General features: G+C 37.9%; 1 protein-coding gene across 6 annotated transcripts; it reads left to right on the plus strand.

Annotated features, from left to right (window-relative positions):
• The first annotated feature begins 25,894 nt into the window (after positions 1–25,894).
• Positions 25,895–59,929, plus strand: TP63 (tumor protein p63). 6 transcript variants are annotated; one of them, XM_053461154.1, is made up of 14 exons: positions 25,895–26,063; positions 33,648–33,902; positions 46,690–46,876; positions 47,347–47,462; positions 47,700–47,809; positions 48,238–48,374; positions 48,631–48,713; positions 48,949–49,073; positions 49,491–49,664; positions 55,075–55,229; positions 55,746–55,890; positions 56,984–57,059; positions 58,123–58,216; positions 58,723–58,857. In XM_053461154.1, the coding sequence occupies exons 1-13, from the start codon at positions 26,022–26,024 to the stop codon at positions 58,198–58,200; spliced, it is 1,683 nt and encodes a 560-aa protein (XP_053317129.1). In that variant the 5' UTR covers positions 25,895–26,021; the 3' UTR covers positions 58,201–58,216; positions 58,723–58,857. The 6 variants fall into 6 exon arrangements, with proteins under 6 accessions (XP_053317129.1, XP_053317125.1, XP_053317126.1 ...); XM_053461150.1 differs by lacking the exon at positions 56,984–57,059 and having other exon boundaries at positions 58,723–59,929; XM_053461151.1 differs by lacking the exon at positions 56,984–57,059 and having other exon boundaries at positions 48,238–48,362; positions 58,723–59,929.
• Positions 59,930–67,384: the final 7,455 nt, after the last annotated feature.

Genomic DNA, 67,384 nt, shown 5'->3' on the forward strand with positions numbered 1-67,384 from the left:
GGCTAGAAGCCTCAGCAGTCTTGTGCAGGGAAATTCCAGCACATTCCTCTCTGCCAAGTCCCTGGAGTTCAGCAGGAGGCTTATAAATTGCCCTTCCCTGTCAAATAAGTAAAAATAAACCATTCTTTTGGGTGTTCTTCACAAGTTTTATATGGTTGGTGGCTAAAACGTATTTCAGATTCTATTGAAGCAATTTATATTTACAGTATCTCACAAGAGTGAGTACCCTCCTCATATTTTTGTAAATATTTATTTATTATATATTTCCATGTGACAATGCTGAAGAAATGACACTCTGCTACAATGTAAAGAAGTGAGTGTACAGCCTGTATAACAGTGTAAATTTGTTGTTCCCTTAAAAATAACCCCTAAGTGGAAATGTCTATATTGGGCCCAATTAGCCATTTCCCCTCCCCGGTGTCATGTGACTTGTTAGTGTTACAAGGTCTCAGGTGTGAATGGGGAGCAGGTGTGTTAAGTATGGTGTTATCGCTCCCACACTCTCTCATATTGGTCAATGGAAGTTCAACATGGCACCTCATGGCAAAGAACTCTCTGAGGAGCTGAAAAAAAGAATTGTCGCTCTACATAAAGATGGCCTAGGCTATAAGAAGATTGCCATTATATGGTAAAGATGCATGTCTATTTTTAATTGCCAAGACCCTGAAACTGAGCTGCAGCACGGTGGGGAAGACTATACAGCGGGTTCACAGGAAAGGTTCCGCTCAGAACAGGCCTTGCCATGGTCAAGCAAATAAGGTTGTCTTTGGGAAATAGACGTATTGGGTGCTGCCAGCATTGCTGCAGAGGTTGAAGGGGTGGGGGGTCAGCCTGTCAGTGCTCAGACCATAAACTGCACACTGAAGGAAGCCTCTTCTAAAGATGATGCATAAGAAAGCCCGCAAACAGTTTGCTGAAGACAAGCAGACTAAGGACATGGATTACTGGAGCCAGGTCCTGTGGTCCAGTGAGACCAAGATAAACTTATTTGGTACTGTGACATATTGAAGCAGAGCATGATAACCTCCCTTTGGAGACGGGGCGGCAGGACAGTATTTCAACATGATAACAACCCCAAACACACCTCCCTTGCTAAAGAAGTTGAGGGTAAAAGTGATGGACTGGCCAAGGATGTCTCCAGACCTAAACCCTATTTGTGAGATACTATATATATATATATATATGTATATATATATCGTGTATGAAAAAGTATTAACCCTAGAAGGTGGTAGAGAAGTGAAATACAGTGAGGGAATTTAAACATGCATGGCAATCCTGAATGTAAGACCAAGGACCAAAGGGACAATATACAGGCCGAATAGTTATTTTCTGTCATCAGATTTTATGTTGGTTTAATAAATGCTAGTCTCAGAAAAATGCATGCAGGAATTATGCATTGATCTTGTTTTGCTTTTTGCAATGTGTGCAATTCTGCATATTGTTTTTAGTGTAACAAATATATCATAATAAAAATAAGACAGTATAGAATATTTAGCATTGCCATCACTGTGCCTTTAATCTGTGCTGCCTTGCAGTTCTTTATGTCCATAGGCAGGATTGACTTGTGTATGATTTACTGTACGTATTACTTTGCATTTGCAGATTTACACGTAGTTGGATATGGAAAATGTCAGCCCTGCTAGTGTTAAACGTGTGCCAGTGTAAACTCTCCATTCGGTGTTAATGCATGGCAAGATCTGTACTGTAATACGCACGCTTCGTTTTGAGGCTTTTTTGGTGATGAAAGAGTGTAATGGGATTTGTTTTTGTCCAAAGCCTCTGGCTGTCCGCCTACTGCTATTAGCAGGCTCAGAGTTCAGGCAGCAGGGTCAGAGTACCTACTACATAGCCAGAGGCTTTCTCGGGCAAAACAGAGGGGTCATATAACCAACACTCTCACCCTAAGAGCATTTAAACAGCCCCAAGACAGAAATTCAGGAGCCCAATCAAGTGTCAAACACTGGCATTTAGGGTAGAAATATCCACACCCGGAATGGGAATGTCGATACTCATTTTTGGACGAAAGGACATCATTTGAATTTAGTTATGTTTTCATAGAAGGAACAGTCAGTTAATATGCATAATTTGTAGAGCAGGCAAGTGAGGATTGATCTCAAGGTTTGGCCTAATGTAAAAGTTTGAATAATTATTACACCCAGTGGCAACCCATGATGTCTGATTTCTAAAAATGAAAGCATACTTCTTTATTCAATAAATCAAAATTAAAAAAATCCTACCCAATCACATGCATTTGAATACGTACAGATAAAAATAATATTCATCGATTTATATAGTGGTGTCATATTCTGTAGCGTTGTCCAACTGGATATTTGATACATTAAAGATATTGGTTGTGTTGATGTTCTGTGCCCTTCATGACGCCTGTGTTTTGCAGTGACTCATTACTCATTTAGTCATGTGAAACAAAGAACACCATGTATTGTCAGTCCATTGAGAGACACAATCTCTCTCCTGGAATATGGAGTTATATTATGATCTCATAAAAAAGTTTTTAGAATTGCAGGATTACAAAAATGGGCAGCTATTTAAAACCATTTAATCTGCTCTGCCAAACAATAGTATATTCTCACTGCATACTTACTGGCCACTTTATTAGGTACACCTGATTAATTGCTTGTTAACACAAACAGCTAATCAGCCAATCACATGGCAGCAACTCAATGCACGTGGTCAAGACAACTTGCTGAAGTTCAAACCAAGCATTAGAAGAAAGGCAATTTAAGTGACTTTGAATGTGGCATTGTTGTTGGTCCCAGACGGGCTGGTCTGAGTATTTCAGAAAATGCTGATATACTGGGATTTCCATGCACAAACATCTCTAGGGTTTGCAGAGAATGGTCCGAAAAAGAGAAAATACCCAGTGAGCGGCAGTTGTGTGGATGAAAATGCCTTGTTGATGTCAGAGGAGAATGGGTAGACTGGTTTGAGATGGGAGAAAGGCAACAGTAACTCAAATAACCACTCGTTACAACCAAGGTATGCAGAATACCATCTCTGAACGCACAGCACGTCGAACCTTGAAACATATGGGCTACAGCAGCAGAAGACCTCCCCAGGTGCCACTCCTGCCAGCTAAGAACTGGAAACTGAGGCTACAATTTGCACAGGTTCACCAAAATTGGAAGACAATGGAAGACTGGAAGAACGTTGCCTGGTCTGAATTCCAGCTGCGACATTCAAATGGCAGGGTCAGACTTTGGCATAAACAACATGAAAGCATGGATCCATCCTGCCTTTTATCAACGGTTCAGGCTTGTGGTGGTGGTGCAATGGTGTGGGGGCGACAGCCTACCTGAGTATTGTTGCTGACCATGTCCATCCCTATATGACTACAGTGTACCCATCTTCTGATGGCTACTTCCAGCAGGATAATTCACCATGTGACAAAGCTCACATCATCTCCAACTGGCTTCTTGAACATGTCAATGAGTTCACTGTACCCCAATGGCCTCCACAGTCAACCCAAAAGAGCTCCTTTGGGATGTGGTGGAACGGGAGGTTAGCATCATGGATGTGCAGTCAACAAATCTGCAGCAACTGCATTATGGCATCATGTCCATATAGACCAAAATCTCTGAGGAATGTTTCCTGGACCTTGAAGGAAGTATGCCACAAAGAATGAATGCAGTTCTGAAGGCAAAAGGGGGTCTAACCCGGTACTAGCAAGGTGTACCTAATAAAGTGGCCAGTGTATATGGAGGTTGTTTCCATATGTTTGACCACTGTAGTGCCCGCAGTTCATGTGCCAGGAGCTACCTTCAAGAAAGATCTTTCTTTTTTTCTCAAATTTATACTACAGGGGTATGTACCAGTAGAGCTCCCATAGTTTCTATTCCCCTATATGTCCTTTATGCAGAGACATGATGATAATATCCCTGTGCTAATATCCCTGGACCTTATTTTTTCTAGCATGTGCTAACTCTACCCAAAACCCCCACCAAAGTAAAGACCTTAGCTGTTTCAATCTCCAGCAATTCTAAACCAATCTACTTTCTTTCCTTCATCTTGAATATGCCATTCCCTAACCTAGCTACCTTTCTGAACAACTCCACCTTCTTGAAGATGAAGCCCGGACTAGTCTTCATGACGCTACGTTTCACAGCGTGGCATACAACATAACCCAACACCTTCATGCTGTCTCTACTGGCACTATAGATTCATGCAATGCTCTCCCGTACCTCTTCTTCTAATGCTTTTTCAGAACTTTCAGTCACTTCAAAATATCTCCCAAGACTCACTTCTTCCTCCCACTTACCTCTAGCTCACCTTTCCTAGACTCTCTCTTGCTTTCAGACAGTACCTATGTCCAGCAATATCATTATTTAACTAGTGTCTACCCTGAGATAAACTTATGTAGTTGGTCCAATGGAAACAGTGACACTGGGTAATATACCTTAATGCCTTCTGGATTGTTTGAACAGGACCATCCTGACTTTTTGTTCCTTTAAGTCAAAATTGTTATGGTTTACTTATTTTGTCCTGCTAAGACAACTATTAAATGTATCAATACTGGCAAAGGAAGACACACATTTGGCATCTTTTATCATTTATTTTTGTGGCACCAGTAAATATTTGAAATTGGTACTTATTGGTATAGCAAGTCTCCATGTGACAATCACCTACCTAGCAATCTGCACCATTTTGCCTCATCATATTTGCATCATTATTAAGAGGGTGGTAGAGAAATGGAACATCCTCCCAGTAGTAGATACAGTAAGGGAATTGAAACATACCTGGGACAGGTATACATATTAATTAAGCTAAATTATATAATTGATAGTTGGCATCCCCAAACTTTTTTTAGCAGTTTACCCAATATTTATCAAGATTACCAGCAGCGATTGAACCCTGTTTGATTTCTTCCAGGTTTGTGGACACATCTTCTCATTTTACGTGTAAAGAAAGATATTACCGCGCAGCCATGTCTCAGTCTTCCCAGGATACAGATATCAGAAGCCCTGATGTCTTTGATCGTCTATGGGAGTTTTTAGGGTAAGTCCTTATGATAAACAGAGAACTGTTTTCAGCAACAAGTGCGGCTTTTGAATAGTCCTACATCAAAATACAGTAGTAAGTGAGATCTGACTGCTTAAAGGTGTCTCTGGCACCCCATGTTAAGATACCAATAGTAAAAGCTTGCATACATATCTGTACATTTCTGAACTAGTTATAAGTGCTAAATCATACTACATACCTCACATTAGGGTTCCGCAAAGGTGATATTTTGGACACAGTCAATTGAGCTAAAATGAAATTAGAACATTGGTAAACACTAATAAAAACATTCCTCCACTTGCTAATTGACTGATACCAACATTTTTTTGTTGTGGATTTATATTTTTAGACCAATGCATTCTGTCCAACCCATCGACTTGGATTTTACCAGTGATACCACAGAAAAAGGTGCTACGAACAAGATTGAGATTAGTATGGACTGTATCAGGATGAGTGATCCCGTGTGGGTGAGTGGAACTCCGATTTATTTATCGTTGTGGTTCCTCGACAGCCACAAGTGTGCTTTGAATACATGTGTAGTGATATGAACTCTGATCACAATGGAGCATGACATCATATTTATTTCCCTCTACCCTATGTTGACCTGTCTGAGGTTGTAGAAGAATAATATTCACAAACTGGTTTTCCTCTGAGCTCCATCCGGAATGTTCTTGTTTGTCTGTATTGTCATTGCTATGTAAATAAACTTCATATAATGTCTGGTCATATGACATATTATGCAGGGACATGGAGGAGGGTGTGATTTTTTTTTTCTTATTTGTTTTGTTGAAAAATCGTGACTAGTGCTCATCCTCTGTGGAAACCGCTCCTTGGTTCACATTCAGAAAACATTAAGTTACACAAACACACCCAGATGTGTTGATCCAGATAGTTCCTCTGCAGTGTGAACAACAAAAACGTTAACTCCTTTACCTTTGGAAATGTTAATTTACGTTTGACAAAAGGACTTAAGCGTTCTGCAATAACAGTTATGTTTTCATAGTCTTTTGTTACTCCTTTTGTTAAATAGCTTTGGTCGCCTGTACTGTCCTCACTACATTAACAATAAAGCAGATGAGAGAGTACACCAGGAAGAGTGGCTACACAAGATTTTTGTATTTATCTAGAGTATAAATGATCCAAATTAAAATCCTAATTTCCTTTACAAGGATAGGCAGACATAATTAGAGCCAGGAAAGGCGATTCGTAGGGTCCCAGCTGTATACATGTTTTTGGGAAACATACCTGAAATTAAAAATTCTTCCTTAACTACAGATTATCCAATACGATGCTCAGGACAATTGCAGAGCATGTCCTGGTGCTTTCATTGGGAATATACCCTTTGATTATGGTGATTATGGTCTTTGATCAGACAGCTGTACAGTAAAGATGCTGAATTTAACACTTTAAGTAAATGTAGCATTAGAAACATCTGGTACTGTTGAAAAGATTTTTGCTGTTTAAAATTAAATTGATCGGTCTTTGCCCCATTTTTTTTATAGCAATGTTTTTTTACAGTGTTTGAGATTCCAAACAATGTGGTGAGACCTTATATTGATATTGATATTGTACAGAGTATTCCCACAGTAAGTTCTGTTTTACCAGCCTTCATACAAAAGATATCATGAAGAATAATCAGGCACAGCAAGAGGCCTTTTCCTTGCTAATAATATTGGGATTAAGAGTTGGAGTTAATATTGACTTAGAGAAGGTGTGGTGATGTTATTAGAAGAAGAGGCGAGGTGGGAGTGAAGTGGATCAAGGTATAGTATGGCATTTGGATCAAGCAGTGTTGAATGTTGAAGCTGTTAATATTACAATTCAAGGGATAGGTTTAGGGGAAGTATGCGCAAGTGACTGACGCAACTCTCAAGCCATGGGACTGATCAGATGATGCATAGGGTTTATATAATCTTAAGGGACACGTAATGCAGTGACACATCTATTATCCGGTTGGGTGCAGATGAATTTACACATTCAGATAAAATAGAGATTTTAGTTCTACGTGCTGCTTTGAAAACAAAATATGTGACAACATATCAATCACAACTTCCAGTCTCGCCTTAGAGCATAGTTTATATAAGGCATTCCCAGCCATGAGCCATAGTGGAATGCTTACAGCTCCTCTTACATCTCCGAGACAAGTCACTTGTACCCCTCGCTAAGGATTACCAGTCAAACACTGCAAAGAGGCTACATATGCTTGAGAGTTTTGTACTTTAACATATTAATATCATCTGGACATCCAACACTTCTGCTATTGTGTCTGCATACACACATGATGGCTGAAGGCATCTGAAAATAGGAATTAAACTTATTAGGTGTGCTCCTGGCTTTACTACTTCATTCTGACACTTAACAAGGTTTTCAGATCCAATATCCAGTGAGCAACAATAAATGATAACAAGCAAAACAAATGGGAGCATTGATTTTGCCATAAAAGATTAATTTAGCAGAAAGACGCCTGGGTATAAACTGATTTCTGACATTTCTGACTATTCAAACCAGTCATCTGTATTTCCCAGAATGTTTTGGAAAACATTGCAACATTGATCCATTGTTTATAATACATTTCAGAATTTGTTCAAAAAACGAATCATTTTATTGGTCAGTAACAAACGTTAAGGAATGTTTTTAAATATTTTTGCAGTAGTGGCGCAGCAGCTCTTGAGTTTTGCGGCTGACTCCTGTGCTTGCAGAAAATGTGTTGAGCACGGTTCTAAAATTGTTGTTAGCATAATATTAAATTTTATAATGCTTTCGGCTCACATGCATTTCCCTCCCTAGAATAGATAGTTTCTGATTGACCGTTCTGGACAAGACTCTTGAGCTACATGGCTAACTGGTATCAGTGGAGCTTCCAGAATGTCAGAGGTTGCCTCTCCCTGCCCAACGCCTCTTGTCCAGCAGTGAGTTACTAGGCTGCCAGATGGATTCCTGATGTAAACAGTTATAAACCATGAGTCATTGGAAAAGTGCTGCTTTAGCGTATTCTGTATTATGAAACACTTTAATGATGTATGAGTCAGGAGTAAGGAAATGGGTATCCATTTGGCACATAGTAACAGATTAAGGAAGGCATAAGGCTGCGGTAGCTATGAAATAAGGCCCATTGATCGTGAAGGAGGACTAAAGAAATTATAAATTTGTATCATTTTACATTGTTTGCTACTGTCCAAAGATACAAAATGGCTGTGTATTTTATCATCTCCAGTACTTGGCTCTTGATGTCTATATCTAGGTATTGTACTGATAAGCTTTGTTTAATGGTACAGCAGAATGGTGCAATTTGAGAGAGAGTCTATTCAAATGACAGCATTGATCGCAATCAAAATATGATTAAGATATGTTTTGCTCTGATACTTGCCGGCCCATTTTTGATTGCCAAGAAATCTTTCATATTGGCGGCTTTTATGTCGATGCCAAGTGACCTTTGTTTGGGTGAATTCGCATCTTGATTACAGGGAAGGTTCCGATGTCATGTCCAATCTCCCTTACTGGAAAGTTTCTAAATGAGTTTTACAGCTGTGAGGACAGCCAGGACGCTCCATCTCTATTGTGTCTATTTCAGTAACTCTAAAACAGATATCCTCTTAATCCTGGGTTTATTTCTATTAACCACTTAAAGCCTGGTGGCGTCAGATGACCATGGCAGGCATATGCAAGTTATAAACATCATCCAGTTTGAGCTTCATGGAGTGTAAGCTCACAAGAGCTAGGTCCTCCAGTAGTTCTTAACGTGTGTTATGTTTTAAAGTTAAATTATAAATGGAAGGCAGACCTCTGCCCTGATTACTAAAGTAGTCTGATAGCTACATGTTTCGGAACAAATCTTCATGTTACGTGTTGGGTGTAATTTCAAATCCTAGATGAAGTTTTTATCTTATATGTATATTAACATGTTTAACAAATGAATCTATGCACATCAACTTGTGAAACCACTGAAAGATCTCAATATACACAGCTACTTATAGCTTAGAGGAGAGAGAGAGCTACATATGTATAAAGGGATTATACAAACAAGAAAGGAGAAATGTTAGAACAAGAGGTCATAGTCTAAATCTAGAAGCTTCGATCTAATGTAAGGAAGTCTTACTATATTGCGGGTGGTAGATAAGTGGAACAGACTTCCAGAAGTAGTACTAGAGGTTAATACGGTGCTAGAATGTATACATGCATGTGGTAAACATGAAGATATCCTGATCATAAGATAAGACCAGGGACTGAATATGTTGAGTTTTGTTCACTTTTTTACAGTGGGAAGAAATGGGCGACTAGATGGTCAGAATGGTTATCTGCCCAATTTCGTTTTTCTAGGTTTCTTAACATAAGAGGGTGCTGCTGTCCTTCCACTGGCATCCTGTGGTATTTCCGATGGAGTTCCTGTATATAAAAAAAAATACAAAATTAGCATCACTGGTAAAATGTGATAAAATCAAATGTATGTAAGACAAACCTGGGCAAATCCCAGAATCCTGGTAGCCATGAATTTAACATGTAAATCATATTGATTTAAATAAGAAAGTTCGACATGTTGCCATGTATTTTGCAGAGCCTGTTGGTAATCGGGGATTGCAGTTAGGGTGTGTGAATGAGAGGGAACGGGACATGCCATTACTTTTAATTATATAAAAGTCATAATCGTGAGAAAAGAACAAGGTTGTTTTGGGGCAAACTCCACCATGGTAGCCATTCATTTGGTACAGTTGTGTGTGCGTGATTTCTGAGAGTTTTGTGTTGTATCCCGCAATGTAAAGCAGCACAGCAGTCCAATTCGGCCAGATCTTACGAGAAGTGGCAATTACCATGCAGCGCAGTGTGTAATTAGGTGGCTCTGATTCATGCCCCCAGCCTCATTCTCTGGACATTGTTCCATGGACAGGTGCGCAGTGAATAGAGAGCAAGCATTCCACATTAATTAAACATTAACAATCAAGTGCAAATATTGTCAGACATGAATAGTATTACTGTTGGCAGACAGGGCTTCTGTTTTCTGTCCGTTTTCACTTCAGATCCATTAGTCAGCAATTATTTAACCTCTTCTTCAGCCGTCTGGTACTTGAAGTTCTTTCGTATAATAAAGACATCCAGCGGAGGTTCATTTAGCACTGGGCCAAGGTACAAACAGTGTTTAATCTAACCCATTATATTTTTACTTATCAGAAGCTCTTATGAACGGAAATGTCTGTGTTTGCATACTTACCTATGCGCTGTATGTAACATCGCAAATGGGAATGTTTACGTGTACACATGCGCACACATATAAATGTCTTGTAATTTGTATAAAAAGCAATTTTTTTCTTGATGCAAATATTCCAATTATTGCCATTCAAAAAACAAAATAGTGGTTCCAGATTTGTCCAGTAGGGGGCAGACACAGATGATAACATGCTGCTATGAATATCAATCTAAACCTTACTGGGTGTGGATAGAAAAGCAGTTTTATTCATTTATTTTTTGTTCATTTTTTTAGGTTGAAAAAGTCAACTTTATACTTTATATTTAATTAATATTATGATTCAGTATTACAAGTTGTAAATATTAATAATGTAATATTAATGTATAATAGGTTGTAAAGTATTTTACAAAATATAAGGGGCTGTCAATGCATTGTCCACACAGGTATATGGTGTACTATATATTATTATTATTATTATTATTATTATTATTATAAAACCTCACTTATTATATAAAATGATGCCCAATCTGTGAACGAGTGCAGTAATTGCAGCAGAGGAAAAATGTGAACCTGTTTTGTACCACCAGGCAATATGTGCAATAAAGAAATAGACACTACTCTTTGGTTCTGGTGTGAACTTGTTGGCATATTAATTAACCCCTTAATGACAAAGCCCGTACATGTACGGGCTCAAAATGCATTGCTTTCAATGGGTTTTGGGACCGCCCATTGTCCTTAAGGGGTTAAAAAGGTACTGTTTTTTTCCTTAGTATATCACACTATATTTTTTAAACTATGCAATTAACTTTTTTAATGTTTTTGTTTTTTTTCCTTAGAACATATTTGTTGTTTTATTGGCAGTGCTGTCCAAGTCAATATTATCTTTGTACAGATTGACTGTAAGAAACAAGGGACCTCATTGTGGTCGACGTGAAGAAAACCATATTTGCTTCCCCGTGGTAGTGTTTTTCTAAAGCTTATACTGCCAGAGAGCATATCCTGAGGGGAGGTGGGGTGTGCAGTTGTGTAAATTGAAAATACCTTTGCCTTGTGTTCTTTTTTGTAGCCTCGGGGAAACTGTTCCTCCAGCACCTGTCTTTAAGTTTAAAAGATGTCCCTTAAAGATGTGGTACAGGCTCCAGTGAAGGGGGGGTCAGAAACACATGAAGGAATCAGCAGTGAAAGCAAGGTTGTATTACAGCAGATAGTGATCAGACACTGTAGTGAACATCAGAGTATTGTTGGTACCATATCAGACATGTAGTCTCATCTAGTTACAACTCCATTAGAAAGTTTAAAGGGCTTGGAACAACTTGCGCTGCACTGTTACTGCTAACTAACCATGCCCATGACCTATAGGTACAATACATTGTTTTTCTTTAAGACATCTAAGGGAAGAGGTACCTGCTGTATTAGGCACAATTACTAAGTATAACATGCCCTCGAGCGTGGCACGGTTCGATGAAGATGATGAGCATCTAGTTTTTATTCGTACGGTCTAGAGAGCTTCAGGGCAGGTGAAACACAAAGTTTGAGGAGCAGTGTAGGATAGAGTGTTAATGCTGGTAAGAGAATAACTTAGAATCCTTCTAGCAGGGAAACTACACTCTTAAGATTAGCGAGAGAGATTGCTAGAGAGATTGAAGTATAATTTGGGGATGGCAGCCAGAGGTTGTCTGGGGAGTAGAAGAGCTATGTTTGGGAGTATATCAGATTTGAATGTTTGAAGAATCGTAAGTGGCTTTGTGTATCGGGGTCAGGAGTTTAAATGTTATTTTGAAAGTGAAGACGAATTGCGGGTGAGGAACAGTAGCCTCCGGGCAGCGTTTTAGCGATATTGGAATTTAAACAGATGACTGCAAGCAATAATGGAATGATGACTAACAGATTGTGAAATTGGACTGGATATTTTTTCGGTGTTTGCATATTTTTTAGAAATCTTTTGGGGACTGGTTGAATAAAAGTAAAAGAAGGAGACATGACTTTTACCATGAGTTTAGATTTTAGGGTTTAAATGAAGGGATCGAGAGATTACTTTTAGTGGGATGGATAGTTTAGCTGGCGACGGATGAAGTAGATGTTTCCAGAATCTAGATGGTTAACAGACATTCCTTCCGTCTCATTACCATTGGCCGCTTCAAGACACAAAAGTAACTTTTTAGAGCAAAAATGCTTTTCCTATTTATTTGACCGATCACATAACATTTGCTTTCTGTATTAATTTCTACTCTGAATGTACAGTATAAATATATGTTATCCTAAACATAAGACAGAGGCAAAGACCAGGTAAGTTTACCGTAGGTAGAAAAAATGTTGATCTAAAGAGGCCAAGTATTCTTATTTACAGTCATTCTTCTTATTATAACATATATATATATATATATATATATTATATATATAATATGTATATATGTATTCATATGGAGGGTTTGGTTGGGAGAGTTCCTCTGAATGAGTAATAAATTGAAGCTTTGTAACTACTAGCTTAGAATAATAAACAACAAATGTCGGCATCTTTTATTTAATCATGCGTTAAGTTAGAAGAAATAGAAGCTCTGAGATAATCTGATTGTACAAGGATATTTCACACTGCAATATAGTCCTTTGCAACATGGTAATTTGTAGGGTGGGGAAGAAAAATGTCCGCCCATTCTTGAAATACAACTTTGAATGCTGTGCAATGGCCCTGAGGGTTTCTTCCTTATTCATGTAATCAGGGAGTGCACTTCTTTGGGCACCAAAATTGAATATATTATCTCTAGTAGCAAGACACTATGAACAATATACAACTGTTCTCTGCTTTTAACTGAATTCATATCGCAAAATGCTAAATCTCTGCAAAGTTTCTGTTTTCGGGGATGCAGTGTATGGTTGCCACGAAAAGACCAAGTCAGCTAGATGTATTTGCTATTGTTATTCATATACAAACTCCATTTGGAGGAGCTAAGCACCATATCCATCCGGAATATCAGTTATTTTCTGTATCTGCCCACCCAGCAGTCATATTTTTTCTTGGAATCATCGCATAGACAACAAAAATAATTTATCATCTAAAATTAACTTGTTTGTGTCATGGACAATCATTTTATTGGGTATCTTGGATGCAATTAATTGCACAAACATTTAATTAGAAAGGTAGGTCTATGCTATTCTTTAGTGGTGTTTTTCCTTCTAACTCTCAAATCTCACTAACTATGAGGCCTTTAGGGCACAGATTCTGGCTACTGAGTTTCCTCTTGGTCCCAATAACCTCTTTAGACACACGTTGTGTTAGGAAGTTGCTTTATTATACACACAGTTGCATTTTGACTGTCCTTTCATAGTTTTGCTAAAAAGCCTAGTGCCACTTGTTAAACAGAATGAACAGATGAACATAAATTCGGAATTACAATTCCTGCAATACAAAGACTGGATTAAAAGAGCATGGGACCATGTCTAATAGTGCAGTATAACAAATGTTCTTATAAACTGTACTCAGCCAGGACCAAACTAAGGCGTCCGTACACTTGCAATTCATGCAAATCAAGGGAGAGGTGCTTTCCTAGGTTTGGGCTAAAGAGCCAAAACAGGTCTTCTCTTCCTCTGTGCTAGATGTGTAAAATGTTTGTGAAAAAGTAGCAAGCATTTAGGTCTTTATTAAAGCTGCAGACTTTATTGATTGCAAGGCAGTGGGCTGCCGCAAAGACTTCACAGCTAGATTCGGTGTAGTTGCAAAAGGAAAGAAGAGCGAAGAAGAGCGTGAAGATCACAATGGCGATTAAGAACTTAAAAAAAGATATTGGTGTTCCGGGGCGTAAAAGGGAAGGGAGGAAAAGCTAACAGTGAGAAAAGGAGTAAAACAATCTGGTGGGTTTAGGAGGAGCAGGGTAAACACGAGTAAAAAAAACTGGGTGTGAGAAGGAAGAAATAGTTGTACTATTAGGAGAACCTGCTGAGAAGGAGAAGATAAATGAGTAGGTTGCAGCATTTACCAGCTTCTTTTATCTTTCCAATATAAACTGATGCCCCCTAGCATCCCAGTATTCACATGACCAAGAAAATCTGTCAGACCAGAACCAGAAGCTGCTGGGGTCCAAAAAAGATGGACCAAGTATTGGGCTGATGATGCCTCAAACGGAATTCAGTATTATGCTGTCATATTATCCTTGCTTCTTAGACAGTAATAACTGTTATTAATTAACCATTTTAATTCATGTTAGCTGCTTGCAGATATTCAGTAGGAAATTACAAGGTACTTTCTCTGTAAACAATAAATAAATATTTAAAATAAATATAAAAGAACATAATTCTTGTGATGGATTGTATGGGTTTGGATTTATATCCGGGCTTTGGTAATGCCGGTTTTAATATTGGTTACTTGTCTATAAAGCTCTTAATTATGAGAATACCAGTGTATACAAAGCAACAAAAGACGGATCCAGGAATCTGAGAGCCAAGCAAGACACTTATCGTCTGACTATCCTACCTGCTTTCAGCTGGAGTCTAGATCTCACTCATTTTATATGTTTTAAAGCATATTTTACTACCATACATCAACTTAGCAGATACCCGATGGTGATTGACAACATAAAGCCTAAGGGGAGAATATACAAATCCTTAGGAATCACTTCTAGCCAATCACGAGCAAGACACGCTTTCCTTCCACTGAACCCAAGCTCCCCACGCTCACCTCCTTTAATCTTCACTTTACAGTCAAACATTCCTTTTTCCATTTGGTCACTGACATCAATGATCTGTGTTAACCCTATAAGTGGAAGTCCCATACTCTTACCATTTTGTTAAACACCATTAACAACTGTAGTTTAATCCCTGCGTTACTTTGCAAAATTACTATAAATACCTGCTATAATGCAGAAGTATTTTATTAATTTAAGGCTTTTGTCATTGTTTTTCCATTTCACTTTGGATTAGCCTTATTTATTTATTTATTTAAAATATTTTTATTACAATTTACATTTTTGGCACCATATTAGACATGAATAAATGAATAAATGATTCTAATAATAGAGTTTTGGAGTAACATTATTTTTTAAAATATAATAGTTGAGAGATGAGAAGAAAGTATGTGGTAGCTGTTTTACCACTTCTTCATGCAGTGTCTTCCTGTTCTCTATTTGTTCTACAACAAAGTGGTTATTAGCAGTGTTACTTGACTAAGTGACTTGTTTACAACTGCATAGTTAAAAAAAATGAAAAAGAAAATGTTCATAAAATACATGGCAGGCAGACACATTTAGCGTGTTTCTTACTAAATGGGGTGTTTTGCAGGTATTTTTGGATGTTCTTGGGTATATCAACTTGGCACTGCATTATAAAGTTATAAATTTGAACCCTGCTGAGCTGACCCTGCATAATGCATAGTTTGGCTGAAGTAGAAGCTCGTAAGGTGTGGTGTGTGTGTGTAAATGTGTATGTATGTATACATTTGTGTATTTATATGTATATAAAATACATTATAATATAGAAAAAAATGAGTACTTCAATATAAAATATCTTTTTTATTAGACTAACTTTTCATTTTAAGATCGAGCTCTCAACAGAGACAAAAGCAGTATCGACCTACTGGAATGTTAGTCCAGTAGAAAGGTATTATTTATTGCAGTTCTCGTTTTAATTCAATATACACCACTGGACTAACACGGCTATTCCAAGAGATATACACATACGCGCACCCCCCCCCTTTTATTCTCCGGTAGTCACCAGTAACTATAGATGTGCAAAACGTCTTCCTGCTGTATTTGAACATTACAATTCACATCCTGATTAACAGGTGCCTAAGAGCATTAATAAAGGGGGGAAATATTTATTGTAACAGAATTTGATGTACTATTAAATTATGTTATGTCTAAACTGCACTTGGATCCACACTGCATAGACCGGATGGAGAAGTTGAGCCTCGCTCCAGAGTTTGGACTTTAATTCACAGGAATTGTGTTGGTAGCTGCGAGAGAGGGAACTATGCTACTCGGTCAAGAAATCAGGAGAGATGAATAGGTCCCTAGTTGGCACATCAGGCTTCACAAATCAAGGAATGGCGTTTTCGTAAGGTATAAAACAGTATTTATACTTTGCTTAGGCTTTCACTTTAAAATGCTATACATCAATCTGGATTTTCGTTTCAAAGACCCGAAGATGTCCATTCCTTTACCAGAAGTATTCATGTTTAAGAGTTCTTATTTGTGATCTACGGACAACCTTTAAAGTGTTCCAAGAAGAAATGAAGCAAATCTACTCTGATTAGATGGAAAACCTAATTTGATGATGAAATGTTGTTATGAGCTCTAACTAGTGAAATTGACAAGTGTAACGATGTGTGCACTTGGACTGGAAAATAGAAATTGATCCCAAAGACAAAACAGAATAAAGTGCTGTCTTTTTGCAAAGTGCGATATTTTTTTTCTTCTCTCCACTAGAAGCCCCCTAAGGCAGCTTCCTTCTAAGCCACTCCCGGTCTAACCAGTTTTTTGGAATGTTTGCCTTAAAACAGAGTACTTTGCAGTTAATAAAATTGCTTCAGGATACAGCATTGCAAAAGTACATCAGGTGTTCACATCAGCAAGGTTTTAAAGTTGGTGTTCTACTAGGACAAATCATTCACTTCTCTCTAGTATGTCAAGCCAATGAACCATAAACGGTCTGTCATTTTCTTCATTGTGGCTATTACCTACCAGCACCTGCTTTTGTGTCTCGTGATAATTAAGTGTTCCATGCAAAAAATGAGACAACGAATGAGACAAAAGTTTACAGAATTAGAGAATTGTTTCTGGGAATTGTTTGGGCATACACCAGCACTAGGATTCATGTTTCAAATGCTTCATTTAGTTGCAAAAGGTTTTATAGTCAGCAGAGTAATAGTAAGTCATAGAGACCTATTAGACACGCTTCCAGGAGTATACAGAAATGTACAACCACTGACCAGCAAATTGGGCAGTGCAGGTGAGGACCCAGAACACAGGACATCAGTAGAAAGACATTGCGGCAACACAAAAGAAACGAAAAAAGTTTATTAATAAGCTTCATCTACAGAGAACAGGTAGCTCCACACTTAACGCAGAATGTTCGATTAATGCATTATTTATTAATTGACTGTGGATCCTTTTGTCCTCCTTGTACCTGTGCAGTAGGGCTAAGATGCTCACCTTTTCTATAATCATTGTCTAGCTCATCTAATAGGTTTCCATTCCAGGGGCATTGGCAGTAGGCTGTTGCTGTTGTGGCTCAGCATCATGGGGTACAAGTCAACTAGAAGCTTCTCCATTTTACTGTTGTCATCCTCTCATTGAAACATAGAATTTGACTGCAGATAAGAACCATTTGCCCCATCTAGTCTGCCTGGCTTCTCCTGATGTAAAGATTAATCAGTCCTTGGTTTAATCTTACATTTAGATATATACCCATAATTGGTAACCCTCCCGATGAAGCAGTGTTTTCCCGGGTCTCCAGGTCACTCTGCTGCTTCTCTGGGGTTACCCGTGCCCACTCTCCACCAAATGCCCTCCTCATTCTCATGTAATTCTATGCAAGCTGGCACTTTCAGCTTTCCTTCCCACAAGGAAAGCTGCTGACGTTAGAACTTCCCACGTAATGCAAATGCAGATATAGTTAAATTTTGTTTTCTAAAGCTCAATTATAATGTAATACACAGCGTGTTACACTCAACCTCTCAAATCAAAGTGCCACTTTCAAATTATTGCTGCCATGTGTGCCTTTTTGATCTCATCTCCCTTGTGGCAATATCCTGCTGTGGGTGTGGGCCAGACAGGCCCTTGGCATTATACATTGTTCTATCCTTTTAGCAAATTGTTTGAGTCACACTTGGAGAACAGAACACCATGATGATTATTCATTATGGAGAGACAAGTCATCTTAAACTCTCTGACCTACACTTCATGTACTAATGGCTGGATATGGAAGTCTGATGGGAGACCACTTAATAAGACACAGGAATTTATTCACTAAACAATTGATGATTTTGACCTCGCTGCATTTATTATGCATTACAGATACAAGGCAAACTCGCCAAGGTTACTGACTTCCCAGGAGTAGGCTACTCAGGACTCTCCTTATTCTGAAGGAGCTTTGCAAAAGGTGGGGTTAGCCACACTAGTCCCAGATAGTATTAAATGGTTTGGGAGGAAAATTAAGTGGGTGTGGGTAAAAGTCCCCCCTGCCCTGGAGACCCGGAAAAGTAGCTCTTCACCCAGAGACTCCAGGTCAGAGCTGAAAAGTTCCTAGGTATACTGATACAGCACTTAGTACTGCTAATGGCGTCTTTAATTATACATTACATGTATGTACCACAGGCTAATTTTTGTGGATGCACTCTATTTTGTGTTATGCAAGGGCAATGTCTTACTTGTATATTATATTTTATAATTGTATATATGATATGATACTTTGCCCTATATTTTTCATATGGTGACCAGCATGTTTAAGGTGCTGCCCTGCAGTATGTGGAATGTATAACTGAGTAATTTTTTCCTTAATGCTAGACAAGAAATGTGAAACATACATGTGTCTGAAAAAGAATGGTCAATGTGGTCACCGTACTATCTGACAGAGTTTGAAATAATCACAACGGGGCAATCTATGCTCGGTTCCCATAGGCATAGTAGATACAGGGTGTTCAGCTACAGACTTTAGGTATAGGCGGTTGGATTCTGTTGGTATATTTATTGGAGTGAGGATGCTCCATTCATTTGTGTTTTTCCTTTGATCTTTGTTACTCTGATTATGCTTTTGTATATTCTTGATAATGTACAAGGTTGTCCCTAAATCTCCTTGTGTTTTTATATTTACCTAGATGAACGTATTGTCAAAGGCAAACAACAGGCTGAGCAGCACAGGGCATTTGTACTGCTGGCAAAATAATTCTAGTGTTCATACATCTGCTGACATACGCAGTGTGATGGCCTTCCAGATGCTATGTCCTAGCAATAAAATCCGTGTCAATTGGCATTTCAATGCATTGAAGTCTGGAAGCATTATTTCTGCCATATTGAAAGAATCATAAGCAGTGCTAATTGAAAGAATGGAAATTAACCCATTTCTAGAACCTCATGCAGCCAACTGAATAATAATAAAAAAGTTTAAGTAAATATTTGTTTGGCGAGATTGCGCTGGGAGGCTTGACTCTGTATTGTGGTTTTAAGCAGGAATAACCCTTTACCTCCCCTCTCTTTCCCTAACCATCTACTCTTGAGTCCTTATGTCTGTCTTATCTGCCTTGTCTTTCTTATCTGCGTTCTCTCTCCTGTCTGTAAACATTTTTTCTGCTTGTATTTTTCTTTTTACCATTTGTCTAGTTAGAGCCCTTAAGTGATAATCCCTACACCAGCCCAGGGCCATTATGCTTCCAATGAGCCATTAAGGGCTGCAGTATACAAATAATGGGACCTTGTGTGGCTTTTAACATTTAGCACACTTGTACAGGTCTTTTTAAACTCCTGAGCTAGAATGATGAGACTAATTGGTAAATAATTCAACTGAATATCCGGAAAAAAAAACACTCTTTCAAAAAGAAAGCCTATGTATTAGACAGTTGTCTAGTGGGTACCCCTTCGTAACCTTAATATAATTTGTGTGTGTGCGAGTGCTTCACTTTGTACTTTAGAGCAGAAATATCTATCTGGGTCCCCAGTTACTTCACGTGCTTGAATATCTTTAGCAATACTGGGATTTTCATATCACGTTTCAAGGAAAGCGACTGGTATTGAAAGAGGCCTGGGGATGAAAGCTGACAGCTGGGAAGGGTGTGATGGAGCACAATGATATTGATGTTTTGGTGCCCTATGAGTGCTGTACACCCCAAGGATATAATTGCAGTGTTTTTTGGGTTTACCTTAAGTCACCAGGTCACCTTACATCAACCTTACCCTTATGTCATGCAGAGGTGCACGATCTCCTTACATGAGCATGTACCTTCAGACATTCTGAACTGTTTGATAGACTATCACAGACATTCTATTGCAGTTGCAACTTCAATGTTATAAAAATAGTCCTTTTGAAAAAGTGGAGAATGTTGTAGAGTGGAGGTGGAGTTGGGTCACCTTTGCTCAATGAGGGCTTTCAGCTGTGAATGCTCAGAGTGCCTCACAGTTTGTTGTGCTGATATTAATGTCAGTGGAAATTTGGAACTCGTCGGCCACGGAATCAGCAGAGCGTTGGCGACTTTTACGCACCACATGCCTCAGCACTCGGTGACCCCACTCTGTGACAGGGTCTTCTGTTTCATGGTTGAGTTTTGGTGTTCCTAAATGCTTCCATGTTCCAATAATACCACTTATAGTGGACCTTGGAATATCTAGAAGGGGTGAAATTTCATTATTGCAGAGGTAGCGTCCTATTACAGGACCACGCTGGAATTCACTGAGCTCTTCAAATTACCTATTTTTTTCAGAACTGTTTGTAAATGCAGACTGCCTGGCTAGGTGACTGTGGCAATGGCAATGGGTCTGATTGAAACACCTGAACACAATAATTAAGAGGTGTGTCCCAATACTTTTGTCCTTGAAGAAATAAGCTCTTGACGGTGTGACAATGAGAACTTTACCATTCCCCCTGTCACTGAGTACAAACCCTGAGAGTTCCCAGGTGTTAAAAGCATCGGTGCTTCTTTGATGCTTGAGGGTCTGATTGGTGGTAATTGTTACTTCACGAGCATCTTAAGTAGTTGTCACATGGCCAGTGAGCTACCATGAAGATTACTAGGGATTGCAATGAAAATATAAAATAAGTAGGCAATGGTGTTTGTGTTGAAATTATTACAATTTCACGTTCTTGCGCTGGTCAGATACCAATTTCCCTGAGACGAATGCTTGACGCCCGTGTCTTCCAGTAATGCATTCTGTGTTTGTTACCCTGAGATGACACGGGAGGAAAACCCATACCTCATTGTGTACACAACTGCCTTGTTGATAGAAGACTGCTGGGTGGAGCTCTTTTTGTGTTCCTTGTCTTTTGTGTAGAAAGCTTGTATGTCTGATAAGAAAAGTGACCAGCTTCAGGTTTTCACTCTTTTCTTTATCCTGACCCCCCTCCTTTGTGTTATCTGTAACATGCACATCATTAACTCTCTAATTAGGCCTGAAGGCAGTGAGCAAAGATACAAGGCAGTCACTGAAAGAGACAGCATGTGCAGCTGTTTGTAGAAGGTCAGAGGGCAGACCTATTGTGACATGCACTGGGTGCTGGCACACTCCTGTTTGGGTGGGGCAGTGGCTGACTAGTTTTAGGCATTAAGGTAAAAGCACAGCTTTATCTTAAGGCTACAATAAAAGAAAGCCTGGTTTGATGTGCCTTCAACATGATTAACCTCTTCGGCGCTGAAACTAATGTTTGAATTATATTAGAAAATCCTTTATTGTGACTTTTGAATATATATTATGCTTGATCTCCAATTTTTCATACTTTATGTAGGGATATATTTAGAAGTAGTGCTTGTGTGTTTGTGTGTGTATATATAAATATATACATCTACACACAAATGTTGTCATCGCTGATGGTATTACATGATGGATAAGGCTGTACGTCTCAGCATTGAAGAGACCATTCATTCTGACCAAATCCCCAACTCCATTTGCAGAAATGCAGCCCCAAACTAGCAATGCTCCACTGTTACCTGCAAACACTCATTCTTATACCACTCTCCCAACTGCCTTCTGCTACAACCAAATAGTTAAAGTTTTGACCTATCAGTGCACAGCACGTGTTTCCATTTTCTGCACCCCAGTTCCTGTGTTTTTTTAAATAGTTCACTCCCTTGGCCTTGTTTCCAGGTCTGAGGTATGGCTTTTTGGGCACAAATCTTCTATGAAGACCACTTCTGGACAGTAGATTGATGTACCAGGGTCCCACTGTTTTTTGCCAATGCTGAGCTGGTGGCACTGCTGGACATCTTTCGACTGCCAAGAGAAGTAAGCATGCTGCATCTGTCATCTGCTGCAACTTTCCTTAACTGACCTCTGTGTCTACGGCCTTCAATGTTGCTTCTTTTAAAAAGCTTGGACAGAACATCTGGAAACCCTTGCCTTCGGAAACCTCACCTTGTTAGTGAGTTTGGCTGTCCCTCACCCAGTTTTATTCCTCCTACACAGCCGTTTCTGTTTGAGTTAATGATCCTGTTTCAACCTACATATTAAATTAATGATGATTAGCTCCGCTTTGGTATACTTGTTTAATCATACATCAATAAAATGCTTGATTTTGTGCAAGCGTGCCTAGAAGTTGCTGTTTTGAAGTGTGGTCACTCCAAATATTGATTTGATTAAGTTTTTTTCTTCATGTCCATTAACATGTCTTTTTTTAAAGCATCCTTACTTTGCAGTATTTTTTCACACCTGTCTGAAGCTTTTGCAAAGTTCTGTATATCTAAAATGATAGTCCAATACAAAAAAGGTATTGCCTCATTTTTGCATTTACAGAGCTGGCATAGCATCAGGTCCGTTCTGATGCACACACAATCTTTCTCATAATAGTATCCGTGACACACAGATCTGTAAATGTAACAAACTACTATGTCTATCCATACAAAAGCATTTGTTGTGGAAAGCAGTTATTCTCAAAACAACAAATGTAATGTTAAATTAGCATAATCCATTGGTTTGCATTATTATTATTATTATTAATTTATATGATACATCATTCTCTGCAGTGCTGTGTGAGTGTTAAACAAGAAATAACTAGTAGTGCAATCACAAAACAATTTGGACTTGTAGAAAAACCACCAGAATAATGTTTTATACACAGGGACAGGTTGTGTGGTGGGACAGGTTGTGTGGCAGTGCAGGTGGCTGGCAGAAGAAGGGTTATGTGGTATATCTTGTGGTTATAATGTCTCCATTCCTAACATTCTGATTAGTACACTGATCCATATCTTCTCAGCGGTGTGTACCTACTACCCATGCATGTATGAGCAATACATCCTATTGGCACATAGCTATAGAACCCTGCTTCCCATTCAGACACATACGTGATGTGTCATAGCAATTCAGTACGCTAAACCCTGCCTGTTATTACAGTAACAGTCATCATTAGCAGTGGGCTAGTATAGTTTGTAAGGGTTGAAAAAATACATTTCATGCACTCATACGAATCAAGAAAGTGCTGATCAATTATGTTTCGACCCAGCGAATGTCCTGTATAATGGGACTGCGGATGGCTTTTGCATGATAAGTGTCCAAATCAAGTATGAGATGGAACGTTTTATGGGTGGAAAGAACTTTGAAGTCTAGTCACTGCCCATGTCCTGATCCTGGCTGATAAGCACATGGGTGAAAAGATTTTAAAGAGTTCATTAACACTGCACAGCTCAGACAATGAGCTTCATACCAGGGGTATTAACACTATTGAACCAGGTTAGGGGATTGTATATGATGACTGTCAGAGGTCCTCAGCAAAACAGAGTTACCTTTAATCTCTGAGTAACTGCAGAGGTGTATGCTATGAAAAATTGAGCGATGCGACACATGAGAAGAGTCACTTTCATTTGACTATACCGAGTCCTTTAACAGCTACAACTATATCTAAGAGCATGCTAGGTTGTTTTAAGTGATGCCTGTATCCATGTGATTCAAAGAAATCTATAGGAGGGGAACATTCCAAACAAAGCAAACGCAGGTACATGGATTTCAGTAGCCTGATGGAAGTATATGAAACCTATCTGTCGTTGTCACTGTTTTATTCCTCATTAGAGGCTCAATGGCTTTTTTGCAGAGAGGACAAAATTAGTTATCTGCATGTTCGGAGGGAAACACAAGCTCCAATTGGAAATCTCAATTACAATAACGTATATGAGCATATTGAAAATCAGCATGCTTGGCACTTTACAGTTTGTTCAGCTATATAAGAGATACATTAAAAAGATAAGATATCACATTATAGTAATAAAGACAAAAAAGACAATAGGATCTTAGAAAGTTCCATTCCTGCACATGCAATTGTTTTCAGTGTCCGTGTTTCAAGATGAAGAGAGGCGGTATGGATGTTACATATGGCTCATCTGGAAGATAAACTGATTTTAAAGCACATGCTGAAAAAATCTTCAACGAAGCATGATAGAAGACTGGTTTTGCTTTCTGTTTTCACAGCATGCGGTGGTGGTAGCATTCTTGTTAAGTAAAAAAAAAGTTTGTTTTAAGGGGTTAAATGGGATATTCCAGCTTAATAATGAGCATCTGAGATGTACCCCAAAACTGAGATTGTATTTTTCAACAACCACTTAAATATAATCCCATGATCCCCACATATCTCCTTTAAATCATGTGTGACATGGATGTACTGAGCAGCTTTCTACAGACAGGGATCCATTCCGGTAATGTGGATTCTGCATTCTTCTCTGAGCCTAAGATCCAGCATAATGTAAATCACAGGACCTACACACCACTGAGCCATTCTGAGGAGTAATATAGACTGGGCCAGGTAGACGCTGCCGTCAAGGGCACTGGAGCTAAAACTCTTGTATGTTTAAATCACCTGCAAGTTTCCAATATATATCCATAGGATATATATTTCTGAATTCACCCTCCAGACTTTCGACTCACTAAGATTTGTTTTCTACTAAAGGACAGCCTATCTAATTGAATTTAGCAGATCACAAAAAAATAACTATAGATTGCAAAATATATAGGTACGTTTGTATTCACTTACTGAATGGCTGTGTTTTAAATGCATATTTAGTGTGATACAATAATCAATGGCAACTTGATCTATGGAATGGGTAGAAATCAGTGCAGGTATTTGGAGTAATACTATTTCATTAGCGTACAGTCAGCGTTTGCTTTTATGAACAATTAGTGAGTCTGGAAAATAAATTAACCATAATAGAACTGAGTTAAGTAAAACTAAAATTTGGGAAATGTGGTCGTCTTGCATCTTTACCGCAGTTTGCCATTTAGATTGGATGAAATCCATACGTTGTGCTATGTATTGATATATGTTAATGACTTCCATTCATAAAAGTGAATCAATTACTTTCCTTTGCCTCTCTTTCTAGAAGCAAAGTAATATGTCCTCTAATATTATCAGAATGTATTTGTAGCAAGAAGCAATTTTGCAGAATAATACAAGAATATTCATATATTTTTAAGGATGCATAAAATATATATAAAATATGAATTTCTGATTTTAAGTTATTTTATGCAGGCTTTGTGAATGAAGTCAGAGATTGTAGAATCATTTAGATTTCAGATCACTTTTTTTTGACTCTAATGCCTCTATTCATATTTAATGCGAATACAAAAAAAAATGCCATTGGTTACAATTACAGAATTGTTATAGTTGTTCACTGGTTTGAAACCAGCTTTTATTTGAAAGTTACCTATACAGATGCCCAAAAACATCATTGTCCCATGAGATAGTGGCTCTCACAGACGAAAACAAGATAGACCACAGAAAATTTTAAATGAAAGTGACCATCTATCTGTACATGCGTTGGACACATACGTGTGTACCCTTGTCGGGTTGCACACCGGTGTATATGCAGAATCCCCCAAGTCATTTAGTGTGTCTCTAGGACCTGGTGAGGAATTTTAACTACCTAATGAAGTAGGAGAGGCTTTACTCTTTTGAGATCAGGGACCTAGGTGGAACTTTTGACAGATTGGACAGGTAAAGAGGAGACACTCCGCCCTCTCTTTGCCTAAATCCAGGTGTATATATAAAGTGAGTTTTAAATAGATGGTGTGACAGACAGAGGAGCAGAGAAAACTTCATGATAAGTGTTGCCCTTTAGCAGGAGTATTATCAGTTTGGGGTCAAAAGGGGGGGTGCACTGAGAATCCTGGAGCCAGAAAATAGGACAGCATCTCTGATTAACCTCACAGCTAAGATGTTGTATCTGGAGAACAATGCACAAGCTCAATATAGTGAGGTAAGAGACTGGAATAATGCAAGAAATCTCTGCTTAATGTGAAATACTAATAATAATATTATAATGATAATATTAATCAGGAGGTATTTTACAGATATTTTATTCATTTGTACATGAAAATAATTCCTAGTGCTCAAAATATTGTTTTGCAACTCTTCTAACTTGAATAAATAATAGATCTTTTTATAAGAATAGCCAAAAATATGCTACGAGAACATTAATTTTATAAGTGCACATGCTGATGAGACAATATTCCGAAATGTGTTTAAGCAGCTTGCATACGATACTGTATTAATATAAATGAAGCTTTGTCTCAATTTGCAGATTTTTTCCGGTACATATATGGATGCATTTATACATAGTCTCCTCCTCTGTGGGATTTTGTAGCGGGCATCTACATGTATACCAGTATTTTTTTTTATTTTTTTATATGTGTGTTCTCTAAAGTCCTAAATAGGATATGATGATGTTAGCCGTGTCCTTGAGGACCTCATATTAGGTGACATTCCAATAGAATGACAGCACAAGGACATCCAGCTGCATGTGGTTACAATGGCCACATCGCTCGATGTAAGCATTTGCAGCTTGAACCAGCTGCAGGAGGATGCAGATAAGGCATTTAAAAGCCCACAGTGCCGTTACTGTGATATACTTAAGTAGGTATTGTTACGAAAGAATAGAGCCCTGTCACCTGAGGAGTTTATTTTCTCTAGCTTTGTCACACGAGTGTTTGGTTTGGGAAGGTGTGAAGTTCGGTTACAAGCTCATCAAAAAGGTTCCTTTCTATGTGTAGTAGTTTATTGATCTGGAAACCTTCCAAAGATTCATGTACAATGTGTTTACCGCTGACTTTACTGGTTCCTTAAGCAAATGGTTATAGGAATGTTATTTGTTCACTACTTCCTAAGCACGAGTCGGCCTCTGTGAAGAAGCGTGGTTTGTTGTTAATGGCGTATTGAGCAGTAGATGCAGTATTTTTGTGTTTTGCCTATGCACACTTGGCTAATGTGTATACTTTACTTCTCTCTCTCTCCATTAACCCTTCAAAGGTCTAGTTAACTGTAAAGTTTAACGTTCTCCTATCATCTGAGATTTTTGGAATTACAAAAGTGGTATTTCTCCAAAACATAAACCCACTCCCAAAAAAGTGTTACAATGAGCTTTTGCAGAACAGACTGACTCCATTTAGAGTGGCACAGACCGGTGCTGATGTTATGTTAAGATTTCCATCTGAATCAATACAAAGGGCAATTCTGTGGCAAAGTACTGAATGTGTAGTACCAAGCAGACACTTGACATTGCTTTATATATATATATATAGTTTTGCACCTTCATTTGTTAAAGAAAAACCCTGTCCCAGAGAAAGCTCTGTATACTGTGGGCTTCCTTTCTGGAATTGGGTGATTCTGTTACATATGGTTTGTGTATGAACTTTGTAAAATAGAATACCACTTGTAACAAATAAAACTATCCCTTATAGCAATAGTTTTGCTATCCTATGCCATTAGCTATGGAAAATGTTCCTTATCTGCCATCAAATTCCATTTCTATGATGTTTTTTTATTTGCCCATCTGTTTTAACAGATGTACCCCATGTGTTATGTGTACTACGTCTTGATGAACACCTATTTTATGTTAGTTTCATCCTTCAGTTTAGAGGGTTTTTTTGCCCTACGTTAGTAAAACTGTAAACTTTAGAGAGGCTCTTTTTAGTGCTGTTCACTCCTCAGAAATGAAGCCCGATCAGGTCCTGTTGTGTAACGTTGTAGGTCGTAAGCTATCGCTGTGCAGTGTACTGTATACAGGATGAGCCATTTCATAGTATCACAATAAACAAACATCAGCAGACATTCAGAGAGGACCCATGTTTATTGTAAGCAAATATCAAGGGATTATTCCTAGTTGTGTATTATCTAATTATGGGGAAGATTCCATTTTCTTTAAATGATAAGTTATAGTATGTTTCCTTGTTTATGCTGTAGGAACCCCCAAACCTGCCTGCTTTTTAAATAAGTACTCTTTAAATAACAATATTCCATGATTTTACATATGAAGACTTCATCATTGCTATAGAAGTTTACAGTTTTTATTATCTCACATGGGCTTGGGGCATAGAAAAGCCTCCGTGAGCCACACCCGGCTCCCAAGCCTTCCGTTGGGCTACTCATGCCTAACTCATCATTATCTCAATCCATTATCACTCATACATGAAGAAGTTGCAATGTCTTTACGCTTTGCAGGATTATTGACTTTGCACCTTCACAAAGCATATAGGCCATTTTAGAAAACATAATGGGCACCGGCAAGCATTGCTAGAAAATGTTGCGGTACAAAGAAACCAGACACATTTTCTAATGAACATACCTGCCATCTATTCTACCTACTTTGCACACCTAGTTACCTAGTTAGTTCAAATGTTTAAGTAAAATAGATCCATATACATATAAATAATGCCATTTCTGCCCGGAGCCCAGGTCGCAGAGATGTGTCTATCCATTTCCCAATACCATGTTTTGTTCCAAGGGTGCAAAGTCTTTTTTTTTTAAAAAAAAGGTGTTCAGAGAGGTGGATACAATAAGACGCATTAGACTAATTCTTTGTGAATGAGTGTGGTTAATGGATCAGTTTTTTAAAGATCAGAGGAAGCCAGGGATAAGAGTGGGATTAAAGTAGTAATAGTGTCCAGAGGGGTGGGAGGAACGGAATTTGAGTTTGTATAGTCAGAATTCCCCCACCTCCTCCTCTTGGCTCAGAACGTATGATAAACTAGCAATCAGGATGGGAATCTAAACATACCCCTATGCATTCTAGCCCTGCCATCATGTGGGTGCCGCTATTATTGTTCCAGTGTTCAAAAGGAACTTCCAACATCCCGGCTCTCCAGTCAGTGACCCCAGATTAATTGGTGTTGGGGCCCATTACAAAAAGAGTATCAAACCTTTTAGAAAATAATGTAATGCACGAGCTGCATTTGTATCACTGTTTTTAATAATGTGTGGCTTTTGTGGTTTGAGAGAAGGTGGATCTATCATACTGTGTGGCTTTGGGGTTTTCTAGAACTATTAATATGGAGAATTATGTATAGAAAGAAAGAATGTGACAGAAGATTGGAAACCCTTCGGTGCATCTTAATCAGTCCTTGGATGTTTAAATATCATCACTGTATTAACCTATACTACCTCTTTTTACAGGCTGTTTGTTCCACCTAAATTAAAACTTTCTTACATTAACTAAAGACGACGCCTATAAAAAATAAACCGTGCTTCTAATGGCAATAATACATTGTGGAATTCGATATGGGATCTATTGTTATATAGTCATTCCATAGACCCTCATTTTTTTCACCAAAGCATCTAGTGTTGAAGTTCAAGGAATTTGAGTAATGCCATGGCTTTTATTTTTACACTGCACGTAACATATGTATGTTTCTATATAAAAAAAAACCTTAATTCTCAGCCTTCACCCCCATTTTTAGCCCACTTACCCCTCTCCACTCAGAAATATTCACATTGTTGCCTTTTGTGTACTGCTCCCATTTGGGAAACATATCAACCACTTCCCAGTAACACATAAAGTACCATTTTGAAACCAAGCCAAGCTGTAACCTTATTTCATTTGATTGGAATAATGGTCCATGCCATCAAGAGAAACATAGAATTTGATGATAGTGAAGAGCCATTTTGTCCATCTAATGTATCTGCTGTATTAGTAATTGTTTTACACCTGTAACAGAGATACTAACATGGATTAATATGTGTGTGTGGTCTGCATTTAAATAAGTGGAATACTGCAAAATTAGCAGATCCGGCATAGGTCAGTCATATCCCTAAAGATAAGTATTTTACCTATAAAATCCTAGAACAATTTCACATCATATAGAAAAATGGCTCACATGGTGGTTCAGTACAAAATATGACTAATGCAAACAACAAGTGTTTCTGTGTTTGTAATGCACTGGTTTGCTGATTAAATTTGGATGGATGCCATCACATCCTGTCGTTTGTCTCGTCTTCATCAAGTTATCATTTGGCCGATCATATATCCAAGTTAGGCTTTAAAGTTAGCTGGAGCAAATCCTGGTTTGGGGGGGGGGTTATAGATGTGGGTGGATGTCTCTGGGTGAGTTGAAATGTTTCGTTCAAAGAGTTTCCTTTTTTATTATTTGGGCAGTTATGGGAATTGCTTGTGAAGCACATTGCAGGTGGGAAATGCTTGGAAACCTTTCATCTCCATTCTCCTATACCGTGTTTGCTCTATCCAATGCTTCAGTGCAATGTTGTAACAGTTGTAGACATTTGTAATCTATATCATCATCTTCAGAAGGTTACTTCTTTGGAAGAATCCAGCCTCATTACTTTGTATTGTGAGAGAATCCATATGACATCAAAGGTCTATTCCTAAGTAATGCTATTTAGACATAACCACACAATCTATGGTTTGGTTGGTAAAGGAGTTGGTTTGCAATTGAATGTCACCAAATAGTAGGATATATGTCCGTAGATAGTCTAGTTCAGAGTATGTGCTCTTGAGATCTCCAGTGTCTTCTTGGTTGATCCAGAAGATGGCCAGTGTATTTTCTATTGCTCTCTAGTCATTTAAGCTGTGGTATTCCTAAAACTTTCAGTTGTGCCCTGTGGGGACATTTCCTTAGCTGGAATGTGTAAAAGACAGTCTGGCCCTTGCCCTTTAAATTCTAGCCTTCGAGGCGCTGAACAGGACAAGAGACATTCACAGCATAAAACATGTGAAGCCAGCTCTAATTGTCAAGTTCTTTAATACAGAACAGCCATTTTCTCTGCTGTAGATAAAATTCTTATTTTAAATTACATAGTTATATGGTAATTTTTACCTAACTCATGAGGCCTAAAGGCATGCATTGGCGTTTTTTAAATTCCAGGGTACCATCTCTCCTGGAAACTGGCTATATTGGACTTTAAACAGGCTATACTACAAGTGGTACAGCTTTAAATTTGGTTACATTTGGTTACATTTTGGCATTTATATTTTCCTATGGGTAGCTTTCATGGAAACAACCTGGCAGCATCTAATTTATTTACATTTCCACCCCCATTCCTTTATATTAGCATGAACAGCTTTACATGATGTTTTGGATTTTTTAGTGTTTGTTCCTTTGGCTTTTTTTCTTTCTTTCTTGAGAAATATGTTGGTAATATTGAGAAATAAGTAATGTTGCAAAATAAATAAGTAAGCAATTAATCTGCTAATATAAACTGGTTTAATTAGTGCAGGATGTGCATTCCTGCTGTAAGCTTCTGTGGTAGGCCTGCTCTCCCTAGCAGGTAAAGGGTTACTTCGGACCAGACGTTTGTTTATTCGGTCATAAGATCTTTGCTCTTGAATTTGCTCAAGTTTTCACCTGGTTCAGACTTTGGGATTTGCACTTCCTGCCCCAAGTATTTCTGTCTGTCCTGTTGACATTTCTTTTGTTCTCTTGGCAATGTGAGAGCGTCTGATGCTGGCCTTGTTGCTGGGCATTAGAGTTGTCTGGTGTAGGTGTTTCAGTAACCTGTGACTAACATGGTGTAACTTAAAACCCAAGAATTCCTTTCTAGGAATCTTCCGAGAAGGACCGCTTGAGTTCAGCTTTGCTTTGATGCTATAAAACAAGCTATGGTCTTATGGTGCTTATTTCCACGCCTTATCCTTCATTCACCATGAACTGTTTCTTCTGTAGCTTCTTATATAAACACTTATTTCCAACTACTTGTATTATTTTTGTATAAGTTGTTGTAGGGTTGTACCTAGTGCTCAAGGGCCCATCCTGTACCATAAAATCAAACCCTTTAAGTAGGAGTTTTCGCAAAAACCACCTTACATTAATCTGTAGAGCAATACAGTGCAGTTTAATGTTTCCTGGCCTAGATTAAGTCAAGTGCATACCAGTAAGAGTCTTGTTATACCCTCGAGACATATGTATAAACTAACATTGTATGCTTATGGGCATTGTCTCTCAGTTCAGCATATTAGACCTGATGAAGAACAACGCCAACTAAAATATATACTCTAAAGTCTGTGTCATCAGAAGGAATGGTCATCATGGAGATTTGTTGGATGGTTATTGTGGTAACATAAATTATCCAAATCCCCACGAGCCCCAGGGAGAGCGAGTGTTTATGGTGTAGTATGTTTCCAGTGGCACGTTCATGCGTGGCCAGTCATAATGCCTTTTTTCTGTATATGATTAGTGGAAAACATTAAATGTAAGGTTAAAGGGTATGGTTAAAGGTTAAGGGGATCTGTTGGAGACATCCAAAGAACATGACTTTGTCTATTCATGTGATCCAAATTGCAGGTTCTTCAGGGTCAAAGAAAAAAATAATCTTATGACCTAAGAAAGATTTTTCATTCTTATGTGATGTATTCTGTTCCCCAACAGAAAATTTTGGAAATCTTGAATCATCTCTCATTAACTTGTAACTGATTCAGCCTTGTCCTTGAGTGGTTCATTTTTAACATAATATCAGGCAATACTGGAATATACACTATAGAGCAATGTAATGGGCATGTTTTCTGAAAGGAAAAGAAAACTTTGGATTATCTTTGAGTTGGAGGCACATAGTGACAAAATTCCTCATCTAAAATGTGATTTAATAAAATTCCCACATATTCTTGCCTTTGGTTTCAGGGGCCACTGCAGTAAACGTACTTCATGTGCAAGATCTGAAAAGGCAAGGGTCTACTTCAGGGCAGATATTAAAGGGACAGTTTAATGTCCCATGATGCCCCACCAATGAAGAATGCCTATTAAAGTACTTTAATATGCATTTGTTATTTGCAAGGAAACAAAAAGAATCTAGTGCTCCAGTGCACCATCCTTGGTACCAGTTTTGGCAGTTTAAAGCTGCAAATTCCTGGCAGGAAAGTATACTCAGTGCTTTCACATTGGGAGGTCTCGTTTGATCCCTTGGAAGTTTCTCGTAAGACAGCACCGGAGCTTTCTAGAGGTGATTATAACACACATTCAAATTGGTAAATAGGTGTGTTTGCTCAAACATTAGACCACTTTTTGGGTAGGACTGTCCTTTATTCAGGATATTTTCACCTTTGTGTGCTTCATAGTGGAAACTATGATCTCAAAATGTATTTCTTGAAAAGAAAATGCACTTGTAAATGTAACATTTAACTGTAACTAGTGAGTTATACAACTTCGAAGGAAGGTGCTGTTCTGTTTGAAGGCACCACTCACCCTTTAAAGACTTGCAAAGTGGTTGGACAGCATTTGTTTTTCATCTTTATATCAAACCTATCTGTAATTAGATACTAATCTCTCCCTTGGAGTACATTCATGTAGCTAGGAATGTCTATATGCACAGTTTTAATTGTCTGATCTTCAGTTCTGCTGCTTAGTTGAAAGTTTTGCATTAAACATGGGTTGTTTGTATTTTAATGTCCATGCTCTCAAAACAGAGGGGCTTGCTTCTGAGACCACCAGCACATTTAACTGCAAAGGAGTGAGCACTGCATTGTAACGGTTGAATTGAAGGGTTCAGCTCTAAATTTGACTCTATGTAGTGTTTTTTAATACTGATGTCTTACATGTATGTTCTTGTTTGTTTTTTTTAGCCACAGTACACAAACCTGGGTCTGCTCAATAGCATGGAACAGCAGATCCAGAATGGCTCTTCATCCACGAGCCCTTACACCAATGAACATGCTCAGAATAGTGTCACTGCACCATCTCCATATGCTCAGCCAAGCTCTACCTTTGATGCCTTGTCTCCGTCTCCAGCCATCCCATCAAACACTGATTACCCTGGACCTCACAGCTTCGATGTCTCCTTTCAGCAGTCCAGCACAGCAAAGTCAGCCACTTGGACGGTAAGATAAGACAAAAGCAAAGCTGCTGTATTAAAAAAAAAAAATAGCCGTCAAATCCATCACATCTTTCAAGAAATAACAATCAAGGAATGCATCACTAGCAGCTATTACATTACATAGAATGCCAACACATTCCATAGTGCTATTACAATAGAGAGAGACTGAACTTTAAGGCCATCATAAAATAACTGTTTGAAAAGTTGGTTTTATTTGAGGCCAGTACTTTTAGTGTTGTTTTGAAAGCTAATGTTGCAGCCATGATGCCTGGGTTCAGACCGTAAGGGCTTGTGCTGAGCTCAAGCAAAGAAACAGACCCTGACATTATAGAAGTAATGAAACCCAGAGCCCACCAGTCTTTAAAAACCTTTTTGGTCACAAGCAGGGACCTCGGTTTGCTGCAGGGGACTAGACTTGGGTTGCTAGCTGGGTACACGAGCAGGGTCAATAACTATATAAGCTTAAGAGCAAAATTATTATGCAAGCTGTTGTCTTAACAAATTTCATGCTTTGATCTTTGTATGATGTTGGCACAGTAAGATTTTATGTTAAAGCTATGGGCTACTATCAATACTATTACCCCCTTCTGAACCTTTTTGTAAATATTTTAATGTTTTCAGCTTTTCCCTTGTTAAAGGAACTGTATTTGTTAGTCTTGTATGTTTCTATATCAGCAATTTAGCAAATTTGCAAGGACTCTTCCCATTGTATAATGTCCGCCAAAAAATAAATGTCCGCCAAAGGCAATTTCGAGTTTCAAAACTGAGTTTCAGCATTTCTTTTTTTTTGTAAAATACCATAGGTTATTGCATATCATCGTGTACTCTTAGCCTTCAATGAAATCTGCAGAAGTAGCCACTTTCAGATTACAAACCAAAATGTGCCTACTTAAGGGAAAGAAAATGATATTCTTTGAAACGATAAATACATAATTAGCAAATAGAGTTAAGATCCTCTGAAGACTAGGCAGTATGTCATTACCTCAGACTACTGGGTGAAATTAGGATGTAAACAGTGATTAATTATTTATGTCACCCGACGTATTGTGAGATAGTGACACAGTGTGGATTCCCATGTACCGCAATCGCACCCTCTCCTCCCATCTGGAAGACAAAGATGAGACATCTCTGAATTGCTACACCTTGGATTGTTCTACGTTCACCAGCTAAAGTAATCCACCCAGAGTAGAGAGGTTAAACTTTCTATTTATCTTAAAACATGTCCTATAATCATATGTAAGTTGAAGAACCTGTTCTGCATGACAGAAGCAAAAATGAAATAATAACAGTAGATCATGCCGTGACCACTAAACTAGCCCAGTTGAGATTTGATCCATGTGAACTCCAGTTGCAAGTGGGGAGTGTGAAGCTGCTGTTAGTACATTCACTGCACTGGTCCTGTGTTTGTAAGCAACTAAGAAAGACTTAAAACTCATCTGCACGGAATAATTTTAAGAAAATGTTTCTCCATCGGAATAAATACATACCATTATAAGTACACAGTAACACGTAGGAGCATATACACATCTTTCTAATCTCTGTGACGGCAAACTAATGAGAAAACATACAACTTGATGTTCCTATTGGTTGTATGCTCAAGAATGGCATTGTATATAACAAATTCTACTTATGACCATGTTACACTGGTAGTGCTTTGGGTAGGTAACATAGAAACATAAGATTTTTAAGGTGATGGGGCAAAATAAACCTGCTGTAGCCACAAATGTTTTTTACCAGTGTGCGCAGCCCATATTGTCTTGTGAGCATGAATGGATTTGTAATGGCTTTAATGATTAGGTCGTATCCACTAAACCTTTTTTTAAAAATGAATTTTTAGCATAACATTATCCTAAAAATATCCAGTTTGACTCTATCTCTATCGATCGAAGTCTTGATGTTATTTCTCCATATTTGATGCCAGTGCAGCAGGGCAAATAGATTTGTGCTTTTTAAACGAAACCTAAGAATGGTCACTAGCTTGTGACTGGTGCATTGAGTGGACTAATGACACAAGTAGACATCAAAAATACTTTTTATCTTTGTGATTCGTTTTCCTCATGAAAAACTGTGAAATTAATATTTGGAAAATGTAGTGCCTTTTTACCTTTCTTAACTTATTTTCATGTTTTTTAACAATTAAATATGTCCATATAAATAAGGTATTGTCCATATCCCAATTAAACTGTAGATGTCACCAAGTTTCATATTTTCTTAAACATATATATATGTCATGAGCGTTTTTGATTTAAGGGAAGGTGGTTCCCTTTGGCAACGATAAGCGCCTCTCAAGTTGATCCGGTATAAACTGGTTCTACGGGTGTCCTTTTGGTAAGCATTTAATAATACAGTGTTCCTTTTAGAAAAATAATATATTTTGCAAATTCAGCATAGTTTATTCACCTCATTGTCACTTTTTATAAATTCTAAACCAAAAGAGCTCATAAGTAACTAAACACTTAGGAGCATAAGAAAATGCAGTTTGGAATTAATAGTTTTGTACTCGCTTACTTTAGAAAGAAACACTTTGTTGGCCTTAAAAATATGCATAAAACTATTGATCGGTTCCCATCCAGCAGAACATCTGTTCCTGGATCCTTGGATGTATAAAGTCCTTGATTTTTTTAGCTATAATGTATTGCTCAATAGTCCTCCAATAAGATAGAAAAGTTCTCTCTCAAAAATAAGTAATTTGTGATAGATTTTTTTCTTCTGATTGATCCTTGAAGTTTTCTTTGATGAATAAGAAGAAATAATTCTAAGTTTCCTACCCACAAGGTCTTATATTATGAAGTAAACTGGATGTTAATTAAATGTAATTTATGTGTGTTTGATAGAAACCCCACCCTATTTCATGAGAGAAAATGCCGGATTAAAAATGTTTTCAGCGCATAAAATAAAAAAAAAAATCCCAGAAATCACCGTGTGAAGAGGTGTAATAAGCACATTCCAAGGCCTGTAGCAAAATTACCAGAAGATTCAGGTTTACAAGCCGCAAGTCTCGAGTACAGACTGCAGACATAACACATAAAAATTTTGTTAAAAGCGATTGGATTAGTAAACTTGACAGAAGTGGAGTATCAAATTGCTGGCATCTCTAGCTCTGGAATTAGCATTTGTCTTGTGTTTTACCTGCTTTTAATTTACTCTCTTTATGAGGGAAAGGATGTACTGATCGTGGCTGGTTTCTTTCATGTCAGATTTTTGGTGATCACATACAGGTGGTCAAAACATTACCTCTGTCCTTTTAACTTTGCCATAAAACGGAAGCACCTGTTTTGTTTTTTCTCTCGCTTGAGTGTCTGGGGCCAACTAATAATTAAAAGATTTGCCACGTACCGAGAAGATGTTCCCAAAGATGTTCCTCCAAGCAAGAGGCTTCCACCTTTGTATCTTTCAATTTATTTGTGCTTTAGACAGATGTTCATAAAATACACAGATGTACATAAACCATGTACGAGTTTTGAGAGGATATTCCTATACTATTTTTATTTTTTTGGTATCCAATAACATACTATAGGTTGCTAGAATTATAAAAACTTTGACCAAAGGCAGAAAGATGTCCATTACATGAACTGAAGATTTCATTTTAAATGGGCTCCCCTTTAAATAGCACATTGTGTTCTAGTTGGAAACATTGCATAGTGTCAAAGCCTGGTTGATCGTATCATATGGTTTCTGAATTAAAAACAAGTTTTCACCTTCTGTAATTTTCCCCTCACCATTTTTTCCGGTATGTATAAAAAAAAAATCCATTATACAATAACCACTCCTCACTTCAACATGCTGGCAAAAGAGAAGAAATGATTTGTTTGAGAGATGAATGTTTTTAGACAAGACATAGCTTGCAGGAGAACATCTGCGGCCAGCCCATTCTGTATGAGATGGGGCCAAGACTTGTTTGCATCCTGATACCTGTCATAACATGTCTGAGGTTGAAAAATCTACAGAGTAAAGAACTACATACAGCGCATATTGATTTATGTCTTGAAATGAATGTGGAATCCATTAATCAACACGTTTGGCAACTTTGTTCGGTTATGTTTGTTTTCTGGGATTTTTCCTTTGAAATGAAAGTGGTGAGAGAGGTTCATTTTCTAAGCTCTGCTGTAGAAACAAAAAACTGTATATATGTGTTGTGGATATGGCGCAATTCTGGATCCAAAGTAAAATGACATTATTTTCAGTGGCCCAATCTCTGAAATCTCATGAATGGTTATAGTAGATACTATAGGTAGGTTCCCAACCTTATCTATGCAGAATACAGTATGTTGGTCACCCCATATAAATTAGATATTAGTATAACGTATGACCATAAAAAGCATTCAATAAAAGGTTGGATATATTCAGTTGACGTAGTTGACATTGATCAGATACGAGCCATGCATTTTTTTAACTACAAACCAATCTTGTGTTTTATTAAGATGTGCATTGTACATGTGGTTGCTTATAATTGCATTTTGTGTTGTACATGGCACATAAAGCTATTATTCTGTAAGGCACATAATAATCTAATGTGAGCATTTATGAAGTGTGTTGATCTTGGAGAAATCACTAGTAGAGTAGGCAGGGATGGCAAACATTGTAGGTCGGAGTGATGTATCATCATCACTACTGTTATATTGTTTCCATTGTTTTCTAATGTGTTTGTTGGTATGTCATGCAATATATTTAGTCTTAATAAGTTGCATTGTCTCGCCAACCTTTCTCGCCTTAGGCAAGCGCACGTTTAAAGCGTGCCCACCTACTTGGTCCATAGCTGTCTAGACAGAGTCAAAGCAGCGTAACAAGGGAGGAGTATAAGGCGCACAGTATAGGTGAGGGAAGTGTTCAAATGCTAATAATCCTAAAAGGCTAGAAGGATTAAATCCACAAATGTAACTTCTCATGTGCCTTCAACTTGAATGTGAATTGAAAGCCTTGCAAAGGTTTGACTCTTTAGTAAAAGTTATCAACCTTTCTGTGGCTGTCTGACACTAGAACGTACCATCTTTTCTAAGCCAGCGTCCACAGGTGTAGATGTTGTTTAATATTAGATGTGAACTCTACACACATCCCTTTTATTTCATATTCACCCCACTGTGTTGACTCTTACCAGCAAAGCCACCTTGGCCTATTTTAAACACACAGACATATAAGTTCTTGGCTTCCTCCTTCATCTGTGAGCTGCATATGAAACCTTGGCTTGATACTACAGTGCTACTTGTTATACTTTATCTAAATACAGCTGAAACCAAACTCAAACAAAGAGCTGTGAACATCACATCCATTATACCGTTATCGCTTAACTTAGTGTTTGCATATCTTATTCCTTATAATGTGTACAATTGAAAAGAAGGGCTTTTTCACAACTGGAAAAATTACATTAATTTACATTCTCAAACACACTGAATCATGAATACATGTGATCATGGAGTGTTGGCACATGCCCTTTTAAGAGAGTGTTCTATAACATATAATTATTATTATTATTAATAATAATAATAATAAAGAAAGCTTTACTTGGAAAACCTTTTGGCCTACTTCTGACAAGGAGGTAGTAAGGCTTCTCTTTAATTCTGTTATGGTGGGATCTTCACTGTATGAATAGTAGTTTTTTGGGGTCTGCAACTCTTATGATGTCCAGTTAAAGAGAAAATATAGCTCCACAGCACCTGGAAAGCTTTCTGTTCGCTACTCTTTCTCTGGAACTAGAATAAATAAGTGACGCAGCGTACTGTGTCTGAACCATAGTTATAAACAGATGGTGTAGTAAAGCAGCAGAAAACATTGACACCTACAAATCTTTACCCAGCCATCACCAAACCTTCTTGTTCCACGTAATTTATACTCAACATGCTGCATGTGCATACAAACACAGCACGCATTATGACCCCATCTAAAGTACCCATGGGCAATGTTCACATCTTTGTCGCAAACAAAAAAGTTGGAATGTGCTGAACTATAAGGTACCAAAATCTGCATTTGTAATTTGTTCAGCAATGTGAAGGCAAAAAAAAGTGTTTGTTTTGTATGCATTTTAAAAGTATGCGTGTAAAATGAAGAGTAGCATTTTGTGTGTACTGCAGATGAGAGAGATTTTGGAAGACATGACGATGCTTGTAAAATATGCACAAGGCAAGACCAGAGGCGCCACGAAGCTTGATTACTGCGTAAAGCGCAGTTGAGACTTGTCTTTCTTCGGTGGCCTGCAGCATTATGTAGAAATGGGGACGCTACAACTCGTTCCAAAGCCTTGCCTGATCAGACCTGCCCAGTCTTATGTTGGGAAAAAAAATGTTTGAAGTAAACAGGGAAATTGCTCACTTTAATGATCTGCTTTACTGGCAGTGATAATACACTGACTTTAGGATTGATTTTAACCTGTGATAAATTATATAACGTGACGTACACCTGGAAACAAAGCAAGTCATTTCCACAGAATTATTCCATGGGGATTTCTCACATAGGCGTGTGTATCTACCATGAAGGGAGATGATACGCTTTAAGAGGTATTAATTTAACCTAAAACGGCTAATATTAAGGTATTTGAAGAACTAAAGTGCTGTAGTGGGAACACACATCCTCTGCTACCTTCACTTCCTTCAGTGCTTCACTTCTCAGGAAAATGTCTCCCCGTCTCACCTTTTTTTTTTGTGCTGGAGTAAACCCAAAAAACTAAGGATCGCTGTTTTACTTGTCATACAGATCAGTCATATAACCTTATTTTATTTGATGGTTTGTGAGTGATGTCTTGCTTTAAAGAGGTTGGAAATAATAGCCTCAGTCACTATGGGAGTGCATGCAGGGTTTTTTTCCCAAGGTGATATGATGAAGATGAGTATTTTGGGACCGTCCTTTCCCACGACTATGTTCTTTAAGAAACCTGTAATTAAACACAACCTGCACTCCGATACAGCGTGCAGCCTAGTGAGTGAATGCTAGGTGAATATTTTACAGCGATGTTTTAATCTAGACATCACTGACTCATTTCAAAGTTCAGACACCAGACAAAACAACTGCTCCCCATAGTCATCCATCGGTAAGACTGCTCACCAAGGTTTGCAGCATATAAGACAAAGACGACCAGGGTGTTGAGGTCCTGAATTTAAGGGGAATGCATGCAATGTCATCGATTACTATTGTTCTGGCCCAATAATTGGTTGGATAGCCCTGTATAGGGCATATTGAAATCTATGAGATTTCTTGTCATCTTGCTGATTGAACTATGTAGTATGTAGGGCCTGTTCATGCAAACTTTTTTTGCAGGTGAATAAACTTCAAAGTCACAAGGACATATTTGAACTTCTAGAAAATGAAGTGATGTCTAAAGTAGAAAGTAAACACACAGTTCATTTGCTTTGTATTATGTGCTGTTTTGAATAAAGTATTACATTGATATATACACATTTGACTTAAAATTTCAATTGCCATCATTGCAATGACCATGGTGCCATTTTTTCAGATCTCCATGTAAAAAGTTGAACCCTTGTTTACCACAAAACAGCTGTTTGTCGTAACTTGCTGATCTCTTGATTTTCACGGCTGCCTCCCATTAGATTCCTGTCAGTTTTGTCAATGAAATCGGCTTTGTCTTAAATGTCAAGAAGGGCATTATTTTTTTTTTGTCTGTGCTATTTTTCTATTTTATTTTATTTAAATGTACAGAGATTGCACCATAGCAAAGCTGATTTCATGGACATAACGTAAAGGGAAGTGTTAGTCATGCAAATCCTGAGATCAGGAAGGTGAGATCACTACTTCTGTGGTGTACACCTACGGTTTCCAACGTTACTTGTGTCAATCTGTAAAAAATATTACATAGGTGTATTGGGTACACTGAACTATAGAATGAGATGCAGGAAATGACAGATGCTTTAATAATTGATGGCTACAGATGATTCGGCCAACATGGCTGACTCATTTTGATTAGGCAACAATATCCTTAAAATCCCATCTGTAAACAGTACTTGAAGGCAAGGTTTGGGAACCCCCTTTTAAACGTGTCTTAAAATGAAATGCAGACTGTCATTCTAATGTTCCCACCACTAGGGGGAGCACATAATGCTTTTAGGACATTAGATGCAATTCCCATACGTTGTGTTTTATAGTTTCAGGTTTGTCGTTCCCCTTAAGTAAGTACACAGAGTTCTGTAGAACTTTGTCATTTATTGTCAGCAGAGCCACCAGCAGACAAAACTGTGAAAGCTCACAGCTTTTCATATTACTAGATAATGAACAGATCAGGTTTGAATTAAGTATTGCTTGTATTGCAATTTAAATTATATATACAGTGATGCTATGTTTTAGTGCTTTTGAGCGCAGTACAATGTAAAAAGAAAAACTAGGCACTCAAAAAAGTAAAGATTTCTCATGATACCAACACTCCAAGGTGCAGGGTGGGATTCAGCCATGATGTCCCATAGAGTGATACTTTCATTGCCTTATTATTTTTACTGTCCTACATGAGTGTCTCCAAAGAGATTATTCCTGTACAATTTCCCCTGTCTCTGTTTATTTATCTCTTTTGCCAGTGATGTGACAAGCAGAGCCCCTTGTATTCTAACCAAGAAGTGGGACGCTTTCTGGCTTCTTGGGAGACACAAATTCCTGTTGTTTAATGGAGTGAATGGTCTGCTTTTGAAAGCGTTCCCTTTCTTCCTCAGCTCTGTCCTTATGCATAGCCTGAAGGCATGCATGCCAGAGAAGAAATACTGGTATGCCTTTCACCTCCCCCTCCTCCCCTCCAACCTATTTTTCCTTGTAATTTCTATGTAAACTGAACTATGTTTGACTAGAGGTGGCTGTCAGGTCTTTCTTCTTATCCTACCTTTTTCGTTTTGTACTGGGGCAGCGTGGCTGGAACGTGGCCCAGAACCCGAGAGTGAGAGCCCCCGGGGCAGAGAGCCAGGCGGGAGGTATTGCAATTATAGGCACACGCCAGCCCTCCTTCCAACTCACACTCAGGATCTTGTGAGCAGCACACTTAACAGTAAGGGCACTTGGAGTCTTCTGCATCAAGTACTGGATGAAGAATGACTATGAATGCAACCTACCAACAATGTCCTGTTCTTTACATCAGACAGTAGAAATATTACTGTACAACACAGCGAAGCACTGATTGCCTAACAGGACAATTTTATCACTTGTATATTTCAGTAAAGATGAAACAATCTTTTGTGTTTTTTACCTGCTGAGTGCCAACAATTCAATTATATAGCCATTGTTCCACTCTGGTTGGACATAGTGAGACCCTTATGGTTAATGGGAGGAAAGCCTTGCTCTTAGGATAGTTGTTTAGAAGGGCATGTTTCCACAACCTAAACCCTAACAAGAAGTAAACAGAGTTTGCATTAAACAGAATCCCAGCAATTGCTAAAACTATGCCTAGCTCTCAGCACCACGGATTCACATGGAACCCCTTTGAATGAGCTGTGGGCCGCGCAGACGTCAGCACTTGATTAGTTCCAAATGTCCCTGGGGTGTTTTTTTTATTAATTTTTATTTTTCTCACCTTAATTACAGCTGAGAAAGGATTGTGTTTCACAGATACAGCTATATACTGCTCTCATATTCTGCCCTAAGGGGTCATAGCAATAGTGGGACACATATTACAGGGTGGGGCCTGTCTGCCCTCTTCCAGGCATTTAGATTTAGGAGGGGAACCTCACTTGTCTGATGTCAACACCTCCTGGGTGCGGTCACGTTGGAATGTGCTGCTCCCAGCACCGGCCGCCCAGGTAATTAATCTCTTGTGACTGACAGGTGGCAGCAGGCGGCATACAAGGTGGAGTGGAAATCTTCAGGAAAAAAAGACTGACACTCTGCTCCATGTGGACCCATTCACAAGTCCATCAAAAGATTAACCCTTCAATCCCAAAGGGTTCTTAAAAACATCGCTTAGTAAATATATTCTTAGGCAGATCACACTTGTGGTTTTCGACATGCCTATGCTGCCTAACTTTCTGCACTTGCTTACCAAAGCCAACTGTTCAAAGAATTCCAACTCGGCTTTATCTCCATGTATCTGTATTAGTCTAGACTGTTCGCTGATATAAAATTAGATTTAGACAATTTATGGCTATAAACATGACACACATTAGTAATGTGTATTGTTCCTGAGATTGGTAAACCTGTAGGTTGCTAATTAACCCGGCTAGCTGATCTGTGTGTAGATGTTGCATCGGAAAGGTAAACCTGAACGGCTTGAGACCTAGTTTTTAAATGAAATCCGCTGTGTCCAAACACGTTATAAACTTTCTGTAAGGTTTCAGCACTTTGGATTGCAGTGATTATATATTCTGAATCCTTAAAAAGAGAAAGAAGATGCATGTTTACAAACCATATTCTTATTGACAGGTCTTATAACAGTACATGTTGCCAGTCAAATTGATGCCTTCGGATAAGAAAAGGCCAAACAGTAAAACTGGAATATAACGCATAAGAGATTTTAAGAGACAGACGGCAAAGTAACTTCTAGTTAAACAGCGAGTCTTGTTTTCCAGAAAATATAATCCACCATGAAATGTTTGTTTCAGTAGGCACTTAATTTCTATGATGTTATAGGATTTAATATTTATATTGCTATATTTTAGCTAGATCCCTCTTCCATAATGTCCCACCAAACTGTGTTCTTCTTAACATGCTTTCCTATAAAATTGGTACAGTGTATAGAATCTTCTTCTTTCACTAGAATGGTTCCAAAATATTGAAAAATGATGCATTGCGTACTTCAGAACATTATCCATATTATTGCGAGCTACTAATGGGATATGTTTCTTGAAGTAAAGAATCCCTGATGTGGCTATACACCGGTAACATGGTGGCTTTGTGAAGACTGGATTTCTTCACCTTGTCTAACCTGGCGACTGTAGAGGGGGCAGGCTCCTCACGACAAAGGCTTGAGCGGAGCCTGTTGAGAAGGCAGGCAGGTGTCTGGTGTTGGTAGCTGGCACCCACGCACGTCCTAACACAAATTCCCAATTCATAAATGCCAGGAGCATGTAATACAGTATGTCAACCAAGGCAGGTGGTGAGAGGAGAGTCATATCCACTGGAATGTTCTTTTAAAACATGTTATTAAAATACCCAACTCTGCCTACCTGAAGACTGCTTATTTAAACATGACATTGCTGGTGAACCTGAAAAAGGTGCTGAATGGAGATTGCATGCCGGTAACACGATAGTGGATTGCAGTAACAGTAATACTGGATATCGCTTGCAAAATATACTTCCCCAGGCTATATTGTTTTAAACTATTTGTTCTTATTCTTTAACACACACTTGGAGGTTGGTAGGAGGGCTGGTAATGGCATTCAGTGAATTGTTTGAATTTGGATGACTTCACAGAAGGCAGGTGTAGCTCTGGAGAAATGTGGAAGGGTATTTAACATTGGCCTTTTGTTGCACACATAGATTTAACCCATTGTTGGGTTCATGAAGCTTCAAGATATGCAGTTATTGTCATCGTGAATCCTTGACAATAGAAATACATTTGCAATTCCATATTTAAAACCTAGAGGAGTGGATAGATAGTAAAGAATGTATAAAGAAATACTTTACCCATTGTACAGCTCTGTGGCATACGATGGTGCTATATACATGAATAAATAGTAACTCTGCTGCAATTTTCTGATTGAATGAAAGTTGTCGTTAAAAAAAATCCAAAGGAAATCCATGCATAGTAGATGTTACAGACATTAGCCTCTTGTACTTTTAAAAGCAAGGGCTAGCACAGTTCCAAATTTATGTTTATTTTTTTTTTTATTTGGATTTTATAGTTCCTGGATTCTGGATTCCTAATGTAGCCCCCCCCCACCTTTAATTCAATGATGCATGTAAAATGGAAACAAAATAATAAGTGTTTCGCAACTCCTGTTTGAAAATATATTTATCTTTTGGCAGCATTTGCTATATCCGCAGGCTACTTGAAAGTATTGTGTTCTAATCCCTGGCCTCAGGGTACAGATACTTTATTGCACAACCTTTTCTAGCATATTCCGAGAGATCTTGTACATTCTCTTTAAATGTCAGCTATAATTCCTGTACTCATGCGTCTGAGTGTTGACCGAAGCACAGCTAACACTTTTAGAGAGCTAAGCCAACAGTTTTGTGCAGATTAAAACAAAGTATGTTTTGCAGATAAGTGGTAATACCGATACATTTATTGGTCAACCTAGTTATGGACTAGTATTGCAATTATCTATAAAGAAGGGCAGACATCGAAAAAGCACATTGTCCACATACAGGAGCTAAAACAAATGAGGGATGAGAAGAGAGATGATATCTGATGATACTGTTCCAAAAAGAACAGTGGGATTTATTTTGTCACAAAAAAATGTTTTGTCTTTCCACAAAAACGAGACACAGTGGCAGCCATCTTGTTTTCCTCAGATTTCACATGACCTGTTATGATAGTGGTTGCAGATGGATGTTACATTAGGGGATCTTAAATATTTTTGCATATATTCTACAAAAATGTTATCAGGAGTGTTAAAACATAAAAATAGATATATTTTGAGGCTGTGTTTTGCTAAAGTAACAAAATGGCTGCTCCCAGGATGTTTTGGCTTGTGTGCATACAATTATTGCACAGGTATAGGTACAGTTTCCTTTTATTCAAATGTTTTTCTCAAAAATATTTCAGCTGCACAACTGTTTATGTTTTGGGACAGGGCTTGGCACCTAATGGGTTCAGCTTTAGTTTTTATCAATGGTCGGCAACGACTAAAAAAACTGCAATGAGAATGCACTGATAAATCAAACGTGAATGATTGAACTCATTGCTAATTTCAGACACTTTGTGTTTCCTTTAGTATTCTACAGATCTCAAGAAGCTTTACTGCCAGATTGCCAAAACATGTCCGATCCAGATCAAAGTGATGACTCCCCCTCCACAGGCTGCTGTCATACGGGCAATGCCGGTGTACAAGAAGGCTGAACATGTGACCGAGGTGGTAAAGCGATGCCCAAACCATGAGCTCAGCCGTGAATTCAATGAAGGTAAGCACAAATAATTTTACTAGAGCCGTTTGAATGCTAACCTGTCAATGCAAGGGCTACGTGTTCTTTTACATTTTGTTCTGAAATGCTGTGTTCTCTACTGTCCTCATTAAAATGGATCTTCCAGCACTGATGAGCAAAACCATATGTTTTACCATCTGCACAGCAAATCATTAGGCCCACTCATGCCTCATATCCAAATGTCTGACATCAATATCTATAAAATACTAGGAAAAAAGGTTTTTTAATACACATGGAGGTTTTTGGATTCAGGGATAAAGGTCAGAAATAATAAGAGTGAAAGTATTCGACTTCAATACCGATCAATTCTTGGATGCCCTCTGTTGTGTCCAAAGATGGAGCAGATTATGTTCTAACACTACCATATGGAGGGCAGCCTTAATTGACTGGATGTTTACCGTCATGAAGAGTCAGTGTTCATAAACGTTACTTTTGTTTTTTTTTCACAGGTCAGATAGCACCTCCTAGCCACCTGATCAGAGTAGAGGGAAACAGCCACTCACAATACGTAGAAGATCCGATCACTGGTAGACAGAGTGTACTGGTACCCTATGAGCCTCCTCAAGTGAGTGCACCAATCAGCCTACTATCAGTAGTCCTGTTTGAAGTGTGTGTTCTTTCCTGCTGCAATTGTGGTGGTCAAAAGCAGAGATATAGATTAAGATTTATCTTCGTTATTCTTTTCTAGTTAACATTGTAGATTGCCAGAAAGTGTAAACATGTATTATGTATCGTTGTGCTAACTGCACTTGTAATTTAATTTCTTATAGTTAATTCTATTGTTTGTCTTTTCTCTTCAAAGGTTGGCACCGAGTTCACAACAATATTGTACAATTTTATGTGCAATAGCAGTTGTGTTGGAGGGATGAACCGGCGGCCTATTCTGATCATTGTCACACTGGAAACAAGAGAGTGAGTTTTTGTTGTTTTTTTTATTTTTTTATTTATTTTCCTTAATTTACGTTTCCTTGTATACCACACATGTAAAGTCCGATTGATCCTGTCCTTTCAGACATTTCCCTAAACAGATAGCTCGTACTTGACTAAGGTACATTTGGTTACGTATATATATATCTGCAAGGTTATCATAATAAAGTAAGAGCCCGAAACGTTGATGTAATAAAGATTGGAATTTTTTTTCCCTTCGGAGTCCCGTGAACTCATTTCTTGGACTTTTGTAAATTGGCTAAAGAGTCCCCGGGCATGTGGATTATCTTGTATTAATAAAGGCTAAGTACAGGACTATTGGACGTGTATGTGTGTGTATATAAGTATGTATATTATCAAACCTTTTTATTATATTTATATTGTTTTTTTTTATTTTTTCTGTTTTTAAACAGTGGTCAGGTGCTTGGCCGAAGATGTTTTGAAGCTCGTATCTGTGCGTGTCCTGGGAGGGATAGAAAGGCAGATGAGGACAGTATTCGCAAGCAGCAAGTGACAGACAGCAGCAAGAATGGGGAAGGTATGAAGCAATGTAAGTGAACATAGGATAGACAGTGGTAGAATTAAATAGCAAGATAGATGGAGAGCCCCAGTCAAGGTTATTCACAATGTAAAAAAGCACCTTATATTTTATATCTATTTGGTATGGATACATCAAGAATCCGCATACAAAAATGAATTTGAAAATACTGAATACTGAAAAGAGAATTTTCTAATGCAGTTTAATTTTATTCCATGACTGGATGAAAATCTCTACATTTTTCTTTATTTCCCTTTTCTGTCTTTAGCATTCAGGCAAACCACGCATGGCATCCAGATGACTTCTATTAAAAAGAGAAGGTCGCCTGATGATGAGGTGTTGTACCTTCCTGTAAGTTCAGTACAGCAACAGAAGCACACAATACAATACATTACAATCCCATTCCTATGCGGTTTGCAGTTCTTAACACTAACATTATTTCTCACTTATATAAGATTAATTTTAGTACAATTTTAAACTAACATCACTCATGAGTATTTACTTCTGAGACACTGATTGGTACTTCGTACAATACAAAGTGCTTTCCAGCTTGAATGCAACAGTCCTTTTACTTTGTTCTATGTAGGTAAAGGGACGTGAGATATATGAAACTCTGTTGAAAATCAAGGAGTCTTTGGAGCTCATGCAGTACCTGCCCCAGCACACTATTGAGACATATAGGCAGCAGCAACAGCACCTTCTCCAGAAACAGTAAGTATATGAAGAATGTTTAGCACAAGAGAAAGACCAATATAAGCCAATAACTGATATTGTGGTGTGTTGGTTGACACTTCTATGCATGCTTGCTATGTAGCTTGTGCTTTAGATGATTTACCCGATGTATTTGTGTTTTGGCTTAATCACTACTGCTAGTCGTCTTGTTCCACCAAATGTTGCAATATCTACATATTACAACGTAACATTCATATAGATTAGAAACAGGAGGTGAATGTACAATGTGGAGTAATGTGCCATTGATACTGTATCATGGTTTTATAGTTTAAAAACTTTCAACAATTATTTACAATTAAGGGTAAACCTGGTCCTTAAGTGAGTGGAGCCTGAGATAGCATTAGTTTTCAGAAACATGGCTATAAAGCGTTTAATACATGACATTAAATTGCTCAGGGACAGAAGCCTACAGAGCAACATGACTGGTCCAAGAAATACAGGGAGGAGTGACACCTTCTCCATACAGCAGTGGCAAAAAAGAATGCAGAACAGTCACAACTACATGGAACACAATCTAAAGCATTCTCCAGTAGAACAAGATGTCAGAGATGAAAGTTACCTAAATGAACGGTACTACTTCAATACAAATTTTTAAATATCTCTTAGAGACTATTAGAGACTAAGGTACCAGAGTACTATGTCAGCCACTGTTCCATCTGGAGGACACTTCAGGGGGTTCACAATGGTTTGGTGGGTTTTTCAGTGACAAAGAGGGTGACAAAGGAGCCGTATATTGTAATATTGCATTAATCAATTAGGGTATCACCACACAAGAGGAATTAAGCCAATGATCTATTTATTGTAACCTTACCCATTGCAGTGCATAAGATAGTCTTCACTGCAAAATGTAAATTATCAATAAAACACAAAATGTATGTATTAGCTTTATTTTATATATGCAACATGTGTCTGCTTTCCCAGAGGCCGCTCAGTTTGTTTCAGAACTGGGGGTAGCTTGCATTGCTAGATGCCTCTGATGACTAAAACATATCTGGAACAAAGTGAAGCAACCCACATATAAATGTCTTTTCCACTTTACATCCAAATACCTTTTTTACACTACACCAGATATGTTTAACCTCGTTGAACTTTTTAGTACCCACAGACCATTCTTTGGATAATTGTAAATGGTTTATGGTTTAGCGCACGTCCAGTCAAGTGGCAATGTTCTAGTATACTGTTGGGACTAATAGGAACTCCCATACTGACATTGTGATCACTGGGATTCCATCGCCAATGTCTCAACTGAAATAGTGTTGCCCTGAGCATGTCAAAATATTCTGTATGGTTTTCTTGTTACTGGTTCCTGCACTGTACTTTCTTTCCACCATGCTGTTTCTGATTGTTGTAGTAGATTAAGGCCAACATAATTTTGCATAACCATGGTTAAACTTCAGTCTTCACTTTGCTTGGATTCACATCACACAATTTATTCTACGTTCCAAGTTACTACTCCTGGTTTTGTTACTTTGATGAAAAGATACATTATTATTGTTTTAGAAGAAGCACAAGCTTAAAGAAATATATGCGCTAAAATGAAAATATTTAGCTTTAGAATGCTGGCCATAGGCAGACAACACATGTAGACAACCTCTGTATCTGGTGAGGAACCACCAGCAATTCTTACAGTTTGAATTTATTAATCCCCTTTTTTAAGTAATTTCAAAGCACAAAAGATGGTCTTAGAACATATTCTTCCAATGTCTGTTGAATGAAAGGCCTACACTGTACACAAATGTACTGGGTGAAATTATACTGCGGGCTCTATATAATTAGAAATGGTGTAAAGCTACACAGCCCATTCCAAAATCTCTGTTTCCTATACATGAACAAGAAGCCTTTTCCATCCCCAATGGTATCATTTGTTCAGGGAAACCAAGATGTTAAAATGAAAACCAAATCAACAAAATGCATTTTCCAAGAAGTAATTTAAGAGTTGCTTATCAACATGAATGGGGGAAGAGTTGTAATTTTACCGCACATGGTTAAAGAGCCGCTGACAATCACGGTGTCAAGAGTTTATTATTTCCTAGCCTTTGCCTTTCATGTCTTCCATTTTGCATGTCTGCTATCCTTTAATGGTCTGTCTGTTTTTTTCACTAACCACCAGCACCTCTGTGATCACAGCGTGGCTGCTCAAATTTCAGCTCACCTACAAAGATAGCAAAGCCTATATCACTCAGCGTACCGTAAAGTTGTTGACTTTACAACACTTCAGGGAGCCTGAGACCACCTGTATGTTGTACATCTGAGGATTTATGCCATGTACAGGGATCTAGCAGATATAATCCAGCATTCCTAAAGCAAGAGCTGCCTTTAGCAATTAGCAAAGATAAAAATCCATTCGCCAGAGATCATAAAAGATAGTATTTGAGATGAATAGAATTAATTGTGACTTTTGGTCAAAGGACACTGTCTACCGAAATGACAGGTTGTGACAACGAGGTGTAAACATCACTGACTAGGCCCAAAGGAGAGCTCTCGGTTAAAAGACTTACCACCCGAGTCATATGTTTAGGTAGAGTGCTCCATCTTTCCTAGCTGAATGGCAGCTTTGTATTATGTTATGCTTGGCTTGCTCATAATCTAAACTCTAAGCATTAAGATGTTTTTGTTACTGGAGACAAATCAAGATGGGAAGGCAGAGGAAGCATTATGTTTCATTCTACCTTAAGCTTGTCGCTCGTCCTGCACTCCTTGAATTGGCTTGGATTTCAGGAAATTACAGAGCTGGCACGTGTTGTAATCCCAACATTGTAAGTCTTTGTTTTTAGATCCACATCGTACACTTGCTCCCTCACGTCCAACTTCCCAGAAAGGCAATATTGTATGATTGTTTGTTCAGTGTGTGCCAGTTCTTTCAGGATACAGGGCAAGCTTAGAGATGTTTCAACCAGGTCAGCGGCTACACACTCTTCACACCTTAGCGCTGGCAATAACCTCAGTGAAGTGCCGCTTTTGGAACAGTTGACTACAGACTAGAAATGTTTTTGGGAATTTTATCCATCCGTAAAGTCACACTTTGATCACAGAGGTGTCACTGCATCTGCAACTCTTCATGGTCTTCATCTCTTGTTCTTTTCTTCTTTGCTTTCTTCTTTACAGTCTCCTAACGGCCTGCTTCCGGAATGAACTCATGGAACCCAAGGGAGATCTTCTGAAAGACAAAGATACCTTCCTAAAACATTCCACATTCCCTAACCATGCAGTGTATCCATGAACTGTATTAAACTGTATTAGGACTGCCTCTCTGTGTTCAGCTCAGACTCAAAAGATACAGAAATAAAGTTAAGGATACATGTGCCTTTTCATCCCACATGATATACAATACTATTAGATCGACCGATATAGACTAATGTTTACTAATGTGCTAGCTTAAGTCTGTCTAGTAGATAAATGTAACAAGGCCATAAATACTTTGCATCCTGCAGGGTTGTTTGTATTGTACAGTTAATATTAAATCTTGCACTTAATATGTTCTGAAAATGTAGTTTCAGATTGTTTCTCAAGGACATTTTCACATTTTGAAATCACTGTTGATGAAGTCAGAACCATCAGGCCATAGGGGTTTAACATTCCTTTGTAACCCTGAATGCCAAGGATGTCAATGTCTTTGGGCTGATTCTCATGCAGCAGGAAATCAAAAATCTGGAACTACATTTTAATGACGACATGACTGGTTTAGAGTAAACGTGGGGTCTCCTTTTAAAAGTTGCATTTCCTGATGGGAATTAAGCACTGATATGGCCGTTTGACAGAGCCGTTTGCAGTATAGTCTGTTTTTGTGTCAGTGACACACTGTTTTTGAGCAGGTCTCGAATAAAAATAATTCTTTTTTATTTTCATGTGCGTATTGAAAACAGCAGTCATTGGGGAAAACAGAAATATATGAGCGTACATATATATGTATGTGTGTGTGTGTGAATGTATATATAACATATATATATATATATATATATATATATATATGTGTGTGTGTATGAATATGTAATATTAAAATGGGTTGGGAATTTAATCCAGCCCACTAGCCAGTGGTGATTAAAGAAACACTGTTACCTTTTACCCCGGCTGGTAAACTTTGCTGATATTTTTTTCAGACTTGTATATATTTGCAGTTGTTTAATGCTTAAAATGCTGGTCATGTGAGTGTGAGAATTTATTCAAAAAATGAATTGGTTGCCTGCTGGCCGGATGTATATGGAAATATATTTTATTAAGTGTACTGCTTTTTCTTATTGCAATGTTACATTGATCTTTGGGACCCTTATCCCCATTTCACACATTTCAGTCTCCTTGACAATTGTGTGCGTATATCGCTTTTAATTTATGATCTCCTAGCACTAACAGACCACATATAGTAAGGTGGTAGCCCTGCCTGTGTAAAGGTGATTTAGTAGATAGCTCAGTAATTGTGTTTGATCTACCTGTATTTATGTAGTTCAGCAATTGTGTTTGACCTACCTGTATTAAGGTAGGGATTCCCAGAGACAAGATGCATTATTCTATTTGCTCATCTACTTCTTTCGCACAAAAACCAAGTGATGGACAAGGCTCAGGTTAAATAAGTGAACAAATGGTGTCTATGCAAAGCTCATCTTCCTATATGTTCTACTCATGGCAAGGCATGTTGTATGCACAATGATTTGGTTCCATTACGATTCATTACATTATTCATTTAAATAATGTATTGTTGTGATATAATGCCATTTTGTGGACTGTTGTTATCAATATCCCTAACCTAAAACAATACACCCAAAAACATAATAGTAAGATCCCATGACATAACCCTCTCCACTTTTTGTATGATTGTATAGTTAAGTCCAATGACAGTCTGATGAAAAAAAAATGTGATCTTATAAAAGGATAAATAAATGTGTTCATTTTGTTCTGAGAAATAACTTTGGGTTTTCCCTTGGCATCATCTTGAAATGCCTTTGCGAGTGGCTTCATGTTCTTAATTGCCAATAAATACTTATACTGGTTTATCTTGGATGTTGTTTTTTTCTGTTGTTTTGTTCCATTAGTATCCTTAATACCCATACTTTCCCTGATTCAAATCCCTAATCAAACAAAAAACACTACCTCAATCAATTAAATAGATATTTAGATATATTGATTTTCCCAGAATTGTTCCAGTTTTGTCTTGAAAAGCTTCACTTTCAGTCAGGTGACTACACACCACAGCAAATAGACTTTCTCCTGTAACAAATCTTGTCAACTTTCCATCATTTATTAAATTATTGCCGTTCCCTGCAAGATATTCACAGTTTACAAGTAATGAAATGAACACTATTGCCCAGCGGGTTGTTTGAATGATTTGACATAATAAGAGGTGACTGGAGTCAGGAATGTGAGGTGTGTAATTTTATCTGTGGGTCCTACAGACATTAGGCTAAGCAAGCCTGGGGGGGTTTAGGCTCATCATATCCTTCACTTGGCTGGCTGCCTTATACCTAGAGGGTGGTGTGACCTTATCTCTTTGCATACCTGCCCAAAAGATGTGACTATTGATACTGCAATGGTGGAGAAAAGATGGAGTCAGAACCATACAAGATCTTTCCCTTGGAGCAGAATGGAAATTATTTTTTTGCATGTTTATAGATAGTCCATCTTTCTTGATATGGGTGTTCATAGAGGTTAACATAGATTATTTAGAGCCATCCCTGAACAGTTTCTCCTGTGAACATTAGGCCTGACAGAATGAGATGACATTTCATATCTCACTTTATCACCTCTGCGATGAGGAGGAAAAACCACAAGAGAAAAAGGTCAGATGGAAAGAAGCATTGAAGGCTAATCAAGCAGTTCCCCAGCCAGCATTCTAACTTATCTCATATGAAGTAAAGCTTTTTTAGCCGTACAAAGTTTATTTTGAGAGGGTGATGGCACCTGAAGATGTTTTGGGCCACTTGAGTAAAAGCAGTGACTGGTAGGAAGGTGACAGACTAACATCAATATCCTTATTTTTTTTCTTTTTCAGGTCTTCATTACAAGTGCAGCCTTCATTTGGGTCCCCCTCCCCACCTCTCAACAAAATGAACAGCATGAACAAGCTTCCTTCTGTCAGCCAACTGATGAATCCACAGAGGAACTCGCTTACCCCAAACAACATGTCAGATGGCATGGGGGCTAACAGTAAGTATGCTACCACCCAGCCTTAAAGTTAAATAACAGAGCGTTTTTGCAGTGAAAAGCCACCTGTTTTAAAAATCATATGTCCACCATCATAAAAGCAAATCAAATATACATAAAATACCCTATTTATCTGCTAACATACTCTCACTGCCTGTCCTCTAAATCAAAATGCCAAATGGAACATCAGATTTCAGGATAATTAATGTCAACATCCTAGGTTTGTTTACAGTAAATAGCTAAAAATGGAGCAGATGGATTCCAAAGGATTGAATGTGCACCTGACATCTCAACCTAGGAATTTTCTCAAAATACATTTCAAGTGTTAACACTTTCTGTCTTTACTCCGTTACCTTCGTATCGCTTCCTAGAATTTTCCAATAAGCAGAAAAGGTAGACATTCAGAAATTTTAAATATTACTTAAGAAACACATTTATTGTGTCTGGTGAGCAGCACTGTGTAAAATGCATCAGCAGTTTGTGATTAGGGGTTACATGTCTGTATTTCTGTCTTTTTAGTTCCCATGATGAGCACCCACATGCAAATGGCCGGGGACATCAATGGACTGAGTCCCTCTCAGACGTTGCCCCAGTCTTTATCCATGCCGTCCACCTCACACTGCACACCACCTCCACCATATCCCTCAGACTGCAGTATCTCCAGGTAAGGAACCAAAAAGCCCTCATGATCTCCTTTAAAACATCAGTACAAATTAAATCCATTACGCCCCATCACATGCACTGCACTGAATCCGAACACGCCATAGTCAGGAAGAACGTTCCTAATTAAGAGATTTCTTAGAATCATTAGAATTCTTTGGGTAATGTAAAAGTAACCAAAGTTTCCATGAAAAGTTAACCTTGAAAATAGTTTTTTTTTATTAAATATAAACTCTTATTATTAATAGTATAGGAGAATGATAAGTGCTTTATAAACAAAAATCTGCATGAAATTAAGCTTCATAGATACTGGTTCCAATGATGTAACTCTTCACATTTTAGTCAGCCTGCAATTAATAAATATATTTAAAAAAAAACCCTTAACATGCTTTTTATGATGCCCTTCCTGGCGTCCCATATCACTGTTTTCAAATGCATTGTGGATGATTGCCAATCAAACCCCCTGGCATTTTTTTATCCTGAAAACTACCGAATTCGACACTACTGTCCTAATGAGTAGTCCTAATATGTATGTAAAAATACAGGTTATTATGTATAAAGAGGAATTCTGATGCAGTGTACTGAAGGTGGAACAATTTGCTATGGCAATAGCACTACTTTTTACTTAAAAAAAATCAGAATTCCTTTTTCTTTATATTAATCCAAAGAATTTCATAGAAACACACCTGAAAATAACCATAAAAATTACATAAATGGATATGTAATCATCTTTTTATTGGATAAAGGGTATTTTTCCATGCGTTAAAATAATTGTTCCCAGAATGTGAGGTTCAGTTCACGGGAGTGAAGTGTAAAGAAGAGGTTTTTACATAAGAAATGAAATTACACATTGTGTTACATTTAACAGATACAGGTTCTATATACATTAAACATTTGAAAGTGGCAGGTTCAGACATGTAGTCTTTGCAGTTCAGGGCCAGTCTAAATCACATTTTATAGATATGAAATGTGGTTAATAAACATAGTTTGTACATTTAAGTAGAATCTTATATTGTAGATTTCCTAGTTACCAAAAACCTAGATTTTTTTGCATTGACATTGAAAAGTAAGGGGCTGTATTTTGCACCCCCTTACAGTCACCTGGGCTTGGATCCATCCCCCTCCCCTAATCAGTTTGTGCATGCGTACGGACAAGTAAAAGAAAGACGTGAGGTGAGATAACATCGCTGGCTTTACCTCTACAACATGATCCTCTGATCTAATCTGGGAAATGCGAGGGGTTAACATGGCAAAAATTTGGGTTTGGTCTGCTGAGAAAGGGCAAAAGCAAAAAAAACCACTGTACACTTACTCCGCCACTTTTGGCAAAATTGGTGTGTTGCTTAAACTGCAATTTCTGATTATGTGTACATCTATTCCATGTGCTTTCCCCCCCCCCTTGTCTCTGAGCTGCAAATATCATTTATAGGTCATATAAAAGGATCGGTTTCTGGTGTAGTGTTAAAAGTGGAATCCAGAAACATTTCATTGGTTTCCCTGGCAACTGCACCATTTTTACCACTTTGCACCAGAACTGCTTTTTATAGAACCTTTACTCTTTCTCGCACTAAAGGATAATTGTCTTGAGTGTTTTTTGGTTTTTTTTACATTTTCACTTTTTTCATGTGAAACAGCATCCTGCCAGTTATCTTTCATTACGCTCCATCAAGCAGGAAAATAGTCTCCTTAATATGAATCACATCATTTGTCTTAAAGACCTAATGAAATAATCTCACGGTTCCATACACTCTCGCAAATCAATGAGCTTTAGAAAATTGTACCAAACTAGAGCTAGATACCCATGCGTCAAAAAGATGTGGCTACATCCCAGTCATAGAGCATGTAGTTAGAGTCACATTATTTCATATCATTTTATGGTTCACAGAGAAGCCAGACCTCATTGTTTTAAACCGTAGAGGTGTTATAGTCAGGGGAAGAAACTTCATTTAGCATCTCTCCCCACTCTGCAGAAAGGCTTCAGAAAGTTGGTTCATGACTAATAGTCCACTCTACATGGAAAGCACAATTTGCTTGATGACTTACTTGTTCTATAGAAGAACAGTCTGCTTCCACTCCCAGGTGCAGCTTGATTTTCCTTAACCTTTGTAAGTCCCACCCTATAACAACTTTGCCTACAGGGTAATTCTGTTGTATGTGTGCGTGAGAAATCGTGTTGTATTTGTATTATAAAACATGTTAATGCACATAAAACCTATAACGTGCTCTTCTTCTCTAGTTTTTTAGCGAGATTGGGATGTTCATCCTGTCTGGATTATTTCACTACCCAGGGTTTGACCACAATCTATCAGATTGAACATTACTCTTTGGAGGTGAGTTTTTCCTACACTTCTTACTAATGACTTCCTCTGCATTGAATAATGATACTTACCCTTTGGATATAATATAAAAAAATGGTTACGATATATTTTACACTGTATTACTCATAAGATTAATAGGAGAAGAGATATAGAAGTTAACAGTCTTCTAACAAATGATATGTTATAAACCTTCCATACGTTTGTTTTTTATTTTGCTTTTTTCTCAAATTTATGCAGATGACTTTGTTTGAATTATACTAGTTAATATATACTTTGGTTATTTTCAAAATAACATCTTATCTTTATCAGTGCAATACATGCTTGCTTTTCTGCCCTTAACAAGCTTGATTTTTGTCTGTGTGAAGAGCTTGTTAAAAGTATGTCAATGCTTTTACATTATATATATATATATATATATATATATATATATATAACAATGTGTCTTATTACGGGCAGATATATTCTTAAAATTGCAGGTACCCATTTCTAAATTCTTCTTATGTGTTTTTTATGTTTAGGACTTGGCCAGCCTGAAAATCCCAGAGCAATACCGCCATGCTATCTGGAAGGGTCTTATGGAGCACCGACAAATACATGATTTCTCATCACCCCCTCATTTGCTCCGGACCACCAGTAGCGCTTCCACCGTAAGTGTGGGCTCCAATGAATCCCGTGGGGAGAGAGTAATCGATGCTGTACGCTTCACACTACGTCAAACCATCTCCTTTCCTCCCCGAGATGAGTGGAATGACTTTGGTTTTGACATGGACAACCGCAGGAACAAGCAACAGCGTATCAAAGAAGAGGGCGAGTGAAGCTTTCCTCATATGTACTTTAAAATGCTTCAAACTGCCATATAGCGCCACCATCAAGATACGTAGCTTGGGACTCCAACCTGCTACAAGCACTGCATAAAAATTTGTGTGTATGTGCGTATATATTTGTGTATTTTATATATAGATATACACACGTACACACACATAATGATTTATTGTTATATTTAGATTAAAAGTCATTGGAACAAGAAAGATAGAATGGGTGGTGAGTAAGGGGTAGAGATTGGATGAATGTAAGAGTTGATACAGATATAAATGATGTATTGGATCATGGATGGACAAACAAGTTGGGAAACATTTTGAGCAGTGTGAAAGTTGAGGCTATAACATTAGAAGAAGGGGCATGGAACTTGACTTAATGATAAAGTGTACATTGAACACACAAAAAGCTAAACCATCCATTAAATTATTTGCAGTAAAGACAGAATCAGAGGATAAGGAGGAGCCCATTGTACAGCTAGGGACTGGGGTTAGAAGTGGGAGATCATGGTAATATGCAGCAACATATAGTAGGGAAAAATTCTCCCTCATACCGTTCTGTGCCGTCTCACATCCCATCCATTAAATCAATATAAACATAGCTGAAATTAGTTTATCGTAAATAACATGGTAATGAATTGCTAAGTTAATATAATTCTGTACCACTCAGCATCTGAAGAGTTTGCAAGTCTGAATGCATGCACCATTTTACTCTGAATTGAAAAGGAACTTGAAGATCAAGACTCTTGAAGATCTGCAGCTCAAGCCTTTACTGGCTACTTATGTGAAGCTGAGTGTAATGATTATGGTGCTCCAGACCTATGTACCTTTGATGGTGGCGAGTCCTTGTATTTTTCCTTTTATGTGTTTTGTAAAGCTGAGCTTGGCAGCCAATGTGCCAGGAACAAAATTGCACTTAGTAAGCTCTAGACACTCACAGATTCTACAGTGGGTTAATCAGCTAGTTTGTTTTGTGTTCCCAGAGAACTAGAAGTCTTCATGTGTTTGGCCTGTGCGTAATTTTTCAGGTATGACTGTCATTACACAGGTTCACGAGTCTGAGTTTATGGTATTGATATGGTATTGTGATTTCATAGATGAGACATCTTTTTAATTTCTAGAGTTATCAAATGGTAAGAACGTTTTCCTAAAAAAAAGTAGTAGAGTTTGGAGGCAAACGTTTTCATTCAGCCAGTGTCAGTCCAATTTTACTTATCAAATGATGTGATCTAATAATAATTCGTTTTCTCACTATTGTATAACTTTGGAGAAAATATAGTTTTTTGTTCATACTGGCTATGAAATTTAGACCCAGTGTGTGGGTGCAAACAACAGAATATACATTTTCACGGGCCTCCTTTTCATCAGTGGCAACTATTCCATAACTTCCAGAAGCACTTTTCTACTCATCAAATCACTTCCTCTAAAAAAAATACATTTTAGAAATTACTTTGTAGAGAAGGCACCTTTACATTCAACAAAAGTTACAGAGAGTCTGTTTGGTATATGTTTGGCACTTTGCAGCTCCAACACAAAGACTAGAAAGTGTTTTGTTAGGAAATAATCGCACTTTCCTCACAAGAATAATTGTTTAAACCATGGGGCCGGCATTGTAACAACCTTAAACCAGCTGATTATTATATAATGAAACCTTGGTATACAGAGTTCCTTGTACAGAATTGAGAGTCTTTATAAGGCTTTCTACTGACTAAGTGTCTGGCTGATAAGTTTTCTGGCGAATACATGCCAATTTCTTTTTTTATTTTGAAAACCAAGTTGATCAAATATTGTCGCTAGTCCAAACCTGTGAAGGATGCTCAGAAATTTGGTTAGAGTCATTTCTGACATGCTGTAAAGTCGGTAAAGGATATTTCGTTCTGAATCTGTAGTTTTATATGCTCTGTTTGTATTTGTGAGTGTATGTGCTTGTGTGCTTTTTGATTACTTTTTCTACACTGCCATTCTTACAAAAAGGTAAACAAGGAACACTTACAAATTCCAAAAAATAGTAATACAATGTAAATGTACATACAGTTTGTGTATAATTGTGTTTTGTGATATTGTGTTTTTTTTAATCTATATTTTTTGGGGATAGCAGGTCTTCCAAATGCATGATTGAAATCAGATATATTAATATAATATTTCAGGGTCAGCTAAATAAGGTCTTGTTAATTCTGAAACCTGTGTCTTGCTGATGTTTTGTATAAAATGTTCAAATTTAGAGTCCAATATTTCAAACAAAAGTGATCTTTAGTTATGTAAAAAAAAAAGCACTGGTTACATAAAGACAAGTTATAAAAAACAACTCTCAAACAAAATTTTAAACAATCAGATGGATACCAATACATATACCAATACCAATACATATATGATTTTGCTTAACGGTTTCTCCTTTCACATGTGGCCCTATTTTTACTGAGATTATAATTCAAAATATATTTCAAAAGAGGCCTTTAACACAAAATATGAATTTTTTTGTTATGTTTTCATGTACATACCTGTTTTGTATGGTGAACTGGTTAAATTGTATGATTTATTCATAAGTTCTTAATAAATATTTTGAAAAAGTTTATTTTTATTTTATGTCTATATTCTTCTTCTACAGTATGTGGATAATCTAAAACCTAAATCCAGATTTAAAAAATACCTTAAGCTCACAGCTGATGAGTAGGTGATCTTTTCCTTGAAAACACAATGTTCAAGAGACCCATAACTCATGTTTCTGGTTACTATTACTTACGAGTCAAGCCAACAATATTTTGAAAAACCAGCACACAAACACCCATGTTACCTTAAATAAAGCTTCCAGTTAGCATTGGCCAGAGGATGCTCCAGTATTGTCTCATTTAGTCTTCAATAGTTTGCTGGAGTTGATGTTGATGGGGTATTAAATGTGAGAAAGATGGGTGCGTAATCAGACCACGCGATGAAGGAGCTTCGGATAAGATGTGATTGGTGGAAAATGTAGTGAAGTCTGGAACAGACATTGAGTGGGTTGGAATGAAACCTGTTCATGAAACCTGTTCAGTCATTAGTGTTCAGGTGTTCTAATCACCAGGCATCCATAGGGGACAAAAAAGAAATAGAATGTTTGCAGTTTCATGGTGTAGCATGAGAGATAGTTGAGTGAGCCCAGGATATATCAAGTTACAGGCTGTAGAGGCATATTGGAAGAATTGATGATGTTTTGCAGGCAAAGTGTTGTAATACCAAATATTGCAACAAGTAACACATCTAATATATACACTCACTGGCCACTTTATTAGGTACACCTTGCTAGTACCGGGTTGAACCCTCTTTTGCCTTCAGAACTGCATTCATTCTTCGTGGCATATTTCTACAATGTGCTGGAAACATTCCTCAGAGATTTTGGTCCATATGTGCTCTATTGCACCTGGCTTACTGGATATTTTCTCTTTTTCGGACCATTCTCTGTAAACCATAGAGATGGTTGTGCGTGAAAATCCCAGTAAATCAGCAGTTTCTGAAAAACTCTGAGAAGCCCACGTGGCACCAACAACCATGACATGTTCAAAGTCTCTCACACACACGCACAAAGAATAGTATAAATTTGTCCTAAAATCTTCATCTAAATTACAATATTTAATAAACACAATCTATTTTAACCAATAATGAATAAATTATTGTATACTTGTTCATATTGATTACATCATTCAAACATGCACAGTGTGTGTTGGAAAAAGGAAGTGAACCCCTAGGCTAATCACTTCAACAAAAGATAATTTGAGTCAGGCGTTAGCAAACCCAGAGTCCAATCAATGAAACAGGGTTTGAGGTGTGTTTTAGAGCTATTGTCAGGTTCCACCCTACTCAGCCTGGAGTATACACTATTTATCAACACTCACGTTGCTTTTCAACCACTAGTGGCCACCCTTCTCACTCTGGAGCACCCAGGCTTATTACAAGCAGCTGAACCTTGTTAACCGGATTAAGCTTGCCTTTATAAACCTGCCTAGCCCTTCAGTCAGAGCCATTGCATTGAAGTTATAGGACCGTTTTGCTCTGGCCCTGTACTGATCCTGAATTGTTCCTGGCTTCCTGGCTTCCTGTCTACCAGATCCTGAATTGTTCCTGCCATCAGCCCTGCCAGTGGGCCTCCTGCCATGCCCCCCTCAGTCAAAGTTGTTTGATGTTTAGGGTCATTGTCCAGCTGCATTAAAGTAAATCTACTACAGAATGGTTTCTGAAAAGGAAAATCTGCCTTTTGAAGTGGCCCAGTCAGAGACCTTAACCCATTAGAGATGCTGTGGAATGACCTCAAGAGAGCCATTCAATTCAGGCATCATAGGAATATGGCTGAGCTTAAGCAATTTTGTAAGGAATCTAAAATTCCTCCTGAAAGTTGTACAGGCCTCATCTGCAGTTACTGGAGGTGATTGTTTGAGGTTATTGCTGCCAAAGGAGGTTCGATTAGTTAATTAAATCCAAGGGTTCACTTACTTTTTCCACCAGCACTGTGAATGTTTAATGGGTGTGTTCAATAAAGACATGAAAGATTATCATTGTTTTTGTGTTATTAGCTTAAGCATATTGTGTTTGTCTATACTTGTGTCTTAGATGTAGATCAGATCACATTTCATGAACTTTTATGAATTAATGCAGAAAACCAGGTAAATCCAAAGGGTTCACTTACTTTTTCTTGTCAATGTAAGGGGACATTGAACATATCTTAACCCTGATTATAGGCTGCAACCCTAATTTAAATGCAATCAGGACAATACGATTTTTATTTGTTTATTTACCTTTGAATAGGAAGATACTTTGTTCCCCCCTTTGATCACTCAGTGAACAGGAAACAGGTTTGTTATCCGATTATGCAGGTGGGACCCTACGGTAGCCTGTTGGAGTCCACAAGAAATGTGGATGCCCTAGGTCTGATTATGTACAACGGAATAATAACTCATAAAAATAACTATAAACACCAATAAATATTTAACTCACAATACTATTACTCAAATTCAACCCTAATAAGAAAACAACACTTTGTCTATTAAAAGGACAAACTGTTAAATGGGGCACTAACCACCTCCTCGTAGGTGTCTTTTCCTCCTCTGATATTAAATTAACTCATGTTTGTGGTCATTTTGTTTAAAGGGCAAGATTTATATGGGCTGTACGTCTGCCACTATTTAGCTACCTGCAGGTAACATTCTGTATGGCTTCTTTGAACTTCAGGTGAGTGTGATGACACTGTCAGGTGAGTGATACGGAGCGTGATAATGGTCTACTATTTCCGTCCATGAAAGAAACCTAAACATTAGGTTTGGGCATTCAATTCCAATAGCATAACAAGTACTGATGCTTACACTGAAACTTTCATCTCAATCTGGAGAGAAACATACAATTTGATGGCAGATAAGAACTATCCAGCTGTAAGTTGAATATTTATGTTATATACTACTTGTTATGTCCTCTTTACCCATTGTACAGCACTGTGGAATATGATGGTGCTATATAAAACAATAATAACTGCTTACACTGTCCTTTACATGAGATTCCTGGTAAATAAAAAAAAAAAAATCAAAGGTCAGGACATCTGGCACTCCATGCAAATGCCCAGTGGCTACCGCGTACTAACCCTTACTACTGTTCCAGCAACATATGGGGTCCTGTGGTATGTGGCCGCCAGCTGTATACATATGTCCGAACTCTGCAAAAGTATACAAGTTATACACTTAGAAAAAAAGAGAGTTCAAAACAAGCCCTTCTAGTATAAAATATATATCTTTATTTTACAAAAGTATAAAAACACATACAGCACTCAAATATTGGACAAGAAAATCTCCTAGAAACAAATCCGAGCATGTGAAGGTACTAAAATTGCATATATAAAGTCGCCTGTGTGCACTATAGCAATAAAGCGTTGACACACCAATTACTCACTATGGAGTGAACAGGGCAACACAGTAACCAGTATCCATTACAACAGGGGTGTCCAAGTTTTTTTTTGCAGTGGGCCACTTCATCAGAATTGTATACGTGCGAGGGCCGCACTCACTCCTAACCAAGGGGACATTATGCAATAAAATAAAGTGCGAAAAGAGCATAATACAAAAACTCTAATGGTGCATAATTGTATTTCCTCTAATTGCCATCTCATGTGAAAAATATTTTCTTTATTTGCTATAGGTTAGTAATCATAAACTATACAAATCAGTGTGCAATAAATGATACTTTTGTCAGTGACATAAATCATATATATTGATAATTAAATACATTATAATAATGTTACTTAATTAGTGAAATTAAAAGAAAAAACAAATTGACTAAATAATCAAATGTTATTGTGAAAAGTGCATTATCTCATAATATATTATTTTACTCTTATACATATGTGATAAGACTGATTATGAATAGTCATTCACTGTCTAATAATCAAAATCACACACCTTAAAAATGCAAAAGTATACAAGTGCAACATGCAGTGCCGCTTTGTCATCAGGGGCTTCTGTAGGGGGAGCTATGGCCATACCTGGACACTCCAGCCATCATTTGCCCTCTAATGCATATGTTCCCTTTAAATTTACTTGGGGTCTGCAGAACCCTAATGTGCATTTGCCCCTTTTCCCGCCATTTGCCATGTAGCAGATGTGTGTTCAGCCGAACACATCTCCTGAGTCTGACACGTGATATACTTACTGGCAGTCAGCTCCAGTGCTGCCTCACCAAACGCGAGTCCCACTTGAAGAAAGCAGGATTTTTGCTATTATTTAAATAGCTCCATCTTGTGGTGACATACTGCACTACACCATCAACACAGTTCTCTAACATTTTGGAAAGTTTATTTTATTACGCCACATTTATTTAGTTTCAAGTTTCTGCTTAAAATTATGATTATGTTCTAAATTATGGTTACATTTCATTTACACCAAATACAAATGGTGGAATGACCTAAATAAAGTATTAAAATATCCCTGGATTTCATTTTAAAAAGGTGGTCACCCTTGAATATGGTGGCTGGAATTAAACAGATTACTCCTTTTTTCACTCACTATAGGTATTGTGGTTTTGTGTTAGACCAGAATAAAGTTTGATAAAGTTTCTGCTAATAATATAAACTGTGTGCCAAATGGCCAGAGATATCAATGCCCACTCCCTGAACATGTTGATCATCACTACACCTCACTAATTTGACAGTTCACTAAACCAAGGACATTGTACAGTTGATTATGCAGATTACAGTGTGGGAAATGAATGAGGCTGACTCATTGTGTTTTTCCAGAAGATCACATCGTACTATTGTGCGAGAAACATTCAACGTCAGTACCACCCAGGCCTCAGGCTGGCTCCACCTTACCGATTGTAAAGTAATCAAAGCCACACGTTGTGGACAAGTTATTGGGTTAATACATCTTATATTCTACAGAAGAAAAAGGTTTTATGTTAAGATTTCACTTCACAAGTAAATGATTGTGGTCCATCTAAGTTCAGATTTAAAAATAATAAATCCAGACCATCACAGCTTCGTACAGTTACATTAAAAATCAACAGAACCTCACAAAAACACTTGCGGGTGGTGGTGGAGGGGTATTAGAGGCAAGATTTTAGGGTGGTGAGCCCTAAGAAATTTCCTAAGTGTTTTAAGAACAATGTATTATGTATTTCATCATCTAATACAATAGCTAAACGTGCATAGAAAAATAGTAATTAAACAGGATATTAAGCCAGTCCTGCATAAACTGGTTTGTTATTATTGTCAAACCGGATCATTGTTTAGCCATTTGACCCACATAAAATATGTATGTTTAGTATAGTGTAGACACATAAAACACAAAACAATTGGAAATGGATGTTCTCATATAAGTAATTCATACAGCTTTCATAACATTTATAGGGGAAAACCCTATGCTTTGTGACTAAGAGTCTTTCTGTATACAGCCTTACATTTTTGTAAATATTTTATTATATCTTTTCATGTGACAACACTGAAGAAATGACACTCTGCTACAATGTAAAGTAGTGACTGTACAGCCTGTATAACAGTGTAAATGGCTGGAGTGTTATTTTGAGGGGACAGCAAATTTACATTATATAGATCATATATCATAACTTCTACTCCTGGAGAATCAGGAAGCTGGAGGAGCAGAACTTGAGTGTCACTCAAACTGGCAGCGCTACCGTGCAGAATTCTATGTGTGTGCAGAATGCATTCTCCCAGACACCTGACAATGAAATTGGGACTGGTGGATTGTGGTGCCATATCCCACCTCTATCCCCAAAAATGGAGTACAGCTCAGTGGGACAGCGAGAGAGAGAGTGGCAAAATTGGCACTGTTTCGCACAAAGAGGGACGCTTGGGAGGCGTGATATACATACATAATATGAACCCCAACTGACCTTGATC

The sequence above is a fragment of the Spea bombifrons genome, chromosome 3 (genome assembly GCF_027358695.1).
Source record: "Spea bombifrons isolate aSpeBom1 chromosome 3, aSpeBom1.2.pri, whole genome shotgun sequence".
Taxonomy (NCBI): Eukaryota; Metazoa; Chordata; class Amphibia; order Anura; family Pelobatidae; genus Spea; species Spea bombifrons.

Bases quoted from the DNA above. Each gene is read 5' to 3' on its own strand.
- TP63 (XM_053461150.1), top strand. From the start codon at position 26,022: ATGTTGTATCTGGAGAACAATGCACAAGCTCAATATAGTGAG. The intron at 49,074-49,490 runs GTAAGTATATGA...TAAATTGCTCAG, and splicing joins CAGCACCTTCTCCAGAAACA to GGACAGAAGCCTACAGAGCA. The intron at 55,230-55,745 runs GTAAGTATGCTA...CTGTCTTTTTAG, and splicing joins AGATGGCATGGGGGCTAACA to TTCCCATGATGAGCACCCAC.